At 40.0% G+C, this 66,652-nt stretch overlaps 1 protein-coding gene across 3 annotated transcripts; it reads right to left on the bottom strand.

The window, feature by feature from the left end:
• Positions 1 to 5,908: 5,908 nt before the first annotated feature.
• Positions 5,909 to 41,154, bottom strand: LOC122070308 (clathrin interactor EPSIN 2-like). 3 transcript variants are annotated; one of them, XM_042634433.1, is made up of 14 exons: positions 40,815 to 41,154; positions 39,520 to 39,632; positions 39,100 to 39,151; positions 38,386 to 38,465; positions 38,224 to 38,302; positions 37,901 to 37,984; positions 37,623 to 37,768; positions 35,101 to 35,487; positions 34,827 to 34,868; positions 34,554 to 34,649; positions 34,301 to 34,470; positions 8,366 to 8,568; positions 7,021 to 7,969; positions 5,909 to 6,864 (listed from the first exon to the last, which is right to left on the bottom strand). In XM_042634433.1, exons 2-14 carry the CDS (start codon positions 39,552 to 39,554, stop codon positions 6,302 to 6,304), a joined length of 2,886 nt encoding a protein of 961 aa, XP_042490367.1. In that variant the 5' UTR covers positions 39,555 to 39,632; positions 40,815 to 41,154; the 3' UTR covers positions 5,909 to 6,301. The 3 variants fall into 3 exon arrangements, with proteins under 3 accessions (XP_042490367.1, XP_042490366.1, XP_042490365.1); XM_042634432.1 differs by having other exon boundaries at positions 8,366 to 8,571; positions 39,520 to 39,698; positions 40,815 to 41,149; XM_042634431.1 differs by having other exon boundaries at positions 8,366 to 8,571; positions 40,815 to 41,148.
• Between the last annotated feature and the right edge of the window lie 25,498 nt (positions 41,155 to 66,652).

Genomic DNA, 66,652 nt, shown 5'->3' with positions numbered 1-66,652 from the left:
AAAATTGTTTGAGATTTAAAATGTAAGCAACGTAGGATCAGTGTAGCTACGGGTCGAACACAGGGAGAGCACCACTTTATTTTTTTTTCTTTTAATAGAGAGACTCACAAGTAGGTTCTCTACTTAGCCCGAGGGATGCATCATAATATGAGCTTCCCTACTTAACCAGAGAGTCACTCTTACAAGGGTTACTCTACTTGGCTTTAGGGAAAGGGAGACAATTAAAATAAAAGCAATAAATTGATGGTTCTATGGCTAGGAGGGGCAAACCAACACATACACTAGCCATGAACCTTGGGGGAAAGGAATAGCAATAATGTAACGACTGAAAATAAAAATCCTAAATTAAGAAAGAAAGGGTAGTCAGAAGAGGGAATGAGAGGGGGGAGAGAAGACTACTAAAGGAGCCTACTTACTTGAATCAATGCTTGAACTTGAAAAAAAATTGCTCCACGGCTCGTGATCTTGTCACCTAGATCTAAGCCTAGAACTATAACTTAAAAAATTACAACTCATTTTGGACCCACCAGTCCTCAGAGGGAAACTCCACAGTGGGGCCCGGCTCTTGATCTTCAGGCGGGTAACATGCAAAACACCTAAAAAGAGTTGTGGACGTGGGATGAGCTCATTAGCCCAATAAATGAAAAGGAAGATCACACAAGCAGTCATAATACAAATGCGCCTATATGTATGCAATTCATTTTAATCCTATTAGCCTAACAACATTATTAGGTCATAGGCTATGTGCTACTCACAACCACAGTGCGCATATGCCCTGGGTATGAGCCGCAGGCCCCATCCCACGATATGCCTATAGGGTTGTCAGAGAAGGCCCACCGTTGGTACCAAAATTTAAAATGCAAGCCGACTCCTGATAAATTTAAACGACAGAAAGTAAATGGGTGACTCCACCCGAAATAAAAGCAGTACAATCGATCCTTTGAATATACCACCGGGGTTACCGAATATCTTAATGATGAGTCGTGTGTACTTCTAAATGTTACAAGAGTTCGACAACCACAACCTGATGCTTCCCCCCAATGGTCCCCCAACACGTAAATCCTATTGGGAAGGGTCGTAACACAAAGGGGTAAATCAAATCCTAGCCGTATGCCTCTATATGAGCATAGTATGATTACACGATGGCACCGTGTTCCATTCCACGAGCCACCATGCACTCATTTTCAAGCCGTCTACGGCATCTAATCTAGCATGCATATCATGTCCAAATAAAATTCTTCCATCACATACATTAAGACATAAATGATATTCATCGTAAAGCGAAGCATAGCATGTTATATAAATGCACATACATTGCGTGATATGACATACGTGATGACTAATCTACACACAAGTGACATGATGACATGACTAGACTAACACATGTTAAGTGATGCATAAACATTCTGAAGTTAAATCAAAGTCCACTCCCCACTTACTTATATATGTACACAGTGCTTGTACCTGGTATGTAAGAGATCCGATGTGTGGATACGTGTATAATGAGTGTAACCTATCATAAACATAACAGTTTATCATTTCACTATTTTATGGTCAAAATCATTATGTTTGAACACTAAAATCGGGTTTATAATAAAAAATGGGGGTTACTCATCAAATTTGGACCCATTCTGGGTATTCTAGAAAGATAGGTGGGGATGAGTCAAAGACAGGCAGGCCTTAGTGCCCACCGTTCTTATACCCACCGGTTACACCAAAGGCTCAAAAATTGAGTTCAAGGAACTCAGGTGGGCCAAAGACCCAAAGACAGGTGGGTCTAGAACAACCCCCAATCTTGAAACAAAATTCTTCTATCATCTTTCCCATCTTCTCTCTGGCTTGGGGATCTTGTTTGGGGTCGATCCGGTGACTCAGATCACTCATCTAAGGTCCAATCATGTATCCTCAACCTAGATCTAAGATAAAATCAAAAGAAAAAGGAAGATTCTTACCTCTTTCTGAACACCAATGAAATCCCAAATTTCACTTGTTTGGCTCAAGAACTCTCAAAACTCTAGATCTTCACCAACATTCCTTCCAAATCCTTCAAAATCATTGTACACACCTTCCATTAGTCCTTAGATTTGATTACCCAAGTAGGATTAGCAAGATTTAAGTGGGTTCTTTCCCAAAAATCAAAAAGAGGATTTAAGAAGGGGGTTTTTCCAAGAATCCTTGGAATATATATAATACCTACCTCAAATCAAAGATCCCGGTGAGCTGATTATTAATCCGGACTCAAAATACCAAGACTCAGCTCTGATGAAGCTCTACGGTAGATTTCTCTTCTTCTTTCTTCTCTTTTTCTTTTTTCTTTTCTTCTTCTTTCTCTCTCTTCTTTATTCTCTCACTGACTAACTATCATTAATGAGGGAGAAGACAATAAATGTCTCCCCCCCTTTCATACCTGGGCCCCCAAAATATCTTTTAGTCATAGGTAGGTACCATCTCAAGTGGGTATTCTTAGGTGGGTATTATCATTTGTCAGTGCTCCACTTGGGCTTCAATTGGAATAAATCCCCACATATAATTAAATTACGTTTGCACCCACAAATACTAGTACGTACTTTTACTTCTTGTATATGGCCTCGTGGTGCATGCAAGTGCAAAGCTTGGGTGCACATATTACACTTGGTACCCGCTCGGTCGTGTCAGGCCAACACGAGTTCAGGTCACTCTTGCTACCATGTTCCATATGGTATTTGCGTAGTTCGCTCCGGTTCATCCCCTACATGATCAAACCAAGTCAATACGGATAATTAGATCGGGTTTAGAAAGTAGGTTATCACAGGCTGAGACACCTCAGGCCAAGGGGGAGTTCAGGAGCTGCCAGGAGCTATTGAAACACCTTCAGTGGAAGGTGTCTGCGGTTGGTCGATATCCCTATAGCTAACCTTCCGGTGGGTGATTTTTCAAGGGAAATGGCCTCTATCTTTATAACCTCTGCCCCACCCACCTGTGGGATCTGTCACTTGTCAATGGGTCTCTATATTGTTCAGAAATGTGGACCATTGGATAGTGTTTGTGTGGGCTGTGAAAAAGCCTATATGTTGGTTAGTACAAGTCAGTTGGACCTATATAGGTCAGTCTGTGGGAAGGAACCTGACAACAAGTAAGTGCCCTTCCAAGTGGTCTACTGTTGAGTCTCGGTCAGGGGAATTCAACTGAATTATAAACTATGAACTATCCATGGATGACATAGGCTGAAAATTGACAAAAATAATTGATTGTTGTATAGGAACCTAACTTACTCGGTAAGGATACATGATGATGGAAATTGAACAAAAAACTTTAGATTCAAGTATCGAGATGAGTGGGTGACTGTGATTTTACCACACAATGTTTTTATATATTTTGTTTATACATGCACATGTATAATGGAATGATTTGTGTTTTGATTGTATATCATATTTCTATTATTGCACATGTGACTATGGTTGAGATGGATAGTGTGACTGTGGAATCTGTGGGTATGGTTGTGGTTGTGAGTGTTGTACTAACGATCTAGGGCACGTTGTGGCCGAGATGTGCTATGGTACCATGGGCCCAGAGGTCAGAAGATATATGAAAGTATGGATACTATTGGCTGAATTGTATGCATGTAGGATTGCATTGGCTTAGGATCATAACCCAGTGCAATAACCCCTTGCCAATAGGGTAATATATTGGCTAATCCCATATTGGTGGTAGGTCTGACAGGACTATTACGTCTAGGGTACGACGGACTACATCCAAAGTGGCACAGCATGGTACAACGTATTGTACGTCTGGCTGTCGGATAGCACGGGTGACCGATGGGTTTTTCAAGACTTTGACTATCACAGGTTACTATTTATGGGTTGGCGGGAGGACCGAGGTTCTTTTTAAGACTGTCTAACTCATGCTTGCAAGTAGCTTGTATCTCTGAAGCCGACATTCTGGGGAGGGGATACTACCTACGTTGCTAGCACTTATACCCATATTCAGACTTAGTAATTAGGATTAATATTATGATGAAAATGGATCATGTGGATGTGCATTACTGCATCATGTATATTTATTATTGTTGTAAGTATGCATTTGACGTCATGATTAGATGTGTGTGCTTTCTTGCTCACCACTCACTGGGCTAGTGTATCTCACCCTATGTGGATTTTCCTTTCTAGATGGTCGAACCATCTAGAAATGGTTGTGAGGTTGAGTCTGCGAGACACTGTGGATGCGGACGGACGTCACCTCTTATTGTGGATATGTATTTACATTGGCTGTATGATGTATTATTTATTTAACTATGGGTTGTTAACATTTGGGCATGTATAATTCTATTTATTATCGTAGAAAAATCATCATCAGTATTATCATGTATATGATTTTATACGCCTACTCTGGTCAATATTACTGATCTTGTAGCATTGTGAGGTAAGTGACTGCTTCTGTGATCTTGGTGGAGATAAACTGGGTTCGAAAATCCAATGTCGCGTACCTTGGCCCATATGATGCAGGGGGTGACACGAGGGCTGCTCATGGGAGTGAAACATGTGAAGTGAGAAAAGATGGCAACATGGGGACATTTGGACTGATTCTGAGGCTCTACAAATTTTTTTGACTAACCATAGGACATGCACTTGGCCTATACATAAAATCCCCCTTTTTTTGGATATTCAACATTTTTTTACTACACACTTAAGATGTAATCAACTTCTTAAAAATGTTAGCTTTTTGGGTTCTCACGAGGAGAACCTTGGCCCCTTCCCCTGTATCTTATTATGATGTACATTCCCAATTTTGATTCTAATGAATATTTTTTTTCACATAAAATAAAATAAAATAATTGTTTGAATATATCATAAAAGAGGAAGTGTTTCCTGTGGGTAGGGGTGTCAATCCCTAGCCCAAACCGATAAAACCGATCAAAACAGACTGAAAACACTCGGACCGAACCAAACTAATCCTTATTGGATTGGTTTTGAATTGAGGTATGTTGGGACCAACTAAAAACCAATCCAAAACGAACCGACCAATAACCGAACCAAAATCAAACCGAATGAAACAGATAGAAAAATAAATGATTATGAGAATATAAATTGGTGAATAGACTGTCCATCTTTTACAATATTAGTGAGAATATTTTAAGAGGAATTGTTACAAATCAATGAATATGAGGTTATGGATAGGAAATTGATTTGTAAATTGTAACAATGCTTGCATTGATTACCTTATTGTTACCTTGTTCCCTATACAAAATAAGTTGGATAGTTAAATGTATGATTGGATAATAGGGTTCATTTTTGTGATTTCAATATTAATTATCTTCTTAGTAATTAGTTATCCATTGGTTTCAATATTAGTTATCTTTCCCTTACAATGATAAACCATTATTTATCACAAATTTAAAGTGTTCTCGCCAAATATTTCATCACTATAAGTTATGAATGTAAGATTTCATTATGGATCAAGCCCGATAATAAACTGATCTAAACTAGTGTTAACCCGATACTAAAAAAACCAAAATAAACTCAAATCAGACCAAACCAAAACCAAAACCAAAACCAATCGAAAACCGAGGTTCCTTAATGAATTGGTTTTGATCTCCCTCATTCCTAGATCGAAACTGATTTGGCCCGACCAAAACCAAACCAAATTGACCGATTGACACCCCTACCTGTGGGGTAGTGCAGTTCTTGCGCGTGTGCAAGTGCCAATGGGAGTGCATGAGAAAGCATCCACAGAAGTCATTTTCCCTTTCATGGGGAGCAGGCCTGTCATTTGACCCCGTGTATCTTGATGCAGGTGTGACTCCCCCTCAGAATTCATTTTCCCATAAGAAAATTAACACAGTTTAACCCAACCAACCATTTGGTATAATGGGAGCCATGATTCCAATTCCGGTAAGAAAGATAGAATATAAAAAATTCGATAAATACAAAAATGAATAAACAGATTTTTATTGTTCAGCAAGTGTATCAACGCTACAAATCTTTGATACAGTCTACGGAAGAGGAGAAAAAATTGGGCATCATACACGAACACAAATAGCATTCAAAATTACATATTGAAAAGAACTCAAAAACTCAGGCCCACAAAGAATGAAAAATAAAAGAAAGGAATACCTTTTGAGATGAATGTAACATAACAGCACATGCCATCGTCCAATTAGTATTACAAATTTTCAGAGTTACATCTTACATCTTGGAAGTGCTGAGATGTAGGAACCAGAACAGACCCATAAACAGCTATATTGCAACATGGTGCATAATATTGAGCCCTATTGCAACCAAAAACTCCATATACCTATCATGCCCCATTTGCTTGTGCTCAAATCTCATCGGTAGCCGCCATATGACTGCTGAGGAGCATGACCACCCATGCCCATCACAGGGTTGTAACCACCTGGCATTGTCGAACCAGGAGGCAATCCAGTCGGAGGACGCATTTGAGTTGCCTGTCCCATTCCCATATTCATCCCCATGCCCATGTTCATCCCCATACCCATGCCCATACCCCTGGGCTGATTCATTGCACCCCCACCATAGCCACCCATGCCCATGTCTGCACCTGGAGCATTCATGCCCATGCCTGCACCTAGAGCATTCATGCCCATGCCCATGCCCATTCCCATCCCCATCCCAACACCACCCCCACCCCCGCCCATTCCCATGCCCATGCCCATGCCCATGCCCATGCCCATGCCAGAACCCATCATGGGGTTCGGAGGAGCTGCTAGGACACTTGCTCCAGCACGGCCAATCCCAGAACCAGAACCCATAGCTTTACCCATGGTGATGGTAGATGTTACCGTATTCGTAGCAGGTTTTTCCATTCTCTTCTCCTTGCGGTTGATGGCATCAAAATCAATTCCAATGTCTGCCAAAGGATTGATTTTGGCTGCATGGAAAGATATTGATAGATTAAAGCTCTAGATTTGGCAGATATTAATAAATGTATTAGTAACACTTGAGCTCAAAAAAAATTAAAAAAATAAAAAACCAAGTGAAAAGAACTTAGATGTTTCATGATGGAATTGGGATTGGCAGCACTTACATCCAGATATATTCAAATTGACAAGCCCTCGGCTCAATGTATCTACCCAAACTGTAGACTTGGGCTCAAAGTTGTCTTTAGTTGTCTGAGCTTTAGGAGTTGGTGCTGGAAGAGCTGCTGCCTGTGAAGCAACTGGGATAGGCCCTGCCTGTGGGAGCAAGTTCCCCAGAAAATCACCACTTGGATGAGCAGGTGGTTCAAGAGCTGGCTGTGAGGCCACTGGGGTTGTTGATCCTGAATGTGCAAAGAAGTTTCCGCTGTTTGGTTGGGTAGGTGGTCTAGTTGGATCTTGGAAAGCCGGCGGTGAGGCCACTGATCCTGACTGTGTAAAGAAACTCCCACTGCTTGGATGGGTAGGTGGTCCAGTTGGAGCTTGAAAAGTTGCCTGTGAGGCCACTGGAGCTGTTGATCCTGACTGGGGGAGGAAATTCCCAAAAACATTGCTTCTCGGTTGTGCATGTTGTACAGAAGGAGACCCTGTAGGAACTTGAAAAGCTGCATGTGAGGTTACTGGGACTGTAGACCCTGACGGAGGGAGGAAATTCCCATGGACTTTGCTGCTTGGAAGTGCAGCTGTTCCAGTGAGTCCTGGGAAAGCTGACTGGGAAGATACAGGGGCTGTCATTCCAGAAGGCAGGAGGATATCCGCTAGAATATCAGTGTTTTGGTCTGCACTAGACAACTCCGTGGGCAAAAATTGTTGGCTAGTTGAAGGAGCCTGAACATTCGATGCACTGGAAGGAGTATACGTAATGCCTGGAAATGTGTCTCCAAAGTTGAATTCTGAGACTGTTTCTGTCTTTGGACCCAATGGCTGGATAGCTTCAGAACTTTGAGTCATGGTAGACTGGAAGGAAGCAACTGGAGCGAAAGTCTGCTGCTGGGCTGATATACTGTCAGGAGCAGGGATAGCCTTGAAAGGAGAATCACCAAATGGATCTTCAATTGTCTGCATCAGATATTGCACTTTTAGACACAAAATTTAACCATAACAAGAAACGTCAATAAAAGAAAAAGACTACGAACTAAACTTAGGCCTAGAGACACAGAATTAAACTTAGTTCTGAAAAGTAAAATTAAATGCTCAGAAATGGAATTTTTTTCTCCCCAAATTATCTGTGCATGACAACAATTCATCCTAAATCTAGGTAAAACCAAGAGTCCTAAAATCAGACATGTTTGCTCACTGCAGAAATATCTCATTACAATGTGAATGACAGCCATCTCCTTTAGTACTTGAAGCTTTTAAAGATTAGCAAATCTGGGGCAGCACACAGGAGGGGTAGGTAAAATTTAAAGGGGGAAATGGGAGAAAATTTCCCCAACTTAAAATCATCAATAATACCTGAGTCAATGCAGTTGATGCTGGTGACAATCCTTCGAATGTGGCTTCAGAAGCAGAATTTATGTGTGAATCAGCTACAGAGTCCATGGTTGAAGAGAAAGCAGGTATGATAGCCAATTGATGTGAGGTGAACGACTCGGTGAGACTACCCAGTAAGTCCATTTCTGCATTAGTTGCATTAGGCGGTGCTGCACTAGGTGGAACTGCTGCTTATCATAAAGGAACAACAAATCAGTTCCCAACAGCTTGAAAGGAATTCGCAAGTGTGATCTGGGACAATACATGTTTTCTTGCATCAAAGAAACAAATCACCAAAAATGCTGAGAATCATATCCATTGAAATGAATTATAGCATGTATGCGTGCATTGGATTTATTCATTCCAATTATGGTTCAATTTTTCACTTCTTGCCAGATGTATACCATGAAACTGTCAATGACAAGTGGGTCCCACTCAAGATTTTTTCTTTCCCACGAGGTTTCTCGCCAAATTAAACAGCCTGAAGGAGCAACCGTATAACAATGCAGTGTAAGGCTCTTACTTATCAATGAAGAAAGGGGCAAGTTAACTCAACCTAAAAAGAGTTTCTCCTTTTAACAGTTCAAGGAACGAAAGCCCACAGCCATGCATTGAACCCTTAGACATCAGCATACATGCTTCAGCAATATAAGAGTAAGAGAGCACTAAGAGCAGGACACAACTTTTTGGGCAGAAAACATACTCTTTTCTTTCCTACGGAGGAGAGCTTAGGGACTCGAGGGCTGTACTTAATCTTCGGGCTTAAAAGCTGGCTGCCTCAATGCACGCAATGCACGCAATGCACAAGGCATATAAAAGACAAGGTATTACAACAAAAGTATATTGGTCACACCAATTTTTATGAGATTTGCCATTTTCCATTCAGATGAAATAGTATCGGGGGGAAAAGTGTTATGTAGAGATAAATCAATGAAATAAATATGCAAAAGCAATCTTAGACTTTATAACTGACTCAAAAAGTGGGGGTATAAAGTCAAAAATATAGATTTAACATTGCCTTAGGTCATTTAGTGGCCCTAAAAAGTCATCCTTCCAAACCGCAAAATCAAATTAAAAAGACACCAAATAGTTGATTTTGATCAAGACGATTTGGACAGATATCCTAACCTCATAGTAATTGATGCAATTGGGTGTTGGGCTTGAGATAGCCTTTGATTTGATTCCTTTTCTTTCCCTTTTAGAGCTAGAATTAGTTTGGTAGTATTTTTATTTAGATTAATTTTTTATTTCAGTTGACATTTAAAATTAGTTTCCAATTTTAATTAGCCTCCAATGTTATGTCATTATTTTCTTTAAATAGCCATGTAATGGAGAATAAATATGCATATTAAGTTTCATTATGTATCTTTGTAGGAAGATGACGCCTAAAGGACGGCCTAGGGATATTGGATGGGCTACAGCAGAGAAAGTACAAAATAATAGGCTGTGGACAAAATGCAACTACTGTGATGCCATCCACCTAGGAGGTGGAATTACCAGACATAAACCACATTTGGCAAGAGGGTTTTCAAATGTTGCCAAGTGTACGAAGTGCCCAGATGAAGTAAGCAAAGCAATGAGGAAGCACTTAAGGGGAAGTAGAGATAAAGCAAAACAAGTTGTTGAAGATGAGGATAAATTGGTTGAGAATCTAAGGAATATGAAGGATCCGATATGGAGGCAGAGGATGAAGATCAACAATTTGCACGAGCGATGTATATTTCAAGGGAGGAAGCAAAAGAAAAACAATGGAATGTAGAACAGTTGAGACGAAGTCAATCTGTAGGACCTGGGTGTGGTGGCCCGATGATTTATGAACAAGATTCTAGCTCTGCAAGTCGTCCAAGTGTAGATATTGCAGGCACTGTGAAGGGCATGTTTGGTGCATTCCCAAAAAGTGGTAAAGGCAAGAGGAAAAGGAACCCAAAAATTAGAGATATGAGAGATGCACCATATAAACCTCATGATGAAGGGTAACAAAGGATTGAAGAGAGCTTACAACCAAAGACATTGAATAAGAAAATTGGGAAACAATCTCTAGGTGGTTCCACAGTTCTATGATCTCACCTCACAAAGCTAAAGATCCGTACTTCAAGGCTATGGTCAAGGAGATTCAGGCATGTGGGAAAATGTGAAGCCACCCACACTTCATGAAATTGCTGGGCCATACTTAAATGCTACTGTGAAAGAGGTGGATGAATATATTGAAGAGTCAAGTTGCTTGAATATGGAGTGACCATCATGTGTGATGGGTGAAGTGGACCGACGAGGATGTCCATCATCAATTTCCTCATATGTTGTGATGGGAAAACAATCTTCCATAAGTCTTTCAACGCATCCTCATATATCAAGGATGCAATGTATTTGTTTAAATTAATGGATGAATTTGTGCAGGACGTTGGGCCAAATAATGTTGTCCAGGTTGTGACTGATAACGCCTCAAATTTCAAAAGGGATGGTATCTTATTTATGCTGAAGTATCCCAACCTATATTAGACACCTTGTGCAGCCCATTGTATTGATTTGATGTACAAGGGCATTGGTGAAATAAACAAAGTGCACAAAGTGGTTGCTGATGCCAAGATGATCACCAACTTCATCTACAATCACAACTGGGTGTTGGCATTGATGAGAAAGTACACGAAAGGTGACTTGATGAGGCCCGCAGCAACAAAGTATGAAACAAATTATATTGCACTTGATAGTCTTCAAAACCAGACAAAAGGGCTAGTGAAGTCATTCACCTTTAATGAGTGGTTCATTAGTAGATATGCAAGCAATTAAATTGGAAAATCTGTTCAAGACTTAATCACCTCAACAAAGTTTTGGGAAAGGGTGTCCCGACTTACTCAGATTATGCAACCATTCTTTGTGGTACTTAGAGTAGTTGATGGGGATAAGGCACAGACTATAAGAAATATAGTGCATTGCATGGAAGTTATCAAGCAGAAGATAGAAGAGGAGAACCCAAAGTCATGCAAAGCATTTTGAAGATTATAAATCACTAATGGGAAAATATATTGGTTCAAAACCTTCATCGGGCAGGTAATTTCTCAATCAAATTTATAAGTGACTTTATTTGTAATTTAATATGCTTAATAATTAACAATAAATAATATGTAACCATGTGCAGCCTATTATTTGAATTCGGATCTTCAGTACACAAACAATTTAAAGTTTAGGAGCGATCGATTTGATACAATCTTTGAAGGATGTTATCAACAAGTTAGCTCCTAATATTGATGCGGCCAAAGATGCGATTGAAGAGGTTAGTAATCTACCAATCTTACATATTGATTAATATTTAATACATTGAGTGGCGTATTAATATGTTAATACCTTTATAGGTGAAGTACTTCTAGGAGGCCACTCGTGGGTTTGCTGATCATTTAGCTATCTGTGCTAGAGGAACACAACGCCCTGGTAATTTAGGTTTAATTAGCTATCCTTGTATTTCAAATTTATTTCAAACTCCTAATGTTGCAATTATCCTTATACAGCTGATTGGTGGCTGAACTATGGGTGGAGCGCTCCAAAATTGAGGCCAATCGCAATGAAAATATTATCATGCACGGCATCTTCAAGTGGTTGCAAACGTAACTGGAGTACGTTCGGATTGATACACACCAAACCTCGAAATCGTTTGAGTTATGAGAAGGTGGAGAAGCTAGTGTATGTGCACTACAACATGAAATTGAAGATGAAATATTTAGAATTGGAGAAATCAATGGATGATATTGATGTTAACCCAATTGACATCACCCACTTACTCGATGAGGAAGATCCAGTTAGGGTATGGATTGAGGACACTGAAAAGGTTTTGGTGATGGACAAATTATCTGAAGATTGACGAGAAACCACACTTGATCCCATTATAAAGGACCTCATTCAAGATATAAATGAAGATTTTAAAAATATTGATGATGATGAAACCTAAGCACCATTAGGTATACAAGAGGATGATGATAGATTACTCCAATGATGGCGATATCAGGAAGACGAGATCAGGTGCTACATATAGTGTAACTCAACCAGATAGTGATGATGATCAAACCAAGGATGGTGCATGTACCAGTACATTTCACAGAGGAGGCTACATTTACACATGCAACCCAAGATAGTAGTTATGGTGCTCGCACACAACCAAAGTCTTATAGTCGGAGGGGTAGGCACTCCCACAATCCAAGTGCTAGTGATATGTTAAGGAGTAGCATGGAGTCAATGAGCATTAGTCCAGATTGCGCTAGTTCCTTATCCGGACATGGACACCATGTACCTTCAGGTACTTCTTCAGGCTATGGATGGAAACTTATGCAAAACCAAGTCAACCAACATTTGCCAATCCAGAGTAGTACAGAAGTTCAGATCACGCTGGTTCCTCATCCAAACATGGGCACCATGCATCTTCAGGTGCTTCTTCAGGCCATGGATATGGGACTTATGTAGGACCAACATTGGCCACTCCAGAGCAATACAAAAGATTCTACAATGAATGGGAGACCCACTACCATAGATATTTCGACTGGGGTAAATATTGTGCCTATGTTCGACAAGTGCACAACATCAACTTAGTTGCTCCTATTCAAGAAGGTCCTAGCCAAGGATTCGAACCATCACGACAGTCTTCATGGCACTCATCACAGTGGCAATGGCAATGAGAACAGAAAAAACTGTAAGAAACCTCATCATTTTAAACATTTTCAACTGCATATACTTGTCCATCAGTGCGATACCCTTTATTTTAGTGTTTATGCATTCTACATGTTATATATAGCTTTTTAAAAAATTTTAATGCAAAAGTGTAAAAAAATGTGTTCTCTATTCATTTATGTGCGTATCTTTAGCGTATCTCTGATACGATACGATACGATACCCTCCGATACGTATCTTAATTTTGGCCGACCAATACGGCGACCGATACCGATACTTTAATCCTTGACAGTGTCTAGGCAGAGCAGGCAGTGTTGTGGCAATGATACAGAGGTATCCAGGCATAAGTAGCAGTGTTTGGCAGCTTCGAGTGAAGTGCACATGCACTTTGACAAGTGAATTCATAGGTTCATGCTGATAAGTCAGCTATGGAACCAATTTGAGTGGGCCAAATGGCCAAATTGGGAGAAGTAATGTTCATGGAAGTTGTAGCTCATCGAGTCTTCTTTCCAAAGCAACTGGAATCATGCCAATCCAATTTTGTATGAGTTATGGTGATTCCCATACCTTTGTTCCAAAATGGTTCAAATTGGGGTATACATGTCATGAGGCTTGGGGCTGTGCACCTGAAAAATAAGCCATGGGCCTCGCACATAGGTGCCAAGGAGTCACAGGTCGCACGCATTGTAGCAGCCGAGCGGCATCACATAGGCATATGAGTGCAAAGGCCAAGCAAGTGCATGCCGCATAGTAGTAGCAGCTAGGGCCACATGCCGCACACATACACAACAATCACAGACCGCACGTGTGCGCAGCAAGGCCAAGGGGCCACAGGCTCTCAAAGAGGCACGCCATCTGTTAAGTGAATGCCTCAAAAAGGCTTTGAAATAGGGTGCTCTCAAGAAGCTAAACCCTAAGGTTCAATATACATCTCATTATGCACCATTTTGCCACAAAGCACCGAGAATGATGTTGAGATTATCCCGATCATTTGTTCCACACCTTGCCACGTATTCGAGATTCATATTAGGCAGCCAGGAATGCAACGCGCTCGGAGGCACGGTCTTTGGCAAAAAGATTTTTGCGCGCTCCTTTGGTTTGGTCATGTGCATCATCATGAGCTCCATGGTATCACCGTTTAATTTGGTGTTACACGCTCACAGAGGATAGTCGGAGGAGATTCCATTTGACGCAATCTTGTTCACTCTGCATTTTTGCCGATCCACATCTAACAGCCATTAGTCCACCCACACTACGTCATTTCGTGTGGATGAAAAATATTCTAATATGAAGGTCCAAAAGCCACCTGCACGTTTGAGGCTCGATCCGACGATTATATACAAGCCGCTAGCCTGTGACATGGCGTTCCGTCACTAGATGCCATTTGGAGGCCATCGAGGCCCTCCCTATGCAAATCCAAGGCTGAGCTTTAAAACGAGATTCTGAGCTCATCTTAAGGCCTTTTTAAGTCCAATGTTTTGTAGAATTCTTAGAATTTGTACTGGAACTTCATAACCCAATATAGAGGGAAAAAGGAGAGAGAAAGGATGTCTTTAATGACAAATACCTATTTGGGATGTTTATGATGGTTGCCTTGGAGATTAGAGCTTTGCCTGAATTGATTTTGACGCTTCAACGAGGTGGTCAGAGTTAGGGATACACAGGTGGAGGTAATCCAAGATAGCAAATCCCTATTTTGAATTCTATCTTGTAATTTTGTTGAAATGCCTTGCATATGTTTGTAATTGGGGGATTTGATTTTATAGTGATCATTGTATTACCTATCAAATTGAGCCTTGATGGGATTGGAGTTGTAGCCCTTAGTCTGTGTAAGAGCATAGACAGAAGGAGGAGTTGTAGCTCCTGGATTGTTGTAACAATCGAATTAGGACATTGCTCTGTGGATGTAAGCAACTTGCCGAATAATGTAGAACTAGGATTGAATGCTCAACCTAATCCCAATGCTGCAGGATACTATCAGAGAACACCCAACAAAAGTTCCACAGAAGAACAACAGATCAAGAACAAAGGATGAGATCAGATCTGAGATCAAGGTATTGATCTCAGAATTAGGTTCAGAAACTAGAATAGTGTCAAATATGAAAAACTAATTTAGGTTCCGAAATAGAGCTAGGAACAATGAGGAAAAATAGACAATAACATCAGGGAAATCAGAATCAAACTAGACTTGTCCATCGATCTCAGAAACGAGGTCAGATTATGTCACAACAAGTCCATCGAGCAGCCTATGGAGATTTCCAGTTACAGCTAATAAGATGGTCAGAAAGGACCACAACCGGTGTTGAGTTTCACACCTGGATGAGGTGAAGCTTCGACCCAAATTTGAGCCTGATCTGATGGCTCTATTGTTCTACAGAGGGGTGGATTGGGGAACAAAAAACAGGGAGAAATCTGGCAGGAACTAATAAGTAACACGCTGATGGATTACCTAAGATCTGAGATTATGTTTGATGCCTTTGATTGCAGGAATAATAGTAAGAGAAGAAGATAAACTAAGAGAGAAGTACCTCTCAGGCTTCACACTGGTGTGAGTCAATCGGATCAAAAACCAATTCCATCAACCTTGATCAAACACAAGACAATTTTCCATGGAGAGCAGCAGCAGCTGCCGCAACAACAATTTTTTTCTTCAAATCGTGGCTCTAAGGGAGCCTAGTGCTTTCACTGCTTCATATTTATTGATAATAATGTTGTGAGTCTAACAATTGGAAGGTTTAAAAATTAGGAAACCTCACAATCAATCGCCTATTACATAAGTTTCCAAAAACAGAAGATAGAGACAAATTAAAAGGAAACTAATGACTCATAACTTGGCTCCTAAGAAATAAAAAAGACTAATCTAACTTAAACTGACCCAAAACTGGTTCATTAAAGAACCAAACCAAACCAACATAAAACAAACTACTAATCCTGTATGCAACCATACTGCCCCTAGTTTAGGCCCATCAAAGTGCCCTATTACATTCAAAACCCATGGAAGCAAAGGCCCAACACCTACATAACCCAACCCAAGGCTTATTTCTAATAAAATAACCTATTTTGATGACGTATCTGCATCAATGAACCAAGTATATTGTGTGTTGTGTGTGATTGCTTGATTGAACTTGTGGATATTGGAGTTCTGTGTGTGCCTTACAAGCTAGGTGTGCACACCTAGAATACCTGGCCACATAGTGGTTGCAAGATGGGTGTGCACATGACTATGTGTGATTGGTAAAATTGGGATTGCCTCAACCAAACAATTGTTGTGACTATAGTCAATGCCGGTAATGTGTCGACAACAAGTGAATATCAGGGTTTTGATGCAGATAAATCACTTAAAGGGATTATTTTATAGGAAATAAGCCTTGGGTTGGGGTATGTAGTTGTTGGGCCTTCGATCTCATGGGTTTTATTTGTATTAGACCACTTTAATGGGGCCTAAATATGGGCAAGAAGTAGGAAGACGAGATTTAATTCATTAGTTTAGTTAGAGTCATGTTCTGAGTCTATTTTCTTTGTTATTTCAGTTTCCTAGTGAATTTAGGTTTCCCAATTAGTTAAGGATTGGATTATGCCTTTCCTTTTTAGTGTTTTGAGTCTATTTTTGAGTATTCTATATAAGTTTGTAAGGGACTACGACATTGTACACGATTTGATTGAATGAAAGTTTATTTTGTTGTTTGCAAATTATTCCCTGAGAAAGGATGATCAGCTGAGATAGCTGAGGGTGAGAGACCCAGGCTGAGATGGCCATTCCCCTACCCCCATTCTACTGTTTTCTGGTTGTCCTTGTTAGCAACCTCTGCCACATGGCAGTGATGATGTGGCCAGTTTAACGTGGCCGAAAGTGATGACTAGGCAGCGTATGGTCACTCCGATGAGATGGCAGTGTCATATGAAGTGCTTGGACTGAATTAGGTCATCCATGATAGGCGGTGCGGAATTCCGGGCCAAAATTGGAAAATTTTGCCTATTTAGGTTCGAGGACATTTTTGGCATTGAAAATGATTTTTTTTGAAAGATAAATCCTACATTAATTGTGGTTTAAGAAGGATTGTTGAAGCTTTATTTTGAGATGTGCCAAGAAGAAAGACAAGGGAGAGAAAGGGGTTGTGTTGAGTGGTTTTGTGCTTTAAAGAAGGTGCTTTAATGTCCTAAGAGCATTAACCCTTGTCATCTACCTCTTCTATTGTATTAATGGGCTCCATTGAAGCCTCCTGGAAGAGTCGGAGTCCTCTGAAGATGACCTAGGTGAAGGTTATGCCGAAGAAGAAAAAAGTGAAGTGGTGTTTGCCATTATTGAACATATTAAAGCTTCTTCAAAGAGGAAAAATTAAAGAAAAAGAGAAAAAGAGAAAAAGAGCAAAAGAGAAGAGAAGGAAGAAAAAGGGAGTTCCCCTTTTTTTTTTTTTTTTGTGCATCAAAGAAGATTGATAGCTTCAATTGAGATGCTTTAAAGCTCCCTTAATGGAGGTTAGATTGGGCGGTTGTGTAGTTATGATGTCTTATTGAGTGCAAGCCACGAAAAGAAAGAAAAGATAGTGAGGTTATGTTACTTCATTGATAGTTTTATTAAAAGAAAAACATAGAAGATTGAAAAAGGTAGGAGAAGCTAGGGTTTGTGGTTCCCCAAACGTGTTGACAAGAAGAGCTCTTGTGTGGTCCCCCTATGGTTGTAGACATTTGAATGCTCAAGTTTCCCATTGAAGGCAAAGTTGATAGTTCCAGTGAACTGGAAGCATCTCCAGGACATCTCTGTGTACATCATGCAAGGGTTGTAAGCATTTTCATCTCTACATTCATTTTAATATCATTGTTTGTATGTATCTATATGCTAGTTAGATGGTTGTGTATATTGAAATCCTAGACTAGCCTAAGCTGCATAGTAAGGCAAATTTGTATGGGCCCATAATTGATTTTATTATTTGTAAAGTGTGTTTAGTGGGTGCTAGACACCAAGGTGGGTGCTCCCTGCAGTGGGTGTTGAACATGTATTGGCACTATGTGTGCCCTCCTATAGTTTTATGCTAGGTAAACTTGACAGTAGGTGATGTCACTTGTATTGGCACTAAGTGCCCTCTCAGCTCTAAGCTGGGAAAAACCTGGGTGTGGGTACTCCCAATTGTAGGTGCAGTACTAGTGTATTGAATAGATATAAAGCCTTTACAAGCACTACTTCTAAAATGTAGGCATTTGCTGAACCTCATAAAAACCTGTGTTGTGGGTGTGACTGCCTTATTTTTCTTATACTGGATTTGGAGTGTCGTGTGCTGCAGGATGGGTGTGCATACCTGGTAGTGGTTATGATGAGAGGCTGGGCGTGTACACGACTCTGTGTGTATCAACTACAGAATCGGTAGTTATTAGCTCGTCAACATGCACCATTAGGAAAAGGAAAAGATTTGGTACACTGATTTAGGCCCCTCAGTGTCAACCGGGACTCAACAATTTGTATCAGAGCTTTCAGGCAACTTAACAACTTAGAGTGATCCGGTTGGTTGAAGATGGCATCAAGTATTTGGTTCTGTAGGTCTACTTCTGGAGCTTCTATTTTTAATGTATTAGATTTTATCTGTTGGAGGAAATTTATGAAGTCATACATTGGTTCATTAGGGTATGAATTATGGAGTGCAGTGGCTAATGGGAGTGCAGACTCCAGTGTTGACTCTAAGGTTGGAAAGATCATTTTGGATGGATTGGCAGACAATGTGAGTGTCAAAGTCAGTTCATGCACATCAGTTAAGGTTACGTGGGAGAGACTAAACAGTCTATATGGAGATGAGTCAGCTATGTGTGAGTCCACATTAGAGGTTGAGAGCATATGTTCAGATAAGTGCTCCACTAGTGGATCTAAGTGTGTTGAGGCACAGATTGTTACAGCTGGAGAAATGACTACAGCTCAGGATGAGATCAGCTTTGATTTGAGAACACATCTGAAGTAGTGCAGCTTCGTCATTGCAACATTAGAAACACAAGCACCAATAGAGATAAGAGATGCAACATCCTTGAAAAGGCAGTCACAATGTTGAGAGCACAACTGTCAAAGCTTGATGTTTCTTGTATCTCACAGATAACAGAGTCCAAAAATGACCCTCAGGTTATAAAATCTCTTGAAGATCAACTAAGAAAGCAAAGTGAGGTGTATACCAGGCTAGCGTCAGAGAACTTAGCCTTGAGAAAGAATATAGATGTGCAGTCTCGAGGGATAAAAAAAAAGCAATGAAATTCTAGATGATCTTGAGTTAAATAAAGATTTAGAAGAGATCATTTCATTACAGACACAAACGGCTGAGTTGCAAAAGAGACAATCAATCACTCCACCTATGGTTGTAGAGATGGATAGACATCTAGCTCAGTCTGTAGGTTGTCAGAAAGCACCCATCATCAGCTCTAGTTCTATTACAAAGCAGGGTGAGTCATCAAGGAGAGCTACAGAGACAGATGAGATTAGACCACAGAGATAGACCACAAGTAAGACACAAAAGAGAGCTTAGAAGAGAGCAAGAGAGAGCAGAGCCACAGTAATGAGATGAGATCTACACATCAGGTACAGCGTAGAGGCAGTCCACAAGATACAGAAAACAGAGGTAGAGGTCATCAAACAGTTTAGACAGGGAACAGAGGCAGAGTGCAGAGTGCACAGTGACAAAGTTGGCAGTTATGGAAAACTTGACAGAGTTTACCAATAGAGACCAGTTGAGCAGGGCCGGTTCAGTCACCGGAGGTCTAGACAAATAGTTCTATTACTTGGCAAAAATCACCTTCTAGTTGGCACAGGCAGTTTGTTCTCAATGACAGTCACCATTCCATGGGTATTGCTACAGGTGCAACGGGTATGGACATAGAAGTGCACACTGCCAGGTTAGAGTGAGACAATGAGAGGGCATCCAGTGAAGTGTTTCAAGTGTGGTAAGTTTGAGCATTTTGTCAAACACAACAAAGTTGAAACATCATTGACACAACATTCGGTGGAATGCTTCAGGTGTCATAAGAAGGGACATCTTGCTAGAGATTGTATGAGCATGACTCCATACAAGCAGCAAATACAGAAGAAGAAGAAGAGGCAACATATTGACCAATCACAGTCTAGTGGTGAGTCTGATATGGCTTCATGTAGTGCGTGGAGAGTAAAAAGCACACAATAGATACAGGTACCAAAGCATACCAAGCAGAAAGCCAAGACAATAATGAACATAATATGGAAAGTAAAGACAGATGTCAATCCTACAATTGTACATGCAAGGTTCAGAAAGGTAAGACCACCAGTTAGGAAAGCAACAGAGAGGTCTACAGCTGGTTTGGCTCGACAAAAGCAAAGATTGAAAAAGATAGTGACTAAGTAGAGAGGCAGACAAAATGTGAGAGCTTCTAAGAAGAAGCACAAGCAGAGGACCAAGGCAATTGGTCAGTTGAGATTTAGAGAGAGGAACACAGAGGAGTATGCAGTTACACTTGCTACCCTCATATCTCCCAGCTTGGGTGTGGGAGTGGGCACACCTCCCAGGCACTAGGTATACTGAGGTGGACAAGAGAGAGGGAGCTCACTAAAGGTTTATTAGTGCCCCCAACAAGACTCAGATTATAGCAGTAGAGTTTTTGCAGTAGCGCTTGGATTGGAGATATTGGTTGACACATAATGCAATTCCTTTAAGTATTTTCATCTTGACAGAGCAATCATATTACAATTCAGTGACAATCAAAGAACAGAGCAATTAAGGATGTCAATGATGGCCAGAGATATGCAATTGTGAGTATGGAGGCCCACAGTCAGCTTTTATATGCATCAATATGAGTCAGAGGTTCAGTTGGTATCATTTTTAGTGGCAGTTGTCAGAGTGCAGTTTTTAGTGATAAGGTGATTGTCTAACTTGGACAGAGTTGGATATTTCAGCACTAGTGACAGGGGGAGGAACATGTTTTAACTAGATGCAAAGAGTTATGATAGACTGTTGGTGTTGTGTAGCAACTGAGTTTTGCAGCTGGTTGTTGATAGAGAGTATCCACCTGAGGCAACACTTATGCTGAAGAGCAATGTTGGAGTGGATCAATGATATCTATAGAGCAACTGAGTTTTCAACTCATAGGATTGGGAAGATGCGTATGGGCACTCCTATGTAGTTTGATCTCTCACATTTATAGGATTGGAAAGATGCATATGGGTAGGGGTGTCAATCCTGAGCCCGCATCGGTAGGCCCGACCTAGCCCGACTCGCTTAAGGCCCGACCTGAACCGACCCGTTTAATAAACAGGCCGTGCATAGTAGCCCATCGGGAGCCCGATCGTCCCGATTCACTTAAGTAGCCCGTTAGAACCGATTCAATTAGCCCGACCAACCCGACCCCCTTTAGAAAAATGCTTAAATTGTAAATACATATTGTACCACTAATACTACAAAATATGAGTAAGGAATAAGTAGGACTAAACTAATAGCTAATTACAACACAATGGACATTTGGGATTTCAATTAGAAATATGGTGACCTTTGTGATTTCAATGTGAAGAAAGACAAAATAGAGAAAAGATAAACATTTGGCACAGATAGGCAGCTTTGTTTTCTTTGAAATAATAAGACTGAGCACAAACAATGTGCAGAATATCTATAAAAAACTAACATAGTCAAACAACTCCCAAAGTAGTGTAATAATTGAAGGGAAAGACAGCTGCCCAAAGTAGGCTTTTTCTTTAATTGTATTATGTACACCAGTGAATCAAAAATCCAATTTCAAGTTTGTAATGTTCTTGGATCACTCAATTGTTAAGAAGAGTGTAATTCTTATAACTTAGATTATATTTTAAAAACATGATTCCCTTGGATATCCTCCATTAGTTTTAAAGCCAATAGTTTAATCCTCTTAAAAAATGATTTTAGGGTATGCCCATATAGAGCCTGTTTAGAATTAAATAGGCCCATAACCCATTTAACGCCCGTATAAAGCCCGTTTAAGGTAGCCCAATTAAAACCCGACACCGACCGGCCCGATTACAAACCGTACCATGCCCTCCAAACCCAGGCCCGTTTAAGTAAACGGACGTTCACGGTGCAAGGATTTCACACTGCCAGGCCCGGTTAGGCCCGACCGAGACCGGCCCTGCCCGACTGATTGACACTCCTATAGATGCTTGTATTCACACTAAGAGAGATTGCCCTAGAGAGAGATGTTGTAGTTCTTTGATACTGAAGTCAAAGAGGGAGAGAGTTCTCAAGTTGAGTATTGGTTTTGAGTGAGGAGCCCACTCTTGTATGCAGGTTAAGAAAATATTGTATGGTCTGAAACAGGCTCCCAAAGCATTATATGTCAGAGTGGAAAGTAATCTGTATATGACGTATGCAGTTGAGAGTAAAAAATTGTGTATGTTGATGACATCATCTTTGGGTGCCACAAAGATGAGATGTGCAGAGATTTTGCAATACAGATGTAAGATGAGTTCCAAATGTCCATGTTGGGTGAACTCTCATTTTTCTTGGGTTTGCAAATCAGTTAAATAAAAGAAGGTATTTTCATTTCTCAAACCAAGCATGTGTGGGAGATGTTGAAGAGATTCACCATGGAGGATTGTGTCAATATACCTATAATGATTGGGCATAAGTTAAGCAAAGAAGACGATTCTCCATCAGGTGATCACAGCTACAGGTCAATAATTGGTAGCCTGTTGTATCTGGCAACTAGTAAGCCTGACATCTTACAAGCAGTGTGTATGGTAGCAAGGTTCCAAGCAGGACCAAAGGAGACACATGTGTTAGCAATAAAGAGGATTTTCAGATATTTGAAAGGGACCACTGAGTATAGGTTATAGTATCTGAAGGTCAAAAGCTTCACTTTGTCGGCCTTCTCTGATGCATATTGGGGAGTGTGTTGATGACAGAAAGAGCACAAGTGGTGGTGCATTGTATTTGGGGAGCAGTTTGGTGGCTTGGCACAATAAGAAACAAGAATCAATTTCTCTTCCAATTGCAGAGGCAGAGCATATTCAGCAACATCTTATTGTACACAAGTGTTGTGGATGAAGCAGATGCTGAGGGATCTGACTGTGGAGGTAGAGCAGGCACTGCCACTGTATTGTGACAATACGAGTGCTATCGACATTTCCAAGAACACAATGATGCATTCGAGAACGAAGCATATTGCTATCCTGTGCCACTTCTTGAGAGATAAAGTCATTGAAGGTGAAGTCAGAATTGAATATGCTCCCACAGCAGAGCAGGTGGCTAACATCTTTAATAAACCGCTTCCCAAAGAACAATTTGAGTTCCTCAGATATAAGCTGGGAGTGGTGGTTCTTCTCAAGCACTGGGGGCATTGGGAAAGGGGGAGCAAGTTTGTTGGTGATGCTACCCCATATTCGACTCAGGCAAGTTGGTTGTTGATGCTACCCCCATATTGGACTCAGGGGGAGTCCGCCTCCCTTCGTACTTGTTGTCAAAGGGGGAGAGATTTTTCATCGGAGCTTTGGAGTGTATAAGGTGATGAGATGGTTGCCAACAACTCCAAATGGGGAGATAATTGTTTGTTGGTTGTCCTTATTGGTAACCTTGGACACATGGCAGTGATGACGTGGCCAGTTTGGATGGCATGCACAAAAGTGGTGGCGTGGCCGCGTACAATCTCTCCGATGAGATGGTAGTGAAAGACGGATCCTCCATGTGATGATACAAGCGTAACTTATTCTTACCAACGCATCTAGTTTCGTTCTGTTTCGATACTGTATAAAGAAGTTACGGCATCCGCAAGAAAATTTGGCCTATTTACGCTCAAAGGATTTTCGGCATTGAAAATGACTTTTTTGGGAAGAAGGATCCTCTATGTGATGATACGAGCATAATTTATTATTTTAAACACACCTGGTTTCATCCTGTTTCGATAGTGTATGAAAAAGTTATGGCAAACGCAAGGTTCAGGGGCAATTTGGTCTTTTTGCATGGCTGAGCCTGATGATTAGGTCTTTTGGAAGATTGTAGAGCTTCGAGTCGTGGTCCATACCTTTCGTTTCGACTCGATCCGTAGTCGTATGAAGTTATAGTCGTTTCTGCAAAACCAGTCTGGAAATTCCAAAAATTGGAATTGGAATAGCTCTCGGTTTATGGCTTCCAATAAGAACTTGACATCATCATAGGGAGTGATGTCAGCACTGATGTCATCATCAGATCATATGACAGGCCCTGTATCAGCAGATGCCAATCTTGCGGCTAGGATTAAATATCCGTTACACTTGATCCTACAGCCTAGATCAAGGGCACCACTTTAGACCACATCGGCTGAGATGCTCGTTGTTGTACCTTGCACCGCCCCCAAAAGATTCTGAATGTCCGTTTCTGATTGGCTAACTTCAAATGGTCATAACTTTTTATTCACAAGGCCAAATTGTTCCATTCAAGTTGCTACTGGTGTTGAAGCTCCATTAATGGTGGTTTGAGAAGGATTGTTGAAGCTTTATTTTAAGATATTGAATGTGAGTCAAGAAGAAAGACAAGGGAGAGAAAGGGGGCTTTAGAGAAGGTGCTTTAATGTTTTAAGAGCATTAACCTTTGTCATCTATCTCTTTTATTACATTCATGGGCTCCATTGAAGCCTCCTTAAAAAGTTGGATGACCTAGCTGAAGGTAATGCCATATTTTCCATTATTGAACATATTAGAGCTTCTTCAAAAATGAAAAATGAAAGAAAAAAGAGCAAAAGAGAAGAGAAGCAAGAAAAAGAGAGCTCCCTTTTTTGTTTGTGTGCATCAAAGAAGAGTGTTAGCCTAGACTAGCCTAAGTTGCATTGTAGGGAAAATTTGTATAAGCCCATAATTGATTTTATTATTTGTAAAGTGTGTTTAGTGGGTGCTAGACACCGGGGGTGTTTTATACTAGGTAAACAGTACGTGTTGTCACTTGTATTGGCACTAAGTGCCCTCTCAGCTCTATGCTGGGAAAAACTTGGGTATGGGTGCTCCCAACTGTAAGTGCAGTACTAGTAGTGCATTGAATAGATACGAAGCTTTTACATGCACAACTCCGAGGATGTAGGCCTGTCGTGTGCTGCAGAACAGGTGTGCAAACCTGGAAGCGTCTATGATAAGAGGTTGGGTGTCTACACGACTGCATGTGTATCAGCTACAAAGTTTGTAGGTAACTAACACATTCTTCCCTTCATTCTCTATTTTCTGTTTTATTCATCTTTGATTCTTCAGAAGATATATCAGAAGATGAAGAATCAGATAATGAAGAGACTTTTCATGGCATTTGCAGATAACAGTTACACAAAAATGATGAGAAGTCTGATGAATCTGAGGGAGATGGAAAGAAAACAGAACAAAAGAATTGAAAATCAGCTTAAAGAGGTAAAAGAGGCGATTAGTCAATTGAAAATCACCATTGAAGAGATGATGAAGATAAATGAAGACATTAGCATCAGTGATGTAGTTTGAAATGGACCACTTTAATGGGCCTAAAATATGGGTAGAAGGTAGAAAAACGGGATTTAATTCATTAGTTTAGTTAGTTGCTCTTTAATTCAATAAAGACCCAGGCCATTGGTCGGTTGTAAAGTCCTATATGGACTATTAGTTAGTTCTACTCCATGTTGGAGTCATAAAGTCAAGTCCTAGTCCTATTTTGAATTCCTAGTTGTAGTAGGAGTGTCTAGTCCTATTGGGAAACTAGCTCCTAGTTGTAGTAGGAGTGTCTAGTCCTATTAGGAAACTAGCTCCTAATTAGTTTGATTGTTATTCTGCCCTCTATAAATAGAGGAGCATATGTACTCATAATTGGAGATTTTTGAATGAATGAATTATTGAGTGATTACTCTTTAGCTAAAAAAAACTGTTATTGAGAGGTGAGATGCCTAAACCTTTGAGGGGTGTGATACCCAAAACCTGAGGGGTGAGATACCCATTCTTTTATTCTCTTTCACCCTTCTCAACCCTCCATCGATTCTTCTTTTTCTATTTTTATTTTCTGTTTATTGTTATTAGAAGTTCAGATCTGTTAAAGCATACAAAATCAGAATCAGCCAGCCAAAGAGTTCTTGTTCTTAAAGCCAATCGACCCTCACTGCTACCCAAGTTTGAGATCTGATCTACAGATCCTTTGGAGGACTAGTTCTATACTCTAAGAAGATCAATCGATCCTCTCTTGAAGGTTATCTGAAGAAGACAAGTTGATGTTCCTGCAGAATTCTTCACATTCTCTCTCTTAGGTCTGAAAATCAAGAAAGTGCGTAACTCCATAACCAACCGTCAGAAGCCCTTCATATTTGGGGGTTTTTGTGCCCTCCTTAGGGACTATCTACACCCAAAAGTACAACTCAATCAGACTCCCACAGACCTGGCCGCACATTTCTCTCTCCAGCTCTATAGAAGGTCTTTCTCTCTCCTATCGGGTTGGGTTTTGGGCTGATTTTGCTCCTATATGGGTATTGTATCCTTGGGGGTTTATTTGATGGTATTATTTCTTTATTTCTTGCTCCTATTTGTATTGTTTGGGGTTATAAACTGCGGAGTTAGTTACTTGTAATCTACTCCTGCATTAAGTGGTATCAGAGCTATGTCTCAGACAGAAGAACCCCAACCCACCCTTCAAGATGTGATGAAAGCAATCCAAGCCTTGTCTACGAGGTTGGATGGACATGACCGACAGTTGGCTGACCTAAAAGTGAGTACTGGTGCCCACTCTGACACCCAACCAACTGTTGCCCAAACTAATGTTCAACCTACTATCAATTACACTAGTAATGTTCCCAGAAGAGTCACCATGCAACCTCGAAGGGTACCAGTTTGGAATGAAGAGTATGATGAGTATAACAATCAGCTTTATCAGCCTGATGATACATACAAGGTTTTTATGACTACTTTCGGTGGTACCGTATGCCTGAAGAAAGGAAAGTCCAATTAATTATCACCAAGCTAACTGGTGGAGCTAAGGACTGGTGGAAGAATGAAGAAGACAAGCTCATGCGCAGGCGCCAGATGCCCCGCAGTTGGGAAGACTTGAAGTTCATCCTCAATGAATGGTTCTTACCACCAACCTACCGACGTCGGCTCTACAACATGCTGAATACCATCAGGCAAGGTACTATGACTATAGAAGAATATGCTAACCGATTCAATGAATTGCTTTCACGAACAAGTGCCTATAAGGAAGATGAAGAACTACTCATATCCCGTTTCAAATTAGGATTAAGGCATGACATTCGTGAGAAGCTTGGTGTGATCAAAATACCCTCCATGAATACTTGTATTGACAAATCCTTAGAGGCGGAGGACTTGCTCAAGTCAACTCCTCGACGTTCTTACCCACCAACTCATGATTCTGAGGAAAACATGGCTAGGGGAAAGGCAACCATTGCTCCAAACAACGTCCCACCAGCCACGTTAGACAAGGGGAAAACACCTATGACTTATAAAGAAGGCGAAATCAAGTGTTTCCATTGCAGAGGTTTTGGTCACGTTGCCAAATTTTGCCCCTACTGACTGAACCAACTCCGTCATTGCTGCACTTGAAGCCAATCCAAAGATGTTAGTATGTGAACCACAACTTGATGATTGGATGGTCGATACCACCACTGAAGACAAGGAGGAAGGTGATGAAGTTGAAGGTGAGATGGATGATCGTGGTATGTATATTTTATAGCTCATTACATACACGAATGAGGACACGAACACTGACAAGGGACTTGAAGAGCCTATGATCGAAGAAGAGCAAGTAGAGGACGTGCTAGAAGACGACCTCATGGATACATCTGAAGACCTTGAGGTTGAGCATGTGGAATTCGTCAATCCATTAAAGTATCTTGAAGATCGAGCTCCTCACATTCTAGACTACATCTTTATTATCAAAGAGCTACCTGAATTTTTCTACGGCTTGAAGAGGGACGTGCACCATGATATAATCACCCTCACACTACAAAATTTGAGGACGAATTTTTTCTAAGAGAGGGCGAGTTGATGTAGATAAGTCACTTGGACTTATTTAATTGCAAATAAGCCTTGGGTTGTGTTATATATATGTTAGGCCTTTGATCCCATGGGTTTTCTTTAAAATGGAACACTTTAATGGGCCTAAAATATGGGTAGAAGGTAAAAAAAGGGGATTTAATTCATTAGTTTAGTTAGTTGCTATTTAATTCAATAAAGGTCCATTAGGCCATTGGTCGGTTGTAAAGTCCTATATGGACTATTAGTTAGTTAGTTCTACTCCATGTTGGAGTCATAAAGTCAAGTCCTAGTCCTAGTCCTATTTTGAATTCCTAGTTGTAGTAGGAGTGTCTAGTCCTATTGGTAAACTAGCTCCTAGTTGTAGTAGGAGTGTCTAGTCCTATTGGGAAACTAGCTCCTAATATTAGTATGATTGTAAACTTCCCCTCTATAAATATAGAGGCATATGTTCCATTATTGGACAGATTTGAATGAAAGAAAATTTGCATTTATGAAAGAAAGTTTGCATTTATGAAAGAAAGTTTGCAACTAAATGCTTAGAGCAGCTGAGATAGCTGTGGGTGAGAAGCCCAGGCTGCGATAGCCACTTCCTTTATTCTCTTTCACCCTTCTCAACCCCCCATCCGTTTTATTCTTCTTTTTTTATTTTATTTGTTGTAACATTCAAAAGGTATAATTCAGATTCTGATAAAAGTCTACAGAAATTAGAACCGATCAGCAATCCTAGTGGGAATAAAGAGAGATCGATCTCCTCTCTTTCTCTCTTCTGTACTCTGTTCAGTCAGGTCTTCAATCAGGGTATTCTAGGCCTCATAAGGATCCCACGATCCTTACCTAGTCACTATTGGAAGCATTCAGCTGCTGTTCTTAAAGGTTCTTCTCAGTTTTCTCTCCTAGGTCAGAAAATCAAGAAAGCTTGTAACTTCACAACCAGCCATCAGAATCCTCTCAACTTTGGGGGTTTTTGTACCCTCCCTAGGGACTATCTAAACCCAAAAGTGCAGCTCAATCGGACTCCCACAAACCTGGCCGCACCTTTCTCTTTCCAGCTCTATAGAAGGTTTTTCTCTCTCCTATTGGGTTGAGTTTTGGGCTGGTTTTGCTCCTATATGGGTATTGTATCCTTGAGAGTTTATTTGATGGTATTATTTTTTTGTTTCTTGCTCCTATTTGTATTGTTTGGGGTTATAAACTGCGGAGTTAGTTACTTGTAATCTACTCCTGCATTTATCAGTCTTTCCTCAAAGATAGATGAGTGCAACAAATTATAAGAGGAGTTTGCAATGTTGAGGGCAAAGCTTGAGGAGTTACAGAAGAACGATTATCTAGCAGCTGCCACTTCATCTCCATCAGTTTCTATATAAAAAACATAGTGGCAAGGCAGTGAGCACTCAAGTGAGTGAGTCAAACCATCCATCATCCAACAAAGGAAAGGGGAATGTGTTGGATGAAATTCTTAGCTTTCAGAGGTCTCCTCAAATTAAGACTGGCCTTGTTTATGAAAAACGAGGATCATCAAGAAGTGTGAAGACTAAAGGAAAGGGTACCTTAGAATATCTAATGAGATTTTTCAGGGGAAACAGAGGGGCTCACAAACTAAAAATCTGTTATGAAAAAGGATGACAAAGATGGTTTCACCATCGTTAACTATCAGAGGTCCAGAGGTTATGCAAGGAATTCTTGGCAGAGATAGGGCTTCTTCACGGTTCAAGGTTTTGTTTTAGGCATGGTTTTGGTCAAGCCCAAAACTCATATCTTTCGACCGAAACCATGCATTTTTTTTCCCCAAGAAGTCTCATGGTTGGGTTGCAGGGGACATGTGACCAAGTTAGGTCTTGAAACTTGTAGGAAAGCCTATTTTTTGGTTTTTCTAAACATAGTGGAGCCATTAGATTTTAAAAATAATATCCAAAATTGTAGTTTGACTTCGGACCCTAGGATGGTAGTCTACATTGTCTACAATCTCTACCCTAAGATATTCCACACAATCTTTACTACTAGAACACATAATTCAAGTAAAACAATTTAAATAAACATTAGGAATTTTAAAACATCAATTTATAAACCATTTTATAAATCAGGCATCATACATGGTTTGTTAGTAATTGTTACAAAGAGTCACATATCAGAGTAAACAGTAGTACAATAGAAGTGGATGACTCTAACTTATGCCCATCTCACTATCTCAGAGTCCTAGACTCCTAACATTGAAAGAAGTGTCAAGCTAGATCATAACCACTATAATGTTGGTGATGCCAAATCAAGTTTTCCTCCGATTGAACGCAAAAGCTGGTCATATCATAATAGGCAGGAGAAATGCTCAAAATCTTGTTTTTAAGCAACAATTCCTTTTGTTCCAAACTTGATTGGGTAATATTTGGTCAAAAAAGGGAGTAAATAAGAGATTTCAGTGGAGGGTTGCTTCACAAACAGATGAAACCAAATGAGAAAGCATAAATTGGGACGAAATTTCAACCTAGTCTCGTCAAGTTAAGGTATTTAAAGTAAGTAGCTTGTAACATTTCCTTGGAAAAAAAAAAACCGAAACAAAATATTGAACTTTCTCCAAAATTTCGATCGAAACCCTTGTAGTAATTCTATTTCAATGTTGGTTTGAAACCGAGAATTTTTCCAAGATCTCGCCAAGATCTTATACATGTTATGGGCACCAGTTGGAAAAATGCGGCAGAAAGGCTAAGCCAGTGGCAACCACAAGCAGGAACATATCTGCTCCAGTGATAAAGGAAAGTGTCGAATGCTCCAGGTGTTACAGGTTGGGACACATGGCAGGAAATTGCAATACCATACTTCCCTCACAGATGCAATCATGAAGAAAAATGAAGAGAAATCCCCTCCAAAGAAGGAAGATCAAAGAAAGAAGACAATTGTTAAAGAGAAAGAAAGAGAACCCCATCATAGTGGCAGAAAAGGTAGTTTGGGTTGAGAAAAGGAAGAAAGGGGACAGCAAAAAATTCTCTAATTGTTCAGACCGCTTTCAAGGAACACTGTAGGCCAACTTCATGGATTTTTGACAGTGTGATGCAGATCCAGGTTCCAAAAACAAGAATCGGATCGCTTATGGGCCCATTCAGATATTCCATAATTCAGCCTTAAACAAACAAGTGGTAGTCTTGTAATTTCTGAATTAATTCCGCTGCTTATTTATAAGGGTAAGGATCAAATAGGAGTTGAAATTTAGAAATGAGGGTGATGCAGATCAAAGCTTGAAGAAGAAGACAAAAACAAGAGTCAGAAATTACTGTTCATGAAACACTGTTCATATGAATAGTAGCACGAGTTACTGTTCACATAAACAATAAATTAGTTTCCTTTTTAGTTTACTTTAGTTAGTTTCTATTTTCTAACTGAGCAAGTTAGTTTCCTATTTTGTTAGTCAAAGAAGTTTCTATAACTTAGGTTAGTTTCCTTTTTGTAATTAGTTGTTAGTTTCTAATTTTGCTAAGCTTGGTTAGCAAGTTAGACATAAATTAAAAAGTCTTATTTCACCATTAGTTTCCTTTTATGTTATTTCTTTGTGTCCAAGTTTTGAAAGGCTATTTAAAAGCTCATTGATCATAATGAAAAGGGAGATTGAATTTTATGAAAATTGAGTATTTACTCATGGCTGAGATAGCTATTACCTTAAGGGGTGAGATACCCAAAACCTGAGGCGTGAAATGCCCATTCACTAATTATTCTTCCCCCTTCTCAACCCACCATCGAATTCTCTTTCTTTTATTATTTTCCTTTTATTTGTTTGCTGTGAGAAAGTGTTTGAGTGATCAAAGCAAGTTTTTGTTGATGCCTAGAAGCATCATTAAAAGACCAGTTTGAAGGCTATAATTGTTGTTCCGCAGAAATTCCATAAAGTTTCCTTTTTAAATTTTTTGAACATAACTTCCCAACCAACCATCAATTGAGGATCGTCTTTTGAAGGATAGTTGGGCAGGACATGATTTGCTCCAAATTTAAGGATCATCAGAGGCTGAAATCTGAAGATATCGAAAGTTGTCAAAGTTTCCTAATTCACGTCGACAACATACCTCTCAATTCAGCCATCAGAATTGTCTCATCTTTTGAGGGTTTGTTGACCCATACAAGACCTTCATCTACTCCAAGTTTCAGCTCCATCTGAGCCACGGTTTATGAGTTCTCGAATTCTCCCTATTCAACCAGATATTGAGATCCTGCCTATGATTAGGATCACCTGTGATTCTAGTCTTACATTAAAGGGACCCTTTTGTAATTAAAAAAATAGATGGGGACTTAGTAATAGAGACTCAAAGTACATAGGAGCTTATACATAAAAGACCCAAGTTTATGCGTTAAGTCGTCGTCTTCTCCACGACGGGGCTCAAGACGGCAACTCCAAACCAACGATGGGAGGAACCTGCTACTGTGAGGTTCAATCAAAGCCGAAATTCTGAACTTAGGTGCTTAATTCGAAGCGCCATTGGATCCGAACAGTAAGTTCGTGACTTAGAAACCAATAATCAAGGACTCTAATGGGAGTCACGAGACAGAAACTGGTGGAAGTTGGGGTTTCAAATCCGTAGGAGATCTTGTTTCTCACCACAGAAGATGGTCCTGGAGGTGATCTCCTGGGGTTGGGATCGCCCTTAGTAGGGCTTCCCCTTCAACCAATATCTCAGGCCAACAGGATGAACCACTATATAGGTCAAAATCTCCATGGTTGGCAGATATGGTTGTCGCAGAATATTAAGAACAGCAGACCATTATTCAAAGAAAGGAAGAGAACAAAGATAAGGGTGGATCAATTGTACCTGAAACAAGAGAGAGAGCACAAGGGGGGAGAATGGTCACAGGACCTCTCAAGTACCAATTCAGCACCATAACAACTCAATAAAATTCATTCTTGAAACTCTTAACAATGTATAGGGTTACATGCCTACTTTTAATAAAAATAAATTAAAAACTTCCTAATTAAAGTCTAAGATTGAAATAAAATAAAATCTCCATCTCCTAATTACTTCATAAAACTAGACTAATAAAATTAGAAACACAAATTCATGGTTTAAAGTATCTCCGATACCCATACGATACCCTGTGATACGTATCTTAAATTTAGCCGACCGATACGATACACACCAATACGATACATGAAATTTTTAAAACCCTTTTGTATCGATATATATCCTACGATACATACCGATATGCACCAATGCACTATCGATACGTACTAATACTCTATGAAAAATATTAAATCGAGGTGAAATATATGCTTCGGTATGTATCGGTACGTATCGGTAAGTACTTGTACGTATCAATCGGTACGTTTCGATGAGTATCAGTACGTATCGGTGAGTATCAATATATATCGATCAGTACGTATCGGTGAGTATCGGTATGTACCGACACAGTGCGCTACGGTCATATAATGGCGAAGATGGGTATTTTTTCAGAAAACACGATTTTTTGAGGGGTTTTTGTTCCAAAGTTGCTGCCAGCCATATTTTTCTCTAACTAAAGTGGAAATTTAGGTTGGGAACAAGGATTTTACATTTGTAGGACAACTACAAATCTTGAATTCTTAGTGCGATCCCCTCAATTTAGCGTCTATGCATAATACATGTTATCAATAGCTTTTTTTAACAAATTTTTTATGCAAAAGTGTTTAAAAATGTGTTTCATATCCATTTATGTGCGTATCTTTAGTGTATCTTAGAGTATCTCCGATACGATACGATACCCTCCGATACGTATCTTAATTTTGGTCGACCGATATGGCGACCGATACCGATACTTCAATCCTGGAACACAATAAAATATCCTACCATAATTTACCCAAGTAAGAATAAAGGAAATAAAAGATTGCTCCTACGCATCTACCCAAGTAAAGGAAAGACTAAAATATTATTCCCAACTAAATAGATCCTCCGAAAATCCTACTAGATTCCAAAAATCAATTGAACCCAGATCATCTCGGTCTAGATTGCCAAAAGGGTAAATCTGGTTCAGCCACGATTCTACATCACACTAGATGTTCCACCCGCATGACTGGTGACGGGCAGATTCTTGAATCTGGATCAGTTAGATTTGGAAATTATGTTGAAGCCATGATTGAAGGCAAAGGCATAATCAACTTGTACAACATCTAGTACAAAGGGAGAATTAAGTCTAAAAATGTCTTGTATGTCAGATGATACATTAGTCTAGATGGAAATTGCAAGAAATAAAAGCATGCCCACCACCACTTCTACCATGTCATGTCACACACTCACACTACACTACAAGTCTACAGAAATAGCAGAATAAAGTGACAATATATTAAAACATGGCAAGGTCTAGCATCCTACAATGTGAAAATATGCTTATAGATCTCATACCAGAAACAGAACTGGAAACTGAACCACGTGGGTCAAATTCATCAAAACCATCAACCAAATGGTTTGCAGATGGTGCTGTAATGTCAGGCACAACAGTCACTTGACTTTGTCTTGCACTTTGAGGAGGAGATGATGCTTTAGGAACAGGTTCTGCTTCAGTTTCTCCATCCCTTTCATTGAAGGGAATGTCAAAAACAACCAAAAGGTGATAGCACACTAAACCTAATGCATATCAATGAACAAAATTCCTTACCTTTCATCATGATCAGGAATCCGAGCATCACTCACCACCTCCTCATAGCTAGGAGGAGCACCAATATTTTGTTCTGAGTACTTTCGCTCAAGCTGCCTATGAAGAAAATAAAAATTCAAAAATTTCTGATAAGCTTGAAGGACTAACTGTTAATTCACCTAGAAATACTGATAAGATAAAAGCTTGTAAAGCCTAGTTTCCTGGATTTCCTACAGAAGGACAAAACACAATTGTAATACAGTTTAAAGGAAAACAAGGCTACTCAATGTTCACCTTCCACCCTGAGAATAGTCATCAGCCCTTGCACCACTGCTTCTGCAAAAGGAGGAGGAACAAAAGATAAATATTTCTTCAAGGTTGACAGACTAGTAACATTGAATGATATTTCTTCAAGGTCGACAGACTAGTAATATTGAAAGAACAGATTATTGCTTCCCAAATATAACTAAATAACTAATAACTGCATTTGGGGAGGTAACATAAGGAACAACACAAAACTGTATTCTGGAAAGTAGAGATACAATGCTAATTGAAAGCAAAAGCATACCGAGATGAATGGCGACCATCATCCTCATAGGCACGGTCTCCATCTCTATTAGAGCTCCTACTTCTTGAGCCATGCTGGTAGTCATCATTGTTTCGACTTCTTCCGCGGTAATCATCATCCCTATAACCATCTTTGCTATGGCGATCATCAGAATCCCTACCATAACGGTCTTCATCATGGCTGTATGAGTCAGCACCTCGACTGTATCTGTCATCATCTCTGTATCCCCACTCCCTCTCTCTTTCTTTCCCATACCCATTACGTTCTTCATCTCTACTTCCATAACGGCCTTCATAACGATCATCATCATATCGATCACCATAGCCTCCTGTACTTGAATACGAACAGGGCCTATGCATTCCACCCGCTGAGGATGCACCACGAAACCTAGACAGTCACATAAACAAGGTCACAAATTTAAATCCCAACAAAGGAAATTCCAGGAAAAAATTAGCTTTTCTTTTCTGATTGGAACCTAGATAACCTCAGGCCTGAGCATAGAAAGTTCTTTGCCCCTTTCTTTATGGGGCTTAAGACCATAAGCAGGAAAAACCACAAAGTGTTTCTTACATCACCAGAAATCATTGGATATTCTGCTGATATGACATCATAAGCATTAACAAAAAATAAAACCAAGGTGTCAAGTATCGGTATTGGGCAGCATATCAGAAAGCTGATTTAAAATATATATATATCAGAGACATATCAAAGAGTCATGGTTTTAAGTATCTCCGATACCGATATGATACCCTCCGATACGTATCTTAAATTTAGCCGACCGATACGATACATGAAATTTTTAAAATCATTTCGTATCGATATATATCCTACAATACATACCGATATGCATCAATACACCACCAATACACATCGATACGATACATGCCTCGATACGACTCCATGGAAATTATAAAATTGAGGTAAAATGTACGTTTCGATATGTATTGGTACGTATCGGTATGTATCGATCGGTACGTATAGGTATTTATCGACACGTATCGGTGAGTATCGATATATATCAGTACGTATCGGTGAGTATCGGTATGTACCGATACAGGGCGCTACGGTCATATAATGGCCAAGATGGGTAATTTTTCAGAAAAACACAATTTTTTGAAGGTTTTTGTTCCAAAGTTGTTGTCAGCCACATTTCTCTTTAACTAAAGTGGAAATCAAGGTTGGGAACAAGGATTTTACATTTATGGGACAACTACAAACATTGAATTCTTAGTATGATACCCTCAATTTAGTGTTTATGCATAATACATGTTATCAATAGCTTTTTTTAACAAATTCTTTATGCAAAAGTGTTTAAAAAAATGTTTTCTATCCATTTATGTGTGTATCTTTAGTGTATCTTAGTGTACTCCGATACGATACGATACCCTTTGATACGTATCTTAATTTTGGCCGACCGATACGGCAACCGATACCGATACTTTAATCCTTGCAAAGAGAGGCTTAAGATATACTTTGATATACATGGATCTGCTTATGATACATGCAAAACAAGTGTTTTAAGCATTGTGCACCATAAATAGGCAATAAATAATGATATCGAGCCAATGTCAGGTTATCTCTATCTTCACAACATCTATGCAATTCAAATCCTCATAGGTAAGTGCAATATCAAACCTAATAATAAGTAAGATGATTTGAAAAGAAAAAAACTATTTATGTATAAGAATACTGGCTTAAAGTAACCCTTTAAGGTCCAAACCAAGCGAGCAATATGTGAGTATAAACATACAATTTCGTAGTAAGTAGAATACATTATGTATATACACATTAAACATATTACACTCTACTAGTAGCATATTAAACAAACCTGAAGTTGTAAATAACTATTAATAATAATTACTTTGCAGCAAATATAATTATATGTTATAGATCACTGAACATTCAAGATGATCCAAGTCTATGTCAGTTTCCCAGTTTACAAGAGTGATGCTTAAAAACAAGCAAGAAAAAAAAAATTTTAACATATTTCAATCAGTGGCTTTGATGTTTGATCCCCACATTGATGAGCTTTAATGAAAATTTTTGCTTGTTTAATCACTCCTCTTATGTCGTTTTTGAGTGTAGATGGGATCCAATTAGGTTTTGGCTAAAAAATCAGAGCAGGAAGTAGTTTTCTGTCAAAAACTGGGATTTTTGGGTTTTGGAAGCCTCTGTATCAAGTTTATCAATCCGCATCGGCCAGTATTGGTCCTTATTTGTACAGTATCAGCCCATATTGATATTGTATCAGTCCGTATCTGTTCTATTACATAAGTTTTTTATGTATCAGTTCTTTATTGTATCGACATAGAAAATCTCGATATGTATTGGCGGTATCATATAGATACTTGATACCATGAATAAACCATTCACAAGATTCAATGTGGTAGATTAAGGCATAGAAACAAGTAAACTTCTTTACAATATATTTTGTCCTCACTATCCATATTGTTTCATTGCTTAACAATATTAAGCAAAACATGAGAAAAAATTCAGCCAACTGCTTTAGAAGGCATACTCACTTATCCCTGTTAGCAGCAGCTTTCTGTCTAGCTTCCTCAATCCTTTCTTTATCATTCACTAGTGTGACGAGACTTTGAGATTTCTTTCGGACATTGTTTCCCTGATCCCTCCCACTGGAATCAATATATTGAAAATCGGCCAGAGTCTGCAGGAGAAATATAACTTCATATCACTATCCCAGCAACCTATGTAACAAGAACATCCAGCAACACATCGAAAATGCTAATAGTTATAAGAAGTAAAGTTGTCAAATGGCATTAAGGAATTTTGAAATTACTGATATTTGGTAAGCATGCTCCCTGATCTCATCTATGACACGCTCCGACCCATGAGCCACCAAGTATTCTAGAATGATCAATGACTGAAAATCAAAGCAAAAAGTAGTTAGTAACTCATCTCTTAGCAAATTGGGTAGAGGGAAATAAGGGCAAGAACATTGTTGGCAGTGACCCCTATACAAAATTTCTCTTTGCACCTGTATATATCATATCCAGGAAAGAATGTAATGATTACAAATAATACCAGAGAAGGCCTTGCATGTATAAATGCAGGACTACAAAATATGCTGGCACAACAACAAATAGCTCAAAAATTGCAGACCTTGTAGACATGCCGCCAATTTTTGCCAGTATCATTTATCCTCTTCCATATTACCGCCATGATCATCTGGTATTCATGACTGCAGAGATACTATGTAGATTAACACTAATGGAATGAAAGAAGACAGGCAATGCATTACAAGGTATGTCAATACAGACTCACTAGTTCCTAGAAGCCTGCGCAATGTCTGCTAGATGTGAACCATGAGGACCCCATGGCTCATTGCTTGTAGCATCAAGTACCTGTAAAATAACACGAAATATGGCCTGTAAGTTTCAAAGAATAGAAACTAACAGACTAACCAAATGAGTTGAGCAACGCTAAACATTGCTCATCAATAATGCTGGCTTCCAAGACTCGAGTGTTTAAGAGCTTGAACCATAGGGACCATGTTTGGAAAATTGGTGCACATAATCCCATTAGAGCAGAAATTTCCAGCTCCTCTTGAGCATCTTAGATTTCTAACACTCTTGGATTTGAGTCCCTAACTTTGGAAACCAATCAACTTATCATTATTGGTTGGTATAGCAGGCATTGCAGTGTCTCATGGAGATTCTCACACCATCTGAGAGTGTTCCTTCCTTTTGATAGCTAATAACTAACAAGCAAAGTTTAGCGTTGCAATGTGGAACCTCCATACTTCAGGATTAACTTGGGCCCATAGTTTTCAGATTTCCATTGCAATGATTTTGGGTGATCTGCTAGCCTTTGATATTAATCTGCAATCTGCAGCATTCGTACTTCAATCCTAATACTAAATTCTGTAATCAGGGAAACGAATCAGACAATGACCTGCGAACAAGTATATCCTAAAATGTGTTTTGAGGTGATGAAATCTAGTACATCCAAATTATATTGAAAAGACATAAGGTTTACCTTCTGTTCTATCCCAGGGATTTTGAGTACTTTCTTGTTTACCTCTCTCTTACTGCAAGCACGGAGAACAATATCACTTAATGTTGTGGTTCCCAAAATAATTGCATGCATTAGAATTAATTTCACATGAAAATCTTGTGAAACTCCGTGTATGGAATCAATACCAATATGAAGGTAATAATATAAGACCTTTTGAAAATTTATATTTCTCCAATTTTTTTCAAGAAACTGCCTTTTTTTATTTCTCTACTTTGCATGTCTCAGTGTTTGTTTGCTCAGTAAAGTTTCTTCCTTTCTCTAATCTTTTTTTTTTTTTTTTGGGGGGGGGTGGGGGGAGGATCCTCTATGATAAGGTTAAAGCATTAAATTAAAATATAAAACAGAGTTAACCAATTATAAATTATGAAGAGCTTTTCTTACAGGTCCCTGACAGTTTGACCAAGAGCCTTCTTCATTGTTGCCACAATCCAAGTGCACAGTTTAATGCAATCAAAACCTTTTCACAAACTGTAGCAAGTCTCACAGAGCATCACCTGTGTAGAAAAAAATTACAACCAAGAAACAATAAACAAACAGATCCACCAACCAAGTAATGGTATCTGATGTTATGCCAAACATCAAATTTTAGGAAAATAATCCAGACAGTAGCATTAGAAAACATATATAATAAATCACCAAGATGTAATAATAATTCATGTAGCCTTTTATAGATGGAACTCTCTGTAAAAGCTAAAAAGGCAGATATTTTCAGAAGAAAATATCCAGAGAAGAAGATAAACATGACTGGAAAATCAGATAAAAGCAAACATGTGGACTAGCAACATAAAAGTTCCAAAAATTAAAGGAGAAAGTAACCACATTACCGCAGTTTGACAGTTTCTTCATTAAATAAAGCAAACCAAAACAAAGAAAGAAACCACTTCGTTACCAACACAAATCGGTAACCATCCTCAATTACAACTTGACAAAGATAAGCACATGCTTACATAAATAATAGCACCAGAAATATGTAGAGATCAATAAATGATAGAGGCAAATAGGTATATCTTTCAGATAACATCAATATAAGATGATCTTAAAAAGTGGTGTATCACCTCTGAAGAATTTTCCTATCATGACTAAATTCCCCATATCTCCTAGATAAACAACTCATCTGGATCAACACAAGAAGTAAAATAATTGATAACTGAAACCTCCAAAAAGAAACCCTAAATATCAAATAGGCCAAACAAAGTAAAATTTAGATCAAATCCCCTAATATACAACCCACATTAGACACAAAACTCTGAACAGATAAACTTTTAAAGATAGCAAACAACGCATAATAATCAAAGGCACCTGAAAGCAACTACCAAGAGAAAAATCGGAAGCAAACTAAATCAAAAACAACAAAGAATAATACCCATTAAGATCTAGATTGCAAACACGTGGCAAAGAAAATTCCAATAAAGAAACTCAATATCATTTAATCAACAAGAAACAATATATGAGTGGAAGGAAAAAAAAGAAAAATTTTCCATCCTAAAAATTGAAAATTGAAACCATATTCAATAATCAAATTGTAAATCAAGAATAACCCAGCTTCATAACCAGCAAAGCCTCCACGAAATCAACAAAATTCAGAGGCCCATAAGCCCAAATCGTTCAAAAACCCAAAGAAATCTTCATTAGACAAACAAAACAAACGCAATCATAAAGATCGGAAGAATGAATACCTGCAAATATGCGGCAGTGATGGGTAGACAAGATCTGCTGGTGATGGGTAGACAGTGAAGACAGAACCAAAGAAGAGCAGAAATCAGAAAAGGCCTCTTTTCGAATCCTTCTTTTTTCTCAGGAAAGAATTAACCAAGGACGGCTTCTTCCTCTCTCTCTCTCTCTGTCTCTCTCTAAGAATACGGAGAAAGAGAGAGCAAATGGAGACGAAGACAGCACACCTTGAACGCGGAATATCAAGACATTTAAAAAAAAAAAAAAATTAAAGCTTTCTGTTTATAAGCTCACTGTAATTAAAACAATAATTTAATCAAAATCTTTTTTTTTTTTTTGGTAACATTTAATCAAAATCTAAGTGCTTACGATTTTAGTTTTTGGTAACATTTAATCAAAATCTAAGTGCTTACGAATGTTTTTTTGGTAAATAAGTGCTTATGAATGATGGTAGAAAAATAGCTGGAATACATCAAGGGCGAGCCCGAATACCAAAACTGCCCCTCGTAGTTGTCAAAGATGATCTGCTTTCTGATGTACAAAGAAAAAATAAAATAAAAAAGGAAAACGAAAAGGGCACTCCCTTGGTTGTGTGGCCTCTGCGCCAATTTTGGAGCTAATGAGGGGGTGTATATGGGCATTAATAAGGGATGGAGTCTTAGGCTACGTTTGATAGTCATTCAATTCCAGAAACGGCGTCTCATGTCAAAAGCAGAATTTTTAAATTTTGAATCAAAATGTCTTCTTAAAACAAAAAAATGGTTTTTGGTGAACCTGTTTCAGAAACGATTACCCTAGTCAATCACTTTTTTTTTTGTATTCAGAACGAAATCGAAATGATGGAACAAGGTTTTGGCGTTCCATTATTTTGCGGTTCTAATGTTTTTTTTTTCCTTTTTCGTTCCAGAAAAAACCAAAAAACACCAAGTTGACACCAAACATTTTATTCCGTTTTTTTGTTCCCATATAACAGAAAACCGGCAGAAATATTTTTCTGGATGCTACCAAACGCAGCCTTAGGGTTTCACTAGAGCAGGGGCATCATTTCGCCACCATTTGTGTCTAGACGCAAGGGCCACACGATCAGGATGTGTTCATTTCCCTAAAAAAAATTCTAAATAGTTCAGTGAGAACCATAGGGGATTCTCACCAATATGGGTTTAAAGTCTTGCGTGTGAGAACCATAGGGATTCCATTCCTTCCTTCCAAAAGGAAAGGAGATAATAGTATTGAGTTGACACCTAGATCATCTTCCTAGATATTAAAAGCTGAGCATTTAGAAGTGTTTTCGGGAATCAAAACTTGTAGGAGTGGTCCTAGTTTCCTACCTCCTTTTTGGAGATAATTGGTTAATTTTTCAAAAACCCAGGGGTCTAAGGATTAGTCCATCTCGTCTTCTTGACGATTACTATGATGTTTCTAGTTAAATGTTAAACATAAGGTTGTCAATCGGGACGAATCTAGTCAATCGGGAAGGATCTATACTAGTATTTACAGGTATTAGTACCATAGGTGCCAATCCCAATCACTATCTCGTTTATTTTTTATTTTTTAGAGCTGTTGGGTTTTATGGGTTTAGCTAATCTATAATGATCTATTGGACCTAGGCTAATCTGATCCACTCCATATAGGATATACCTGGCCCAATCCAGTGTGGGAATGGATTAGGGTTTTTAGGAATTATATTACAAATAGAGCTATGGTCCATACAACCGTCATGTTACACTTTTCATGGTTTTGGAAGCATCAACTCCCACCATAAGAGTTTGTGCATACGAGAAAGATGAGAGAGAAGTCTAAGGGTAAAAGGTTGCAGAAGATCTTAGTGGATAGGACTCCATTGTGTAGTTCTTCATCGTCGTCCTCATGGGACTGTTTCATACTCAATAGGTATGTTTGTTATCCCTTTACTTTCTTAATCGTTTTCTACAATTGTGAGGGTCTCGAATTCGAGTTCAAGTCCTTAGAACTCCCAATTCCCCCAAATTCTCATAGATTCTCGGAACTCTACCAAAATTCCCAAAAAAACAATCCCAAAGCTATGAAAGGTCCTAAGTATGCTAGATTCTCTGAAGAAGGAAAGGAGTCAGTCAAATCCACCTTCGTTTGAGCCGAGACACTCATCAAAGTTTATGTCCACAAAAATAGGGGTTCACCTCTCCACTCGAAACAAGGGTCGAGCATAAGTATAACCTCTCGACTGAGTAAGAAAATTGTAAATGTTTAATTCATATGTGGTAGTGCACATAGTAATGTAATAATAATTTAGTCATGCATGCAGTATAGGATAAATTAGGGGAGAATGTTTGTTCTTAAGAATCTAGCAGAAAGATAGGTTCAACTAGGTAGAGTGGGTGCCTAACTCCTTCCCAAGTCTGCAACCTAACACTTCCACTTATCTCTGGACTATACCAAATTTTGAGCCCTTTCCTTATGGATTGGGCTCACCCATCGGATCCTAGGCCCTCACCCTAGATGGTGAATACAAATATCATGTTTCCCAATCCCCAATATATGCCATCGTCGTTAATATTCCTTTTAGAAACCTCAAGGGAAAAAGTCTTTTTGAAATAGGCCCCCACGTGGGATGTGGTGGTGCGGGGCCTGCAGATGCCTTGATAAAGAGAGGGTCGGATTCTGGCCGTTACCTTTACACACAAACATGGAAGCAAAGGGTTTACAAGATGGAATTCTTCTTGTAATAGCTCTTTTGTAGGATCATGAAAACATATTGTACAATCACATATACATATCATACTTGTCGTACCATACACAAGGAATATACATATACAAGTAAAATGATCATTCTACCCCTATTTCATGTGGGTACCTGCAAATTGAGAATCAATTATGGGAGAACAAACCAAAAGTGGGAAAAAATCTAGTAAAAATTTGAAACCCACCAGAGGAAACTGAGGTATCGGAGAATCAATTCGGTTTTATGCCAGGGAGATCCACAACATAAGCTATTTACCTTATAAAGAGGCTTGTGAAAGTATTTAAAACAAGAATTAGTTACTTTTGCTAATGATATTGTACTGATAGATGAAACTGTAGATATGATTAATACTAAACTAGAGCTATGGAGATTAAGCTTGGAAGAGTAAATGTTTTAAATACCTGGGGTCCATTATTGCCAAAGAGGGAGACATAGATGATGATGTTGCCCACAGGATTAAAGTTGGATGAATGAAATGGCGAGGTGCATTGGGCTAAGATGACTATTGACGAAGTGGTTTGGAAAGATATGCAAAGATTAGGGCTCGATCCTAGTATGACTTTAGATAGAGTTTTGTGGAGGATAAGGACTGTGTTGCCGAACCCGAGGTTTGGCTGAAATATGGCACAACGATCCATACAATTCTTACAAAATTGCAAGTATGGCACAAAGTGGACTCTGGCCGTCAAAATGTGAGATTTGGCCAATGTCAGCTTAGGTGCAACTGGCGTTGACTGAGATGCATCCGATGTCGGCCTGAGTCAGGGTGTGTCTGGCTCGAGTTGACTAAGTGGGTTTAGTCCAGTTGGGTTTTTGGCTCAAATCAAAACTGGTATAGAGACCTTGACTATAAAGACAAGATCACCCTACATTTCAGAGGGGTTCCAGACTCATTATTGCTTAGCTCTTCTGGGGGTGACAAAATTTGGTGTCTACTAAAAGTCTCTCTTTGGTTGAGACTGTGAAATAGTCGAAAGTCAAAGAATGATTCTCGACACTTCATTCCGTCGGGTGAGCAAAAATCTTCAACACCTTGCTCAGGGGTATTGACCATTAAAACATGAGGTGATGAGGACATACATATATGAAGCCTCTATTACAAGTAGCATGTATCTGGATATCAGTCCAATTTCCTTTTTAGCATGGGACCCTTGTTTGGGCATTCAATGTAATTTCTTTTTGCTCTCTACTGGAGAAAATTTTGCTTGACTTTTTTGAGGAACTGCTAAGATTTGCATGATCACCCCTGGTGTTGCTCCACTTGGAGATGTGTTGGTTTTTGCCACTATTAGGCTAGATTTATTTTGCTTTAGCTTCACCATCTGTTATGGTTTTTTTTTTTTTTTTTTTTTTTTTTTTTTTTTTTTTTTTTTTTTTTTTTTATAGAAGATCAACCACATGAAGAAGTACAGGTCGATTGAGATTCAGACCACTTGTTTCGGTTTGATAGTGCAGGGTCCAAACCGACAAGGGTTGATGTGGGTGCCCTATGGTGTATGACTGCGAGGGTGACGTCAAATGCGGGGTGGTCATAAGAGTTAAGAACCTATTTTCCCACCAAAACCAGCAAGGTTGGCTATGTTCTGGCCAACTGGTGGGCGGGTACTGGTGGGTATGACCCGCCAGTGTGACCCACCTTAGATATTTAGCCATTTCATTTTCCAAATATTTGTGTAGTCGGCTTGGAAATGAATGCAAAGTACTATGCAGTCGATAATTAATTCAAAATACAGTATTACTTTTTGATTCTTTTGGTATACTTCTCCTTTTTGTGCTCTCGATAATTAAATTGTTATTTCTTGTGTAATTATCAAACCTATGGGCCCACATGTAAATATACTATATATAACAATTTGGGTATCAAGTGTAAGTGGGGATTTACAGGTAATTATATATAATTCCGTATATTTGTGGCATGTTGTGTTGTGGCTTACTGTATCAGATGATCCTGGTGGTTTTGGGTTACCTGGAGGAAACCCGATCACCGATCCGGTTCAATGTGAACGGGGCGTGACATTCCAGTATCCACCTACCCCTCAGACCATCCATTTGTAGATGTCACCGATAGATGTTTGATTTGCTGGTGGGATCGACCGATGGTACAAACATAAACTTAATTTTCTCAGACCATCCACGGGTAGATGGCACCTGTTGATGGCTGATCTACCGGTGGTAGTTCAACAAGTGTTCTTCACTTCAGATCTGAACCACCTCAGATCCTATAGCTATATTTGGTTCCATGGGGTTTGTAGAGGGTCACCCCAGATCTCATCAAAGTCTAGTTGATCGTGATTCCACTAAGCCAACGGGAGTTACGTCGACTCATTAATTGAAACCCTAAGACTAGGCTCTCCACTAAAACAGCTCCACCAAAGCTTGGAGTTACGATTGGTTGGTTGGGAGTGTGCAAGGGAGTGAAATACATACTACCCACGCTAGCTATAGTCATCAGGGTTAGGGTATCCATCCCAATCAAGTAGAAACCCCCAAACTCAAGTCTACCCAAACCCAAAAATGAGGAAAAGAGAGGTAGGGTGAGCAACCTAACCTTGGTGAAGGGTTGGCAACAAGGGTGAGTGGCAAAAAACTTCTCCTTCTTTTTGTCCTTCTTTCTCTCACTCCCACAGTTTTAGGGTTTTCTAAATGAGCTCCCAAAGGCTTATATTCTATATATTGGGCAACCCATTAATGCCTATTTGCCTGGCCAGTGAGATTTGGCCAAACGATTTAATGGGTTAGTCGGGCCACTAGGGTCCACCACCTTAACCTCACGAGGTGTATGAAGTGAGTAGGTGGATCCCATGTTGTGTGGGGACAAGGGTAGAAAGGTCACTTCTCATACAATGGGTCCTACGGGAAAATAATACAATTTGGGACATACAGATGCATTGGTAGATGGCACTGGTAGATCACTTATCAACCAGTGGGATCTACGAATGAACAATTTTATATTGTTAGACATAGCTTTCCCCTGCCCTCTTTACCTGTACCAAGGTGTGAGGGCCATTGGGGTTTTGCGAGCCTCTCCTTTTGAAAAAAGGATTGTGGGTCTGACGGTATCTATTGGTTGGGAGTTGCCTCTTAGATTAGGATCTAGGATCCACTAATTGAATTGAAATTGAAATGACTCCATCCGAACTATCTAACCATGGGTTAGGTTATGTGTCAGGTTGCGGTCTGAGGAAGGGGTTAGGCAACTCAGTCCACCCAGTAAAAACCAAACTTCAACCTAGGTAAACATATTATTATTGAATGGGCCGTCTAGGTTTGATTACACAAGCCTCAATATCACACAAGCATTGAAAGGGAAGCACAACTAAATGTAAAGGAATAAGGAAAAATCCACATACCCGTATTTAGCTACTCTACACGATTAGTATACTGAATGCAAAGCAAACATGCTAATATAACATGAAATAGGCATGGTAAAACCCTATAGTCTAGCATTCAACCTGTTGGAAATAATATCCAAGACAAAATAGAAAGAAGAGGGTGAAATCGACATACCTCTGTCTAACAGCTGGACTGTTAGCATACAGAATGTAAAGTAGACATGCTTTTATCACACAAAAGAACATGGTGAAACCCTAATCTACCATATGCACAAGGTGAGAATTGCAAAACTGTTATTCATGGCATGCATGCATCATATCGTGAGATCTAAGCATAAAAAAAATATGAGAATTGAAATGTACGTGCATGGGAAATATGATCATAGCACACAATCATGATAAATTATGAAAAAATATTGCAAATATGCTAAGCATTACAAAATGATTGCTCAGTATGCGAAGGTATGATAGGCAAGCGTGGAGAAGCATTGAAGACATATAGGCATGGAGATTGGAATTGTAGAGATATGAGATGATGGTTAAATATAATATACAAATATGTGTCAGAGAAAATGAAAACAAAATAAAGTATTTAAAGTTATATACAAAGGAAAGGATAAAAATACAAGCATGTAAATACAAATGTGATAATATACAAGCATGTAAATATACAAAATATGGGGATTGGGGTCATAAGATCATGGGAGATCAATTGAACATGATATAAAAATGTATTGTATCAACAAATACGAAGATAAAGTGCTCAAGACTTATGTAAAATAGAAATGATGAAAACACCCCAATGCCTTAATAAGACCTAGAATAGTGAAAATATTGACGAGAATGGGAAAAACCCTAATTTGATAAAATCAGCAGCTAAAACCATAAAAATAAGATGCAAATATGATTAAACTTATTAAAAAACATTTTGAAGAAAAATATGTAGAGCTTGTTCAAAATGGATTACCAAGATGCTGTTGTGCCTAGACATGCATTGAAAAGAAGAAAACATTGAAAATGGGGATGATGAAGATCTTATACCTAAAGACAAAGGTTAAAAACATGTGAGCTAATTCAAAAATCTTTAAACCATCTTAGAAATCAAAGAAAATTAACATGAAATAATATCATATAAGTTAGAAACGTCGATTCACAACGAGTAAGCAATCTACCAGAATCTTGAGCAGACATAGTAGAAAATTCGATAAAAATAGTAAAAAAGTTGTAAATATTTCGATAAAAATGTGTTAGAAACAAGAGCTCTAAATTTGCAATTCTTAAGAAGGAAGATATGTGAAAATATCAATTAAAACAAGTGAGATTTTGGTTGAAAATAGAAGAGAGTTGGAATAGATCTTGACATACTACAAACCTATGACAGTGAACAATCATAATTAAATAGTAAAAAAATAGAGAGACATATTAAATTTATATTGTATAACGAGAAAAATAGAGAGATGTAATTTCTAGGAAGAAACTTGTACGAAGAGCATCATAGAAAATCCTAGAAGATAGCCTACATGTTTGAAATCAATGATGAAAAAATATATAGAAAATAGATTGCCAAAGAAAGAAAGCAAAAGGAATATGAAAAATTATAGAAAAATCAAGTTGAATGCTAAGGCATGGGGGTAGACGTGATGTGAAGGGTTTAGAATAAAACCCATCTCAGATTGCATAATAATCAAAATATACACAAACATTGCGAGCACAATCCATGTCATACTCCTCCGCCTCTATTGTCAACCAGTCTCTGCCATAGTCTGTCAAAGAAGAGGATGTGTCACTGCACATTGGTACTACAATATTTGCATCATAATCTAAAAAGAAACATGCACATTGTAGAGCACTGCTCCCTAAACTCGGTTTATTGACTGGTTGGTTCGGTTTGGTCGTGCAGGGTTTGAACCGGAAAGGGTTGATGTGAGTGCCCTATGGTGTATGATAGTAAGGGTGACATCAAATGCTGGTGGTCGGACAGGATTGAGCCGGTGCCCGATGTGGTTCACATGCCTAAGCCGTGCCCTTACACGTATCATAAGGCCATGTACGAGTAGGGAAGGTATGTTATCATATTGGATGATGGGAACTTGGTCCACAACAAGTGGCGGGAGTGAGATATGTGTTAAGAACCCTTTTCCCACCAAAATCCAGTAAGGTTGGCCATGTTCTGGCCAACAGGTGGGTGGTTGCTAGTGGGGTGCAACCCCCCAGTGTGACCCACCTGTAGGGAAATGTGGGCCCCAACAAGCCCAACTTGGGTGAGCACGCATGTTTCGGGTTCCCCGTCGTAATGAAGTCATGTATGCCCGACAATGCCAGCTACTTCGCCCGTTATCATGATTTAATGGGTTTCGGGCCATAGAATGGCAAAACCAAACACACCCTAGTAGATATTTATAACTCAAGGTATAAATAGCATTTACTCATCTCTCCTATATATTATTTCAGCAAGTGTTGGTGGAGAGGAGTAAAGAAGAGGGAGAAAAGAGGGAAGAGAAGGGAAGGAAGTAAAGGAAAGTGTTCCCCCTTGATTTCTGAAACCGTATCTTGTCTTTTCGTTACCGGAATAGTGATCGACGCCTTGAGATCTACATATTGAGGTAGGTAAGTGCCATAACTCCTTGGATTTGGTGAAACCCTCTTATGTGGTCAAATCTAGAGTAAAGAGGGACTCTATGTGATTTATTTGTAGGTTTTAAAGGAGGAACAACCAAGATTTGAAGGCATTTTGTGATGTTTTGAGTTTGGGAGAGGATCCTAAGTTTTTGGGGTTTCTTGAGCTAAAGGTATGATTTCGTTCCCCAAAATCTCAATTTGGACCTAGATCTATGATGTGTTAATGTGAATGGTACCTTAAATGTGTGGAAAATGTGTTGGAAACAATCCCCTTGGATTCCCAAAAGGTGGGATCAAGAAGAGAAGAAGGACAGCAGACCCTTCATTGTGACCCCCAGTTTTACCTTGGCTTCAGAGCCTACAGGCGGGTACCTAGACCCGCTAGTATAACCCACTGGTCCTAATTGGGCTTCGGGGTCCTACCGGCGGGTACCTAGACTTACCGATAGTAGCCATCGATCTTGGGTTAGCCCCGAGGTCCTATCAGTAGGTAGGACCGACGAGTACCAAACCTGCCAGTGTGTGTCTGAGTGCTATCTACTTGGGCAGTTTGCACATGTGAGTCCACCAACCCACCTGTGGTCCAAGTGAGCTCCGTTTGAACTCAAACTCATCGACAGCCTTCTTCGTGTTATTAAACGTGCTGTGACCATATCTTACATCATTTTATAGTTCCAGAATGGATATATTCTAAGTTTCTTGTCTTTATTAGGTTTCGAGACTTTTGTCTTCGCACGCCAGATCTTACCCGTACCATGTTTGCATATTCTCGTACTAGAATAAGTAAGTGGGGGAGAGGACGTTGATTTCATTTTTGGGAGTGTTTATGGCATCATCTTCATTTCATATATATTATCTTGACACTATGAATGCCATTCTCATGCATATGCTTGACTACTGCTAGATGCATTTAGGAATGAATATGTTGCATCTTTAAATTTCCAAATACTCGTTATTTGTTTTGAATCATAAGCATGAATTTTTAGATTATTGGATTATGATAATGATTAGTCAAGCATGTATTGATTGGCTAGATTAGATGCTATAGTCGGCTTGGAAATGAATGCATTGGTACATCGTGGAATGGGACACGAAAATACTATGCAGTCGTACTATCTCATATAGGAGTATGTGATTAGGATTTGACATTCCCTCGTGCTATGACCCTTTCCAACAGGGGTTTAGGTGTTGGATTATCACTGGGGGGAAGAGTCAGTTGTGGACCACCGTAGTGGTTAGAAGTACGCCTGACTGATCATTAGGACAGTTGAAAACCTTGGTGATATATTCAAAGGGCCGAGTGTACTGCATTTATTTTCTACTATAGTTCGGCTACGATTTACTTTTTTAAGTACTCACGGTCGATCTTCTCCGACAACCCTATAGGTGTATCGCGGGATGGAGAATGGGTCTTGTACCCGGGGCATACGCGCACTGTGGTGTGAGTAGCACGTAACCTATGACTTAGTAATGTTGCCTAGGTGGATAGGCCTAAAATGAATCTCTTCCATATAGTATCATTTAAAATGCAATTGCTTGTGTGAGTCTTTCTTTTCATTTAATGAGCTAGTGAGCTCACCCCTTATGTACACAACTTTTTAGATGATTTTACAGGTTTTCCGGTAGAGGAACAAGTTCTGGGGTCCACTGAAGAATTTTCAGTGGGAGATTGGTAGGTCCTGGAGGGATTTGGTCACAAAGTCGGATGCCCGTGTGAGAGTTGTGCTGTGGGGCAATAGTAGCTAATTCCAAACACAGTTCTTCTTTTTGATTCTTTTGGCATATTCCCCTTTTTGTGCTCTCGATAATTAAATTGTTATTTCTCGTATAATTATCATGGCTATGGGCCCACATGTTAATATACTATGTATAACAATTTGTATATCAAGAGTAAGTGGGGAAATTTATAGGTATATATATGACAAGACTTTTGCTAAATTACATTATTATATTTCCATGTTATATGTGGCTTGCTGTGCTATGGTTACTATATCAGATGATCCTGGTCAGTCTTGGGTTACCTGGAGGGAACCCTGTCACTGGTCCGGTTCTATGTGAATGGGGCGTGACAACGGTAGTATCAGAGATGCGATGCTCTAATCACACACAATTTGCATGATCAAACCCTGTAGAATCTATAATAGGATTGTGGTTGGGAAAATATAAAAGACTTCACATAAAAGCTATAATGAGATAAAAGTTTAAAAGTTGCATCATGTTGCATGTACAAAACGAGAGTACAAAAGTTTAAAGACAGTAGAGAGAGACATAACGAAACGAGAGAAAAGAAGAAGAAGAATAGAATAAAAGAGTAGTTTCCCAAATAAGATCACACAAAATTATCACGAGCTCACTACATAATCAATCATCATCTAAGTCAATAACTTCTTCTTCCCAGGACCTCGAGTTGATGTTGAGACGATGATTATAATAATCGAAGCAAAGGTTCACCAAATCCACCTCCTTTCAGAGCTGTTTTAGGCTCCTCGTCACTTCTGCGAAGACTAAGCTCATGGAATTGGATAGGTATGCACGATTTGTATCCATATGTGCTTGGTTCTCCAAGATCCACTCTTGGCCTGCCTGTAGTGCCACTAGCCGGTCCATCATCTTTTGAAAATCAAAAGCTCCACCTGGAGATTGTGGTGCTGCATCAATGGGAACCTCATCCTCCATTGCCTCTTCCTCATCCACCTCGGGGACATAGTCATCATCCTCCTCATCATTCCCCTCCTGAGCTACTTCCTCCTCATCGGCTCTCATCACACTATACAACTCCATCTTGTGTAAGATCCCCCGGGAAAACTTATCCGATGGGAACTTTCCCTCTTCACCCCATAGATCCACATGAAAATACTCAAATATCTTTGTGAGAGATCGGGCATACAGAAAGTTACCATCGGATGGATGATACTCTATGGTCTTCATGATGACGAAAGGAAGGCATATGTGAAAAGCATCCTCTAGGGCCCTGTATATGCAATAGGCCATGTATGCCCCCATGAAATTCTCCTGGTTCCTGTGAATGGCTCGGGGGAGTAGGTTGAACTCAACCAAGTGGCTGAAGACCTGTACCTCAGGAATGAATGCAGTCTCGAACTCAGGACGTACTGCATTGCCACAGATAGTCTCATAGATGTGGCTCTGTAACTCCTGGCTCATGAAAGGGCCCAAAGCCTTGCCCCTAAGTGGATAGTAGTACTAGTTACCCTCCATGGAGATGCCCAGAATCTCTGCTAGCAGCTCTATGGGGAGTCTGATGTCACGTCCCTTCACCCAGCTCGTGAGGGCGTACACTCGGCCATCATAAGAAACCTCTAGGTTGTGGTAGAACAACCGTACAAGCTCAGGGTAGCATGTGGAGTCAATAAAAAACATAGAATGCCAACCGAGAGCAGTAAATTTCTCTAGCAGCCGCACCCTGGCAAAGTCCTCCACCACCATGGATTTCTCCGTAAGTACGGGCTTTCTGGAGAAGGTAGACCAAGATACGGCTGCCCAAGGCTCCGAAACATACGCTCATCATAGTTCTCTGGATCCACTGGAGTACTCCTTGCACGAGCCCTATGTGCTGAAGAACTCAGGGTTGTACCTTTTCTCTTTTGACCCAGAGCATTTCCGCTCCGTGATGAGGAAGCAGTTTCCTTATCTTTACATGATGACATCCTGCAAAATCCACATGGAAGACATAGGAAACTAACAAAGATTTCAAGAGGAATTAGTTAAAGCAAGGGATAGAAGAGGATCAATGCAATAGGATCATAAGAAGGAAAATTAGTGTGAATGACACTCATATTGGGAACATTGTGGGGGGCAATGTGTATTGAATGACAAATAAGAGGAGAAAACCTCTATAGTGCCAATGCCATAGTAATAATGTGCTCATGTATGAATGATGAGTTGATAGAGAAATGTATTGACAAATAAAATGTAATGACCAAGTGAACATCAAGGGGTCATGAGTCTTTAATGCACATTATACAGATAAAGGCCATGGGATTTAGAGCATTTTACTTAAACCATAGACTCATGTAAATGCCCAAGCTAGTATCAACACAATGTACTAGACAGATTTCTAAGAGGAGAAAAAAAAAAGTGGAAATTTCATGGAGAAGAGCATAACTCATGGGCATTCATAGCATTGAGGAAAATTTGACAATAGTGTGTAAAACGTGGCTCAAATGCACACAATTACACATATCTTAATCCTATTGAGTACAAAACAAGAAAAAACCCCCAATTTCCTCATGAACCCTAAACTAGGAATAGTGGAAATTTATGCCAAGGAGTGATAAGTGAAGCATACACGCAATGTGTCATTCTCACCACTATGATGCAACCAAATGTGAGTTGATAAACTCATTTGGGTCATACATTGTGTAAGGAAAGAGAGGGAGAACAAGGAAACCCTAAAATAACAAAATTTGGGAAGAATAGGGTTAAACAAATCATGAAAGTGACAAATGTGGTGATTGAAGAAGTGAATCACGAAATAGATGACATACTCACATGCTACATTCATTCTAGATTGGAAGAATCAAAATAAAAACGAAATTTAAAGGATATAGAACAAGAGCAAACAAAATTTCATAGTTCAAAAGAGAGTGAAGAAGTGAAACACTTGCTTGAGGATTTGAGGTTGAGGTTTGATGCTTCAATCCAAATGTAGGTGAGTAGAGTGCTTGGTAAGAACTTCTTGACCTTCTCCTTATTGCCTTGAATGAGTTTGAGAAGAGAGGGAAAAGAAGGAAATGAAAAGTGACTGAAATGAGGGCTTTCTTGCCCTCATATTAGAACCACAGGCGTGATCGGCGGGTCGCAACCGGCGGGTCCTAAACCCAGCCCACCTACCGGTGTGGGAATTTTGGGCCAAAATGCCCCAAAAATTTAGAATTTGGTTCTCCATGTTTAGTAGACCCCAATTTTGCATGAATTATAAGCTGTTGTGCAATAAATTTACGTGCATGCTCATGTGGGGTGATTATATTTTTATGTGGAGGTTAATATTATGGATGCATATTATGATGATGGAATGCAGTATAATAATGTGATCAAAGGCGTGATGTGCATTTGATTTTGTGCATACACGTGATAAATGTAGCACTTAATCATACTTAACTTTGACGCAATCCAAGTACAAAACATCATGGTACGCACTAAATCTGGTAGTAATGCACAAGGAACCCCTCGTGGTCCCCGTCTTGTCGGACGACCACCAAATCTTCGGGGACTTCGACCTCGGGTGAGCCCTGGGCAAGAGAGATAATTGAGGACCCACATGTACATGAAATCCCCGATCCTCCTCCCATTATCATTCCAAATGATGTTGCGGCTCTCATTCAACAGTCGCAACAATCATTTTAGCAGCAGTTACTCCAGCAACAGCAAAATTTTATGAATTTTGTGCATCAACAATTGAACTCTATGCAAATGGGTCAGCACCCCCATGTGGTAACCTTTCCACAAGATCCACCCATTGTGCCAGGTGTCGGGGTTCAACCGGGGGTACATCTCCTTGAGCACCACCCCTAGATGCATAGGGGGTACACCTCCTGCAATACCACCATGAGACCAACCAGGGGGTACACCTCCGGTGGTGACTCCACGATTCCCACCTTTTGCACTCCTCCATATATGATGCTACCGTCGTATCCATACTATCCGGCTTATCCACCTTATCATCCACCAGCAGGTACTACTGCAAAGGCGGTGGAATCTTTTAAGAAGCACTTGCCACCTATCTTCACCAAGTTGGGGAGTGATCCCTTAGAGCCTGATCGATGGATCAAAGAAATGGAGAAAATATTTGAGGTGGTGGAATGCACAGAAGCTTAGAAACTCATCTGTGTGGGCTTCCAGTTGATGAATGAAGCCAACTCATGGTGGAAAGCTTCCAAGCCCATCTTGATGGCAACCCACCCAGAACCGACATGGGAACAATTCAAGGAATTGTTTTTGTCAAACTATTAACCCAACAGATTCAAAGACCGAAAGGAAGCCAAGTTCACGGCCTTGAATCAGGGAAACAAGTCCATCCTTGAGTACCAACAGCAATTTGAGGACTTATTTTATTTTGCTCCTCCACACAAGAAAACAGCGAAGGAGAAGGCAAATAAGTTTTTGAAAGGGTTGAAGGTACACACCAAGGCTCTGGAAGAGGTCCAACCTTTATGCAAACTAGAGCAACCCGATTAAGAGTTTTCGTGGGCTATATAATAATACTAGCACGGTGCCTACAGCCCCAAGGTCACTTTGTCCTTTGACTATATCGGGTTAGGTATAGAGAGCCCCAGTACTAGTGCAAGCATCCCAGAACCATGCTATCTCTGTCACGCAGTTGGACACTTTGCCAAAGATAGTTCGTACAAGCCAGCTGTTGTATGAAATTCACCCAATGTTTATAGACCCGAAGTGACTCATGGGGGGCCACCTCAAGGAAGAATGTATGCATTGTCAACCGAGGAGGTTGAAGCCAATCCTGATGTTATAAGAGGGTAAGTTGATTGTTAGTAGACCTATAGGCAAAGTAGCATAGTTGAATGAGGTATATGGACCATGTTCAGCTGAAATAGGTGGGAAGAAACTGGATGCCCAGCTTATCAAATTCAACATGTAGAATTTTGATGTCATATTGGGCATGGACTGGTTGTCAACTCATCGGGCGAACATGATGTGCGCCAAGTGTAAACACCTAATTTTGTCACCCTCCTCCGGCTATGATGAATTACAGATCTTGGACATGACTTCTTGCTTTTGATTGACAGAGATGATAATTGATTAAGGTAATCAAACCTAGAAACATCCCCTACTCACCCAAAATCCTGAAAATCCCGTGCGAGAGAAAAGATGGACCAATTATGACTTTTCATATATGAAGGAATCCGGTCAGACCGACCATACAGATGGATATTATTTAGAATCATGATTCCAATTATATAAGGTATGTCAAAATTAGACTGTCGGATCTCCCGTAATCTTTCTTGAAAAATCACACTTTCACTAGTGTGCGACCCTGCCTGCCCGGCATGTAGCCCTGCCTGCCTCACGCACGTAGCCTTGCCTGCCTCACATACGCAGCCTTGCTTGCTTAACGCTTAACCCTCCCTACCTCACCCCCACTTGCCAATGCTGCTCGCCCCAACGCGTATGCCTCACGCCCTTGCTTGCCAGTGCCGTGCACCCCTAAGTCCATGCCTCGCACACCCGCTAGCCCACGTGCACCCCAACATGCATGCCTCGTTCCCATGCTAGCCAGTGTCACACCCCATTCACACAGAACTGGATCAATGACCGAGTTAACTCCAGTTAACCCAAACCTACCAGGATCATCTGATACAGTACCCCACCACAGCATACCCACATCTAAGATAAGTGTTCAAAAGTTCAGCGGAAGACTTAAATTACCTGTAAATATCCCCAATATACTTGATACCCAAATTGTAGTATATAGCTAAGTACATGTGGGCCCGCAGGCATGATATTTACACAAAAAGAATAATAATTTACATATCAAGTACACAAAAGGGGAGGTCTTCAAAAATCAAAAAGCAAAATCCTGTACGGTGTCATTACTGCGATCCCGTAGGATAGCCCTCGCACATGCAGTCAGCATCGTGCTCATACTCCTCAGGGACCCACCAATCCTCAATAGGAAATTTGAGTGTGGGGCCTGACTCCTGATCTTTAGGCGAGTGATCTGTAAAATCATCTAAACGAGGTGTGCACGTGGGATGAGCTCACTAGCTCAGTAAGTGAAAAGAAAGACCACACAAACATCCACATCCATATGCACTACATGCAATGAAATTCATTTTAAATCTTATCCACCTAAACAACATTATTAAGTCTTAGGTGATGTGCTACTCACAACCACAGTGCACGTATGCCCCGGGTACGAGTCACGAACTCCATCCCGTGATATGCCCATAGGGTTGTCGGAGAAGGCCCACCGTGAGTACTCAGAAAAGTAAAGCATGCCGACCACCGGCTTTCAACATAAAAGTAAATGATAGAAATGTAAAGGTGCCGACCCTGGCAATTTAAATGCAGTACGATTGGCCCTCTTGAATATACCACTAAGGTTGCTGACTGTCCTAATGACCAGCCGGGCGTATGTCTAACCGCCACAATGACCCAACAACCGTGACCACTGCTTCCCCCCAAGTGATAACCCAAAACCTCAACCCCTGTTGGGAAGGGTCGTAGCACAGGGAATGATAATCCTAAACCGTATGCTCCTATATGACAAAGTACGATTGCATAGTGCCATCACGTCCCATACCACGGGCCACCAATGCACTCGTTTTCAAACCGACTACGGCGTCTAGTCTAATAATGTATCATGCATAGTAATCCAACCATTCATCACATAATCACATCAATCATTTATCATTGAGAATGTAAAGCACAACACACATATCATAAATCATTCGTTTAGAATGCACAAGCAATGCGTGCGAATGGCATACGAGGATGACTAATCTACACATAATTTGCATGATGACATGGCTAGTCTAGATACAATTTAATGATGCAAAAACATGCCTTAAAATATGTTCAAATGTCCTCTCCCCACTTACCTGTTGGGTACAAAAGCTCACGTTCGGTACGGGTGAGATCCGGCGTGAGAAATGTAAATTCTAGTGGAACTTATCATAAGCGAATGAGGTTAGCATTTCACCACCTTTGGGTCAAAACTAATGAGGTTTGATGTTTAAATCATGTTTAAAATCATAAAAGAAGGTTAGCCGCCCGTTTTGGGCCCATTTGGGCTAAAAAATCCTACTAGTGGGCCAATGGGTGGGCCAGATAGCCCACCTGTCTTCACTCGTCGGTCCAACAGGCAGGCCAGATGAACCAACGGGCCCCCACAGGCGGGAGGGCTCACCCATCGGTCTTCATCCGCCTATTGGAATTAGGGTTCTGCCTCAATAGGTGGGCCCCTATAGGCGGGCGGCTTCGCCGTCGGTCTTCGCCCACTTGTGGGGGCAAAAATTGGTTTTCTCCTTTGAAATGCTCCTCAACCTTGAAAAAATCAAATGGGGCTGTTCCAATCACATTTTCCACACATCTAAGGTCTTCTAAGATGATTCTAACCTAGATCTAAGTTAGATTTAAGGATTGAAAAGCAATCTTACCTTCTTTGCTCAAGAACTCTTCCAAAACCCCAAAATCATCTCTTAACTCAAGAAATCACCAATTCTTCTCAAATCTTGTAAACACTTCTTTACACCTTCAAAAACAACACATAGACTATCTATTAAACCTTAGATTCATCATCTCAAGTGGGATTAACAAGATCTCAAGGAACTCTACCCAAATCAAGGGTTTCACTTGGGGTTTTGTGAAAGTTAGCCTTCGCTCACCTCAAATCGTAGGTCTCGTGTTGGGGATCACCTTTCCAGTGCCGGAATGAGAAGATCAAACCTCGGCGTCACTTAAAATCATTTCTTCCCCTTTTTCTTTTCCTTTCTTCTTCTTCGTTCTCTTTTCTTCCTTTCTTTTCTCTCTCTTCTTTACTTTTCTCACACACTCTTTAATGCATTAAATGAGAAGAAGGAAAAACACAATAAGTACTATTTATACTAGAGAATATCTAGTAACCACATGGGTGGGTCACACTGGTGGGTGGGTTCGCCCGCCTATGACCACCCACCTGTTGGTCAAAACTTAGCCAAACAATTGAGATTTCGATGGAATTCGAATCTCGGCATGTATCTCAGTTACACTTTAGGATACGGCTACATACCAGCATTACCCATACATGGCCTTATGATACGTGCATGTACACAGCTTGGGTACACCCGTCTCCTTTGGCACGGACTCGGACTTATCTAGCCAACCTGTGTTCAAAGTCACCCTTGCCATCATGGTCCATAGGGAACTTGCCTTAACCCTTTCTGGTTCGGGTCCTGCATGGTTAAACTGGGTCAACCGTGTAAGTAAACCAGGTTTTAAAAGTAGGGTATCACATTTACCCCCCCTTTTTGAAAATTTCATCTTCGAAATTGGCGTACCTGGTTGTTCGAAAAGATGAGGGTACTTGGCTTGGATTTCATCTTCTTTCTCCCAATATGCTTCTTCAGGTGAATGGTTAGCCCATCGCACCTCTACGAAGGAAATGGAGCGGTTGCGAAGGGTTTGCACTTTTCGATCCAAGATTTCAGCTGGCTGTTCTCTATAGGTCATATCAGCTTCTAGATATTCTGGTTCCACAGGTAACACATGCAATGGGTTGTGAACGTATTGCTTCAGCATGGATATATGGAATACATTATGAACATTTCCAAGAGAAGGTGGAAGAGCAAGCATGTAGGCTACTGAGCCAACCCGAGTCAAAATCTCAAATGGGCCAATGTATCTCGGGCTCAACTTACCCTTTCTATGGAACCTATGCAACCCTTTAGTAGGAGAAATCTTGAGAAACACCTTTTCTCCTGCTTGAAACTCAATGTCTTTTCTGTGGGTGTCTACATAGCTCTTTTGACGTGACTGAGCTGCCTTAATCCTTTCTCGAATAACATCAACCTTGTCACATGTTATCTGTATCATTTCGGGTCCTAACATTCGGCGTTCGGCCACCTCATTCCAATACAGAGGAGTTCTACACTTCCTACCATATAATGCCACATATGGAGCTATCCCAATTGTAGCTTGATAACTGTTGTTATAGGCAAACTCCATAAGGGGTATGTATTCTTCCCAACTACCACTCATTTCCATTGCACATACCCTGAGCATGTCTTCTAATATCTGTATGGTTCGCTCTGACTGACCATCAGTTTGTGGGTGGAAGGCAGTACTCAAGTTCACTTGTGATCCCAAAGCATGCTGGAAACTTTTCCAAAATCTGGAAGTGAACCTTGGGTCCCTATCTGACAAAATGCTCACTGGCACTCCATGCAAGCGCACTATGTTATCCATATAAAGTTGTGCTAACTTGGCCATAGAGAATTTGGTCTTGATGGGAATGAAATGAGCAGTCTTAGTAAGCCGATCAACTATCACCCAAATCGCATCCATCCCCTTAGGTGTGCATGGTAGTCTGGTGACAAAGTCCACCGTAATCCTATCCCACTTCCAGTCTGGTATTGGGAGTGGCTGAAGAGTACCATAAGGTCAATGCCTCTCAGCTTTTACTTTTTGGCATGTAAGGCAAGTCACCACATATAGGGCTATTGTGGTTTTCATGTTTGGCCACCAATAGTTTTGTTTGAGGTCCTTATACATCTTTGTACTTCTTGGGTGGAGTGAGTACTCAGAGCTATATGCTTCCTGCACTATCTTATCTTGTATCTCCAAATCATCGGGCACACATAACCTACCTCGAAACAATAATGCCCTGTCACTGGCTAAAATGAAATTAGGGTTATTCATTGTTTGCTCTTGAATCGTAACTCTGATCCGTTGCAACTCAAGATCCAAAGGTTATTTCATTATTACCTCTTGCCTAATAGACGGATGCACCTGTAGAGTTGCCAAGGATACGGTTAACCATTTAATGTTTTCTAGTTGATGTTCAAGATCTAAGGTTGCTCCTTCATATAAGAGGGTTTCATCCATTAGCATCGCCTCTTGTATAAGTTGTGGGCTGACTGCTAAGTATGAGAGTGACACAGTCTGTGCCTTCCGACTCAACGCATCTGCCACTACATTAGCCTTGCCAGGATGATACTGAATGTCATAGTCATAATTTTTCATGAGCTCGAGCCATCTCCTCTGCCTCATATTCAAATCTCTTTGGGTGAAAAAGTACTTAAGGCTTTTGTGATCACTGTATATCTCGCACTTCTTCCCATACAAAAAATGTCGCCAAATCTTTAGGGCAAAAATGACTGCGGCTAGTTCCAAGTCATGAGTGGGGTAGTTCTTCTCATAGTCCTTTAGTTGTCGGGATGCATATGCTATCACCTTACTGCGTTGCATAAGAACACAACCCAACCCGACCTTAAAAGCATCAGTTAGACTGTCATTCCACTTGTGCCTTCAGGGATGGTCAACACAGGGGCTGGCACCAACTTTTTCTTCAATTCTTGAAAACTCTTCTCACATTCCTCTATCCATTCAAATTTTTGCCCCCTTTTTAGTTAACTTAGTCATTGGTGCTGAGATCCGAGCAAAATTCTCAATGAGGCGCTGGAGTACCCAGCCAAACCCAAGAAACTTTTAATTTCTATAACGTTCTTGGGGTTTTCCCACTCTACTACTGCTTTGACCTTATCAGGATCCACCTCGATTCCATCCTTAGACACAACGTGCCCCAGGAATCTAACTTGCTTAAGACAAAATTCACATTTACTGTATTTAGCAAACAATTGTTGTTCTCTCAGCCTCTGTAATACCATCCTCAGGTGTTGAGTGTGCTCATCTTCCGTCTTAGAGTAGATCAAGATGTCATCAATAAAAATAATTACCCATTCATCCAGGACATCGTGAAATACTCGATTCATTAAATCCATGAATGCTACCGGTGCATTGGTTAACCCAAAAGATAACACTAGGAACTCATAGTGACCATACCGAGTCCTGAAAGCTGTCTTAGGTATGTCACCACTCTTTATCTTGAGCTGATAATAGCCTGATCTAAGGTCTATCTTTGAAAATACATTTGCACTTTGTAGTTGGTCAAACAAATCATCAATGCATGGTAATGGATACCGGTTCTTAATGGTTAGCTTATTCAATTCCCGATAATCGATGCACATATGCAAGTTGCCATCCTTCTTCTTGACAAACAATACTGGGACACCCCAAGGTGAAACACTTGGGCGAATAAACCCCTTCTCCAATAATTCTTGCAATTGCATCTGTAACTCCCTCAATTCGGCTGATGCCATCCTGTATGGAGCTTTAGACACTAGAGCTGCTCCAGGAATCAAGTCTATGGCAAATTCCAACTCTCTATCAGGCGGTAGATACATCAGATCATCTGGAAAGACGTCGAGAAATTCTTTAACCACCTCTACCTCTTATAGAGGGTAACCTTTGCATCAACATCAAGTACCGATGCTAAGTAACCCTGACATCCACTCACGATTTCATTCAACGATTCCGCGGGTTTTGAAAGATTCAAGCACCTTTCACTCTCAAGTAAGTCTCTTCTCCATTTCTCTTCTTGGAACATATATTTTGAGTGTTGAATCCATCCATACTTCCCAAAACTTGACTTCTTTCATGTTTCTTTCCATAGAATAGTCATTCCATGAGAATATGATGCTTCCTTTGTGACTCATTCATAGTTTTTGGGCTTTCCTACCCAATCTATAGGAGAAAATCCCAAATCGTGCCCTAATTTCTCCAATTTGGGGTTTTCTTCTATTTCTTCTCTTTTCTCCCCAACTAACAACTCAATTGGGATTTCTTATCCTTGATTTGCACTTACATTGTTGGAAAGATCATGGGAACTTGTATATGCATGCAATTCCATCTCATTTCTATGAAAATCCATCTCTTTTGTGTTAGGTTTCTTAAAAAAAAAAATTTGGGATTTCTATGATTCTCTTCACTTTGTTCCATACTTGTGAACATCTTTGAATCACTTACCATTAATTGTTGGTGCAATGATATTTGACTTACACTTGTTGGTTGTATGCCTCGATGACCCCTGTGATCATGAAATTTTTTTTTCTCCAAAAATGGAAATCTCTCTCTCATTCCTTGCACTTCAATGTCATAACAGAAATTTTTGCATATTCTTGGTTGTATAATGATAGGTATTACTATCATTGACATGTAAGCTTCAAGTTCCACACTTTTATGGGATTTTCATTCTCTTGGATTGAACTTGTACATTGAAACTGGGGGCTTTCTACCATTTGACACCAATTACCCCACTTGTGGAAATTCTTATGAGGCTTTCCATCACTTCTCACTTGCCATGCTTTATTGTTACTCTTCTATTTTACAACATGCTAGTGGATGCATGTTTGGGGATTTCCTCCTATTCATTTCTCCATGGCTTAACCACCCCTCTTTTTATAATGATCTTGGGTGCATTTACATGTGCTTGCTCACCCTCCTGTTTACTTCCTTTGTCATGCAACATTCTTGCTTATCACTATTTCTTCTCTTTTCTTACTAGGATGTCCCATGCTATGAACACCTTGTTCAAAGATTTTATTGTAATTTGGAGGTCTCTTACCAATATGGGGAGTACTCAATCACCAGCATGGTGAATGGGGTGAACATTCGTTTGACTGTGGACACTCTTGCTAGCATTTTAGATATGTCATCAGTTGGGCATCAATTCTATAGCCCCCCAAGGAGTAAGCCCGTGGACCCATCGTTAAGTTTGGAGATGCAAGACCACATTTACAAGACCATTAGTGGCAGCAAGGTGCGTTTGGATTCCAAGGCGACATACAACCCAGAGGCTCGTGTATTTGCTCACTTGGTTCAGTTTAATTTTCTCCCTAGAGGAGGTCATAGGAACCAAGTGGGCTTCATGGCAGCCTACATAGCCTTCTGCATCTACAAGGCCTTGGGGGGAGTTGCCGAGCATTTATGCTTGCCCTACATTATACTTAAGACTATGGAGCATCATGCCACACATCTTGAGGACGGAGGTTTCCCATATAATAGGACCCTCACCAGGGTTTTCGAGTTCTTTGGGGTGGATTTAAGTGGTGAGGAGGATAAGACTCTGGTAGACAAATTTAGCAGGGAAAACCTACGCAGGATGGGTCTCCAAGCTCTTATGGATGTACCTCAGAGGGCAGGAGCTCAAGGGGGCAGGAACAGGGGGAATGTCCACAGGGAGGATGTCCACATAGAGGAGGAGGAGGAGGAGGAGGAGAATAGTGAGGAGGATGGGGATTATGTTCCTCAATTCGAGGAGGAGGACATTCTGGATGAGGATATGCTTGAGGAGGAGCCTCTTGATTCGAGAGATGCTGATCCTGACTTTGCTAGGGCTGCAAACGCACAACATAGAGCCCCACCACCTGAGAGTGATGCATTTGACTTTGAGAGCATGATGATCAGCAAGAGGGCCTTAAAAGATGGGTAAGATCAGCTCTTGAGAAGACTAGACGAGAGCGCTACTAGAGAGAAAAATATCTTAGAAAGGTAGGCTATATTAGAGAATTCCTTCCTAAGATTAAGCGAGAATTTGGACACAACGACCAATGCTATTTCAACGGACTTTACCCGACTCTGGAGGGATGTGCAACTCGTGAATGTGAGGTTTGATTACTACGATCGTCAGCTCAAAGTTAAATCGAGACCTAGGAGGGATGGAGTAGTAGAGCTAGATGATGATGAGGGTCTCTGGGGACTTAGCTTGCCTATCCTAATCAGCATTTTACTTGTCTCTATGTTGTTTATGTGTTTATGGTGGACTATTTTTTTTGTACTTTTCTCTGTAATTTGGACTTGCTAGTGTGGTGTTATGATGTTGTTGATGACTTTTAGTTAGCTTTGTTTTCTTGACAAACTTATTGTAATTCGATTGTAACAACGTTAGTTAGCCTTTATTGATTATGCTTATTCATATATGTATGTTGTCTATCAGGTGCTTCTATTTAAAAATTTTGGAAAATCTTGTTTTAGCGTTGTTATACCGACGAAATTTTGTTAAATCTATACTCGATGGGTTATGCTTATTCATATATGTATGTTGTCTATCAGGTGCTTCTATTTAAAAATTTTGGAAAATCTTGTTTTAGCGTTGTTATGCCGCCGAAATTTTGTTAAATCCGTACTCGATGGGTTATGCAATCAAATAACTAATCTTTTATTTATTCCAAGCAAACTTTCTCTAATGCATGCCATGAAATGCAATAATTAAAGGCAACCATTTTTTTTTTTTGGCTTTTAATTCTTTAAAGTGTTTTATATTTACCCAACCCCATTTCCTATTATAGATTCTATAGGGTCTAAATGGTATGCTGTGAGTGAATAGAGCATCACGCTCTGATACCACCGTTGTCACACCCCATTCACACAGAATCGGACCGGTGATCAAGTTAACTTCGGTTAACCCAAACCTGCTAGGATCATCTGATACAGTACCCCACCACAGCATACCCACATCTAAGATAAGTATTTAAAAGTTCAGCGGAAGACTTAAATTACCTGTAAATATCTCCAAAATACTTGATACCCAAATTGTAGTATATGGCTAAGTATATGTGGGCCCACAGGCATGATATTTATACAAAAAGAATAATAATTTACATATCAAGTACACAAGAGGGGAGGTCATCAAAAATCAAAAAGCGAAATCCTGTACGGTGTCATTACTGTGATCCCACAGTACAACCCTCGCACATGCAATCAGCACCATGCTCAAACTCCTTAGAGAGCCACCAATCCTCAACAGAAAATTCGACTGTGGGGCCTGACTCTTGATCATTAGGCGAGTGACTTGTAAAATCATCTAAAAGAGGTGTGCACATAGCATGAGCTCACTAGCTCAGTAAGTGAAAAAAAAGACCACACAAACATCCACATCCATATGCACTACATGCAATGCAATTCATTTTAAATCTTATCCACCTAAACAACATTATTAAGTCTTAGGTGATGTGCTACTCACAACCACAGTGCGCGTATGCCCCAGGTACGAGTCGCGAACTCCATCTCGTGATACGCCCATAGGGTTGTCGGAGAAGGCCCACCGTGAGTACTCAGAAAAGTAAAGCATGTCGACCACTGGCTCTCAACATAAAAGTAAATGACAGAAATGTAAAGGTGCTGACCCCGATAATTTAAAAGTAGTACGATTGGCCCTCTTGAATATACCACTAAGGTTGCCGACTGTTCTAATGACCAGCCGGGCGTATGTCTAACCACCACAATGACCTGACAACCGTGACCACTGTTTCCCCCCAAGTGATAACCCAACACCTCAACCCCTGTTGGGAAGGGTCGTAGCATAGGGAATGATAATCCTAAACCGTATACTCCTATATGACAAAGTACGATTGCATAGTGCCATTGCGCCCAATACCACGGGCCACCAATGCACTCGTTTTCAAACCGACTGCGGCGTCTAGTCTAATAATGCATTATGCATAGTAATCCAACCATTCATCACATAATCACATCAATCATTTAGCATTGAGAATGTAAAGCACAACACACATATCATAAATCATTTGTTTAGAATGCATAAGCAATGCGTGCGAATGGCATACGAGGATGACTAATCTACACATAATTTGCATGATGA

Source organism: Macadamia integrifolia, unplaced genomic scaffold, assembly GCF_013358625.1.
Source record: "Macadamia integrifolia cultivar HAES 741 unplaced genomic scaffold, SCU_Mint_v3 scaffold877, whole genome shotgun sequence".
In the NCBI taxonomy this organism is placed as follows: domain Eukaryota; kingdom Viridiplantae; phylum Streptophyta; class Magnoliopsida; order Proteales; family Proteaceae; genus Macadamia; species Macadamia integrifolia.
Note: the sequence above shows the minus strand (reverse complement) of the source record. Positions and strands in the feature narration are given on the sequence as shown.

What these genes read in the sequence shown, in the direction of transcription:
- LOC122070308 (XM_042634432.1), bottom strand. Translation starts at nt 39,554, where the DNA reads ATGAAGAAGGCTCTTGGTCAAACTGTCAGGGACCT. An exon ending in GACTATTCTCAGGGTGGAAG is followed by an intron (nt 34,650 to 34,826) that starts GTGAACATTGAG and finishes TTTTCTTCATAG; the next exon opens with GCAGCTTGAGCGAAAGTACT. An exon ending in AGTTTCCAGTTCTGTTTCTG is followed by an intron (nt 8,572 to 34,300) that starts GTATGAGATCTA and finishes TATGATAAGCAG; the next exon opens with CAGTTCCACCTAGTGCAGCA.